This window comes from Erigeron canadensis, chromosome 6 (genome assembly GCF_010389155.1).
Source record: "Erigeron canadensis isolate Cc75 chromosome 6, C_canadensis_v1, whole genome shotgun sequence".
In the NCBI taxonomy this organism is placed as follows: Eukaryota; Viridiplantae; Streptophyta; class Magnoliopsida; order Asterales; family Asteraceae; genus Erigeron; species Erigeron canadensis.
Genome location: NC_057766.1, coordinates 294,463 through 366,551, shown reverse-complemented (window position 1 = coordinate 366,551; position 72,089 = coordinate 294,463). Strand labels below are relative to the sequence as shown.

Here is a 72,089-nt window from a genome sequence, read left to right as displayed (position 1 = left end):
CGAGCTTCAGCTTCATTTCTTTCTCATCGTCCATATTAGTTGTTTTGACCGTAATGCTATCCATTGCTTTCAACAAGCTTAGGAGGACGTCTTTTGTGGAATAGTCGGGTAACATGGAAACCCAAGCACGGAATTCAAAATGCTTCTTGATGTCTCTATGCTTGTAGATTGCACGAGCAAGTGTTGTTTTGCCTATTCCCCTTTGACCAACAATTGAAAACACATGTTCACTGTCGTTTATGAGATGATTCACCAAAGTCTTGATATCTTCTTTCAACCCAAAGATGTCCATTTCCTTTTCCCTATATGAAAAGCTTGACATGTGTTTTGTTTCCTGAAAACGGTCTTTGACACCGACAATCTGCATTGCTTCTTCGTTGCATGAGTAGCTGAAGCTTAGTTCCTCCACATGGTTGACAGGAATAGTTTTATATTTTCCATCTGCATTTTCGTCATCACTTGTGTCTTTATAAAGAGCTCCCTTAATAGTAGTCATCTTTATGTGACGTTGCTGGCCTTTTAGCTCCATCAGGCGGGTAACGATATTCTTTACTTTCTGGTGGATCTTCTTGCAAGAGTTCAAGTTGTTGATGATGAAAATATGGTTAGTCAAGAAACCAAATACCTTCCTCCGGCAGACAACATGGAGGGTGAACTTCTCGACCTTGTCCTCGATCATATAAACATCATCAAGATAGTCATGTGCTTTGTGGTTGATACTCTTAATGGAGATCATCAACTCTCTTATCGAGTTGAGTGACTTCATGATCTCTTGCACTTCATAAACTATGAGCGTGTTTTGGTTCAGTGATTGCGCTTTCAGCATATCGTTTAGTTTCTGTAACACAACAGACACTACTGCCTCTACCGCCATTAATGTATATAAACTTTCGCTCTTTGTTTGCTCTCACTAAATACAGGGGTTGAGTTTTGATACCAAGAAAGATGATCGCATACCCGTTTTTTATAGGAATGATTTGAGTTGTCTACTTGCTTGAATTCATAGTTAGTGATTGATGTCATTATTATTGAATTATTCGTTGATGAAGTTACATGTAATTTTCTGTTTCTTGACAACTTGGCTCATATGAATCTAGTGGGTGATGAAAAAGAGATTTTGGTTTGTGTAAATGTGTTATATACAAGGAAATTCCTTTTAAGGTACCAAAAAATTGATAAGTCACACTTTTCATACATGTTTACATAGAGGTATCATGGAAAGTTCAAACTTAGGAAAAGTGGGCTCCACTTATAGTTTGAAACTGCAGACACGGAAATTACGAAGATACCTTGTGTCATGAATTTTTCTTATGGATTTACAAACAAGTTTGGTAGGAGTTTGAGAGGAAATTTACGGGAAAGACTTCTTGTTTTTGGTCTTTGTTTTATGCTATTGTTATCATTATTATCATTTTTAATTATTATATAAAAATCTATATCCAGCTAGCTACTTTGATTTTTAAAATTTTCATATACATTAAAAAACAGTTGTGCGTAACCACTTATTAATTAACTTAACTGACCCTAAAAGTAATTTTGATTATAGTTATAACTTAAAGTATTAACTAATTTGGGACCATGGATAATTGTATATTGAAATCTTTCAAATTAAATCAAAAAAGATCTCTGTTGATAGGCAACAAAGATGAAAGATTAAACAAATACTAAAACAAATCTCATCTTCAAAGAATATTTTACAACAAAATAAAATATATGCTGTTTGCGAATTACATTATTTTTTTTATTTTTTTTACATGCTTTACATTTAAATTAAGGGATTTGCTAACTAGTACCCAAGGGCACTAGTTACGGTGCATTTAATAAAGTCAAATTTTTCTTAAATATTTAATTAGGTATTTATGATTCATATAAAAATGGTAATTATCAAGTTGAATTAATGAGCATTAAATGTAATTTTTAATAATTTAGGAAAATTTTGACTTCATTCAATGTACCATAACTAGTGCCCAGGGGCATTAGTTAGCAAATCTCTTAAATTAATATATTGTTTTTTTTTCTTTTTGCTAAATTTGGTTTTATAAAGTTTTTTATATGCGCCTGTACAATAATTCATTCTAATTTAAAAATATCGTTAACCTCCCGGTCACTAAATCTAGTAACTAATATCGAGTATTAAAAAAGTTTAAATGAGAAAGAATAACTAAAAATTCAAAATTTAAAATATGTAAACAATGTTAGTTGACCAAGAAATTAATACTCTTATGATGTATCAAGCTATAGTTTTGCTAGTGATATTTTATAGTTAAAAAATTTAGAATTTGATGTTTCACATATATTATTAAAATCCTTTTAATAATAACAAATTTGGAAAATAAATATTACATATTTTTATAGAGTTAGAATAAAAAGATGCTTGGTGTGGTACCACACATTAGCAATCGGGAATTCAGTAATACCTACCTCTATACTGCAACATCGGCCTCACATATTAGTATCCATGTGTTTTTAGAGCTAGCGGTTGGAAGTGTCATTTGACCCTTATTTTTGAACTAGAAGATTCGCACCACCCATCGGGAGGCGTTGTTTGTGCATGTTGTTGCGGATTTTATTGTATTTTATAGCTAGTTACACTACGATAGATATGTTTGTTCAAAAGTTTAACAAAATTTATTACGTACTATCAATATACTAAAAATAAAAGAATTTAAATATTGTTGTAAAACTAAAAAAACGTAACAATACAAAAGACAAGTATATAGAGAGAATGGAGAGAGTTCTATTATTCATCTCATTCAGAGGCTCAATATATAATACAATGATTCTTATTCTCCAAGAAATAGATCTTCTAATATAATACAAATATCTCTCTAATTAATCTATTAAAGGACATGAACATCCATTCCATATTTATCTATAATACTCCCCCTTGGATGTTCATCAGTTAATGACATTATGCCTCGTTAAAACCTTACTAGATAAAACCCAATGGGACAAAATTCTAGTGAAGGGAAAAGAGTACATAATTTTTTTGATACGCTTGGGGATGTTGCCTCATCAAAAACCTTGACAGAAAAACCCAGTGGGACAAAACTTTGCTCAAGGGAAAAAGAGTGCAACACGTATCTTCTCCCCCTAATGATCACATCACTTAAAATACTTATCATTCCCAAACATATTCGATGTTTGACATATTAAGTGTCTAATAGAATAAATCTCTTTGCTTCAATTTCAGTGATTCAGTGACATTTTCAATTCAACCTTGTGATCATTATCTTGAAAGTAAAAGGGGGCATTACAGTATCATTTGATCTCATAAGCATGAACGTCATTTATCACTAAGATTCATAAACAAGACAAACCTTGTCTTTTATTTCACATTTAATTATTCAATCATCATTGAACACTTTCTCATAGTCCATTAATATTCAAATCATCAAAATACATAAAACTTATATCATACTCATATCCGGATTTCTTTATAAGTTTCGAACATGATATTTTCTATTCTCGAGAACTTTTCACACGTGTTTCAATTATTTTAAAATCATGAGACATGCTTCATGCATTCTATATCCTTCATGAAATCTCAATATTAAACGAGCTCTTTTCATATCCTTTAGACGCGAATCATAATTTTCTCACATTGCCAGACTTTTAATTTATCCATAGTTGCTTCCACCATATATATATTTCTACACCTTCAAGTGTTTAGACTCCATGTCCCAAACTACTAACGTCTTTTCATCTTTGGCCAATCATTCATATCATATCATATCAATTTTCCGTGCACGCATCCTTTCAAGATCCTCACCATTATACATACTCTTAGCACTTTCATATTCAATCAATCACGACGTCGTTTTTTATTTTCGATTCCATAAGTCTCTAGACATGTCACAAATCATTGAGATCTCATTATTTTCAGGTACCCGGGGTTTCTCACAAACCTCCATGTCTAGGATCTTATCATTAATCTCTTTTGGGGTCTTTGTACCTCGACTTTGGCCATCTTAATTTAATTCTCCTTTTCATTCGAGGCTTTTTATTTGGAATCAACTTTTTCTACCACTTTCAAATAGGAGCATTAGCAGCTTATTGGTCAGTTAACATTGCTGGCAATTACAACATACTAAATGAATTATCTCACAAACTTTAAGCTTATATTCATTGATGTGAGGATCTTTGATAATTCATTCTTACTTTCTTTAGCTGCTTTTCACTTTCCCTAATGTTGGGAACATCTCCCCCTAATGTTGGGAAAACTAAATCATGTCAATGAAAAACTTAAGCCATAAACAAATATTCCAATGATGGCTTTATTGAATACGTACACCTCTTTCATGTTTCAACTCATACTCAAAACAGCCATACTAATGTCTACTGTAATCAGACAGTTTCGAACTGAATCAAAGCATAAGCCTACACACTTCCAAGGCACGTCTATTTTCCCAACATTATTTCCAACATTCTTTGAAGTCTCATCTTTGTGCATTGTGGTGGAGCAACTTAATCATATATTGCACATTCAAAACTCTTATGAGACATATGTGGTTTCTGACCATAAACCAATTTCAATGGGGAGGAAAAACGATACATTCTTGGCATGATGCGAGTTCATATTATTACATGTTAAATAACATGGCCCCAAATCATATTCATTTTGCTCTAAATAATCATTACCAAATCAATCACTATTGCCAATACAATATGGAACATGCTCCCAATCTTACAAGATGAGCAATTAATTACGCAAACTTCATGTTGCAACTTTAATGATCCATTTAGACGATGCATCGATTTTAAACACTAAATGGTCTTTATGGACGATGTATAGGCCTACTTATATCTCATTTGCATATGTTCCATTAATTTAAGGAATTCAATCCTTATTGTACTTGGCATATACTTTTTATGGAGCAAATGACCTCAATTTAAATAATCAAATCTCTTCACTTTTCAATATATTTCGCATTATCATTGACCCGGGATGGTCCAATCGGCCACGCCAACCAATCAAATATTATAGGTCTATAAACTTCTTGTTTATAACTCACATGTGCTTTGATACGATCCACATATATTATCACATCTCAAAACATTTATTTTTCATAATAATAAATATATAATACCTTTCAGAGTGCCTTACATACATTGAAATATATCACTTACATTAGCACTACGTAGATTACATATCCTAGTGAAGTTTGCATGATTTATCAATGAGAATTTAACAATATATCACATTATAAGATAAATATATCACTTGATCCAGAATATACTATTACTTTTACAATTATAGAATAAAATCCATATAAGACATATCATTCGATCTATCAAATAATTTTGGATACAAAATTACAATATATTGCAAAGTTCTCAAATATTTTTACATATCTCCATAGAAATATAGGAAAATTTTTAAAATTTATACCATGACAAATCTAAATATTCTTTTTATTATACTAATGCTATTGCCAAATTAACCACCAAAGTGGTCGAGGATAAAACAACATGCATTGAAAATCAACTAGACATGTATATAAGCTTTCAATTTTAAACCTATTAGCTACAAAATTTGTTTAGAAGTCATAATCATATTTGAGTCTTAATACTTTGACCAATTTTGCCACACAATTACAAAATAGCATAAATATAACCATTACTTTATCTTATATTAAAAACATAAAATTTGCATTTGCATATTTGTTAAATGCATCAAAATGCTAGAAAGTGTTGAACTACTTTCGGCTACAACTTCATAAATTCTTGAAAAATATTAGTGTTTGAACCAAGGTTAAGCAAATAATCCTTAAAATTATTATTAAGCATATACATATCGATAACATGCACAGTAAGTATTTTATCTCCATGCTAAAAAGCTATATATTCATATTATCATCCATCAAGCCAATGACAATAGACAACTCACCCAAAATTAATATGACATAAGTTCAGAATATACCTTATGTGCGAATTCACCAAATTAGTTCAAATATCAAACGTGAAACACAATATCATAATAATCAAAAAAAAACTTTCAATTTTAGTCTTATGCCGAACTTTACCTTTTATTAAAAAAAACTATTTGACAGGATCTACAATTTTATTAACCACCATCGATTTTATGTACATGGTTAATTTATGAGTATATGAAAACCATAAAATAGATATAAAACTCAATTGTAAACTTTAATTATTAGTTGTATAAAAATTCAACCATAAATACGTACATAATATGTTCTAACAAAAGTGGCTACATACTTGTAGCATATGCAAATAAAATAAATCTTCATGAACAATTTATTGAATTAACACATAAAACGTATGTTCTTATTGTTCATCATAAAATAGATCTAGCGTCAGTAGTCATAAATAAATAAAACAAAACTATAACTCCTTTGGAAAAAAAAAAAAAATATATATATATATATATATATAATAGAAATACAAATTATGAGTTCATACAACCATACATAATGTTAGTTTGGTTTCACTTTTCACGAAAACATAGACATGTACTATTTACAATTATTAGCGTCGAAATTCCACTACTATCATTGTAATGCCAATTTAATTAAACATAACGATTAAAATTTAAGTTTTGAGTGAAACACTTTACCGTAATTGTGTCAATAAGCCAGAATGTCAAGATCGAAAAATTCAGTCAACCCCTTGTTTAGATCAAGAAATCTACTATACAACTTAACCATCAAATTATACGAGATAAATTACACAAGGCTATTTTAATATGTATGATTTCAAATTTACTCTTTCGGATATCATCATGAACATTCAACTATAAATATATAAAAATTATATATATAATAAAATAAATATAACTAATAGTAAAAATATGAGTTTACGATTTACCTCAATAGATAGCCATGAATATGAATATATGTCGACTTTAATTTGTTATTAATCAAACAATCCATCGGCTCGGTGAGCATGCATCCAAAGTTCCAAACCCACTTTCTTTGATATTTTAGGTTCTTGATCTCTAAAACTTTGGTGGAAAAAAAAAATTGGTTTTATCTTTAACGAACTCAAATTGTCGAGTAAGACAAACATGTAAAAAAAATAAAAAATTCCAACGATTTAAAACATTTAAATAATATATTAACCAATCAATGGGATGAAGAAACATTATCATTATGAAAGTTTTATACAACCGATCAAATATATTGTTCATATCAAAAACATTGTCGGCCAAGAGGAAAATTTTTATTTTTTATTTTTTACGGTTAGAGACTCGTGCTGATAACGTGTTGTAAAACTAAAGAAACGTAACAATACAAAAGACAAGTATATAGAGAGAATGGAGAGAGTTCTATTATTCATCTCATTCAGAGACTCAATATATAATACAATGATTCTTATTCTCCAAGAAATAGATCTTCTAATATAATACAAATATCTCTCTAATTAATCTATTAAAGGACATGAACATTCATTCCATATTTATCTATAATAAATATGTATTTCTTTTAACACATTTCTTTAAAGACAATACGATAACCGCAAATATCCTAACTATGTTTACTCAGAAAAAGCACAACGAAATAAAATGCTAATAAAGAAAAGGGTTAATTACTTGGAAAGTCATCTAACTTGTCCCAAATAGCTTTTTCGGGGTCCAAACAAAAAAAAGTTCTATTGTGAGGAAAAAAACCAGCTATTTTTTCTATTATGGGGTTGATGATGGAGGGTATAAATACTTTCCATAAATCCCATATCAACTATGTATATAAGAGAAGGGAATAATGGTCGACAAAAAGAACAAGAAAGAAAGAGTTTGGATCGGATGGAAAAGTAAGAGAAATGGTTGGCTTTTGGGAATTGAAACATATAACAAGAAAGTTTTATTAGAAGTAGGGGCTTCCCCTGAGCCAATCCTAGCCGCTTTCCTGAGCCAATCCTAGCCACTTTCCTGAGCCAATGCCGAGCCATCTAAGCCAAAATCCGCAGCCAAGCTTCGGCTAGGATGGAGCTAATATCCATGGCTGAGTCAACTCTTTTCTTTGCCTCTTATCTTTTCTTTCTCTAGGTGAGACATATTTATATAAATAATAATACACTTGAGGATCATCCCTTGGAGCTTGGGAATTATACTTTTCCACCGGTTGCTCTTGAGAGGGCACCTTTGGGAAAGACTATCCTCAACCTTTCCATACATTACTAAAAGAACAAGGATTGGTTGATGTTTATTTATTCTTATCAAATAAGGATATGGAATACAAGAGTATATTATCATAATTCTCAAACGATCTATTCCTCATACTAAGGGACAGGCCCATATCTGACAGACCCAAAATACGATATAACCTAATTGGTAGCCTATAAATACCCATGATTAGATGTCAAATAGGACATTCAAGATTCATCCAGAATTCAATACGACATTCTCTCATTCACACACATTTTTATAACATTCTCTGCAACTACAGAGAATATACAGTAGCAGCTGTATATTCATATCAATTAACATTCATTCATCTTTTACACACACACATATATTCTCTCTCTAACTTTATCATTCAATCATCAATCAAACATCATAATCATCAATATTTAATATCCTCCAAAGATCGAAACATCTCTTTGGGAAAACCGTTACCCACCTTAGATTCGTGAAGAATTTAACAGGTTTGCACTACTATGTAGGAGGTTTTAATGGTTTTCATGGTTAAATCTCGTTAGCAGTTGAGTTTAATATCTTATACTCAAACAGGGGTCATGGTCAGGTTTCCAGTCACTTTGTAATTTTTATTTTAATAAATATTAATTTTGTAATGCCACATAATCAAAATCATGCCACATAAGTTGCCAACAAAGATGCCATGTCAATTATTATCTTGTTCCTCATACAATTATCATCTATCGAAAACAATAGACCATTTCAAACACCATTGAAGAAATACCTCTACGACACAAATATGCTTTAATATATATTCTAATTGTTATATGCTCGTATCTATATTCTAATTGTTACAAGTCTATAAAAGATACAAAACATTATATATAAATAAGTATAGATATTTCTATAGATACAAATATATAAATCTGTACATGTAGATCGGAAAATTTTGGAATCGGAAAGCTTGCTACTACATCGGGTTCACCACCATCACCGCCTCCAAATCCGGATGCAAGTCATCGGGTAGCTTGCAACTTCTGGCCAAAAATACAAGGTGTGTATATCGGCAAAACTTGGGATCGAAGAAAAAGTATCCAAGAAGTTAAGGAAAAACTTTGAGGGGGTCAACATCAAGACTCCTGTGTTACCGTTATTGTAAGTGGTTTCCACCCCTCCGCCGTCTCCGCCTAGATCCGGCCACCCTCTGATGGTAAACCACAATCCAAACACCCTAAACCTTGCTTTCCACCCGTTGCCGCCTAATTCTAACTGATATACATTTCTATTTCTAAACATAACCTTAGCCGATAACCTTTCCTAGGTTTGCAAAAAACAATACTGGGTTTCTTGCTTTTGCAAATTTATTATTTACCTTCACTTCAAATTTGGGGAAATGTTTGTGATGTACTTCTGAATTAAATGTTGTTTCGGAGAATAACTCCTCAAAAAACACAAATGCATATCTCGATTTTCATCAACAATATTATTTAGAGTAAATTACACTTTTCGTTCCTGAAGTTGGCACGTTTTTCACTTTTCATCCCTAAAATTTAAAAATTACAATTTTGACCCTAAAGTTGGCAAATTTTTTCAATAACCGTCCCTCACCAAACGTCGTTAAGTTTCAGCCGTTAAGTAGGTCACGTGCAAAACACGTGAGGGACTGAAAGTGCAAAAAATTACAAGTTCAGGGACGAAAAATGAAAATTACTTTTCTGTTGTCGGAAAACTTCATCTTCTCCGGCTGAGTGGCCAGAAAATTCGCCGGAAAACTTGGAATGTCGATATCTCACTCATTTCTTCGAATTAGACCACGAAACCACCACCAAACTTCTCAAAATTCATTTCCGTACGAATCCTAACAATTAAAAAAATATCGAAGAAACGTCCCATGGCGGGACCTGTATATACTCTATATGGCCGAACGTCCCATGGCGGGGATCAACATAAGTCTGGACATAAGATGGCGCCTGAGGAATAGTAGCTCCGGTAAGTGGCAAGTCATATCTCAATGATGCTGGTGGTGGCTGTTGAACATGGACAGAGACGGGCATTTGCAAAACTTCCACTTCGTGATCAGATTGACAAGGTGAAGCTGGAATAAGAACGGCTTTAGCAACAGGAACACCGGTGGCTGAACCGCCAGCAGGAGATATTACACCACCAGATGATATACCAGCCGCCTCATTTTGATCATGTCCGATACTATCCACACCACCTTCCGTCCCGCTCAATTATGAATTCTGAGTAGAAGAAGCGCTAGCCATACTTCCCTTCATACCCATAACACCAGCAAAACCAGTACCACCGCCATAAACATCCCCAATTCCATTCACCGCCTCAACATATTTCTGCCCACTATCTTGTAAATCCTTAAACCGCATAACACTAGAAGACTCAAGATCCGAAAACAAAAACATCCTTAACTTAGCCGAACCATCAGCAGACCTCTCAACTAACTTATCATACTCATCCATCATATTCTCGAAGATATTTTTTTAATTGTTAGGATTCGTACGAAAATGAATTTTGAGAAGTTTGGTGGTGGTTTCGTAGTCTAATTTGAAGAAACGAGTGAGATATCGACATTCCAAGTTTTCCGGCGAATTTTCTGGCCACTCAGCCGAAGAAGATGAAGTTTTCCGACAACAGAGAAGTAATTTTCATTTTTCGTCCCTGAACTTGTAATTTTTTTCACTTTCAGTCCCTCACGTGTTTTGCACGTGACCTACTTACCGCCTGAAACTTAATGACGTTTAGTGAGGGACGGTTATTGAAAAAATTGGCCAACTTTAGGGTCAAAATTGTAATTTTTAAACTTTAGGGATGAAAAGTGAAAAACATGCCAACTTCAGGGACGAAAAGTGTAATTTACTCTATTATTTGTGTTGGGTATATATATACTGGTTGGTTGTATCTATATATATGTGGTAGATGATTTATAGAAAAGGAAAGCTACAACTGGTTAAATAAGTCATAATCCCATTAAAGTAATTTTAGCCGGGTTTTTTCCTCACAATAGAACTTTTTTTTGTTCAGACCCCAAAAAAGGTATTAGGGACAAGTTAGATGACTTTCTAAGTAATTAGCCCTAAAGAAAACCCAAAAGATGAAACTAAGAAAAAACTAAAAGAAAAAGTATAAATTTTCTAAAAAAGATATATGTAAAATAAAGATGTTTAAAAATAAAAATATTATAAAAGTTATAATAAAAAAGAAAAAAATCACAAAATATATTTTACAAAATACAAAACATAAAAAAATATACATGGATGTAAAAAATCAAAAATACTACAAAAGTTATAAAAGAAAAATTACAAACTATATATTACAATATACAAAATATATCAAAAACAAATCTATACAAAAAGTTGGAAAAACAAAATGTTACATACAAAAAATTACTATATGTAATTTTTATAAAATATAAAACCCGGGGGCTTATAAAAGAAGCACAAAAAAAAATTGAAAAAGGCATGAAACAAGATAAACAAACAAGAGAGGAAGAAATTATAAGTTAAGAAGGGGGAAAAGTAATTTAAAAAAAAAAAAAAAAAGAAGCCAAAAGAAAGGGAACCAGAGAAGTGGGTTTCAAACTCTCGACCTCAAAGAAAGCAACACACAAACCATTTTTTTAAAAGCTTCTTTGTTTAATTATTCACAAATAAAATATATAAGGTGTTGTTTGATTTTACTCTACATTCCGTTCACTTTTATTAAAGGTTATAATTTCATGGTTTGACAATTCACCATAACAATTTGGCATTCACGCGTCAATTGGCGTCTTTTAGCATGTGTGAAATAACAAGATATGATTGGTTGTTTACATCCACTTTTTGGTTATATCGAGGTTTAAAAATAGTCATCTTTAATTTCTAGAGAGCAAATCATTAAACGTTTCTCATGCTTTGTACTTTAAAGGCAAAATAGTCATGTCAAATTCTAAAGGATCAAAATTTCAAACCTTTCACATGCTTTGTACTTTAGGAAAAAATAGAAATATCAAATCTTAAAGAATCAAACCTATAATTTCAATACTAAGAATATGTCTGTGCCATATAGCGAAAAAGAACTAAAAAAAAAAAACAAAAAAAAACACAATCATTGATTATCATAGTTATATGGAAAGTGATAATTATACCACCACAACTAATACATCTACCACACATAAACAACATTGAATTGTACTGTATGCAGAAAAACTTATACTTTATAGTACATTAATAAAAAAAATAATGATACAATTATCTTTCTCTATTTATAAATCATAGATTTAGATGTGATATAGGTGGTTTAATGTGGCCATACCCAAATCACAACTCCACCTAATGTCACAAATCTCTTGTAATATTTAGTTTTTGTAGTATATGAGTGTTTATGCCTTGACATAACTTTGTGTGGAAATACATTTTTTTATGTTTAAACCTAGGTTCTTCAATAGTAAACGAGGTCATAGCACTTTTAGCAACTTATAATAAAGCTAAAGGTTACCATTATGTATAATCATATTTCCAACGATGAATTTAATGTAAGTTAATTATACTATTATAGCGATAGATTTAATAACCTGAATCATCTTTGATTTGACCAAAATCATACTATTTCTGTTATAAGTATTAAAATGAATACACTTTGCATTCATTTTAGTTAATAAAGTGATATTTGGTGTTAAAGTGTATAATGCACCAATCCTTCTTCCGTTCACGTTTAGGATTTTTACAATGGAAAATTTTCACAATTGATATAGTATTTAATAAAACAGGGTTGGATCAAGTGATTAACACCCTTGCCTCTGGAGACAGAGGTCATGGGTTCTATCCTTATCCCTTGCAAAGCCGGAGGTCCTTTTCGATTTTTAGATAGAACTTGTAAGCAGCCTCTCTACACCGTCGTGGTAGGGGTAAGACTGTCTACATCTTAACCTCCCCCATACACCGTCAAGGTATTGGAACCCAAAATACTTGGAAGACGGCATTGGGTATTACTTACTTACTTTTAGATATTTAATAAATATTTAGATTTTGTTTTTCAATTTTTGTCACACAATTTTAATTATTTTTAATAATTATTTTTCTTTTTGACACAAAAGTGTAATCTTGTAAAGCATTTGGTCGACCACATTCAACTTCAAGGAAATTGGGTTGTATATTTCACCATTTGTTATTACGATTCAATTCATCTTATCATTATTGTTTTTCTTGTGAGAGAGTTCTAGCCGAACTTAATTTTCGGTTCATTGTACTCGATCTTTTCTTGTTTCCATACGCCTCTCTCAATGAGGCTCATCCCTTCCTTCCATAGTTAACATCACGTCAGCACTCAGCACTACTCTATAAAGATAGAAGTGATACTCCCCTAAGAATGGGGCCTAATCAAATTAGTTAGTCAAATGGTCAAACTTCCATCACTCCAGTATCGGATCCATTTCACAGGGCTATCTATGGAGTTGACCCGGGTCTGGCTCCAACTTCCATTACCCATGTCTGAGGTTGAATTTTAGTCAAGTGGGTCTAATGGGTTGTTTTTGGGTCTAATAGGTTGGCAAGTCAAATTGGTTGATTTTAGGTCAAGTGAGTTAAACGGGTTGGAAATACTTATATTTATCGGGTTGACAGGCCCACCTTAAAACCCAAGGACCAAATCCGGACCCAAACTTAAAATTCAGATTGGTGCATTTAAAATCTTTGACCCCAACCCAGTTTTTTCCAGGTCAGGTTTCATATTGGGTCAAGTACTGACACTACACAACATGATACGAAGTTAACTCGCTTGATGCGTGACCTTAACATGTTTCGGGTTGTTTTTTTTTGTTTGTTTGTTTGAAAAAACTGCATGATTGAAATTCATTTCTTTAAGGTTTCTTAACACGTTTTATCGACATGTTGAGATCTGTTATAACCTACCAAGATCCATGAAGAACCTTGAATTAATCTTTTAAGACAGAAATTGACTCATGAAGACGCATTATTAATATACATTAGGCAACCTGTTAAGACACAAATTGACCCGTTAAAACCCATTAAGACATAAGACTTATTGAATTGTATAATAACATGTTTCGGGTCTTATCATGTAACTTGTAAAGAATCGTGTAGTTTTTGTGTTCGATCTTAACGGGTTCATGTCTTAACAGGTTTGGTGTATATAACAAGTTTGTGGAACGTATACAACCATGCTTCGAGTGTGATTTTTGTACACTCGCTAGTGGCTTTTTTACCTTCTTTCTCAATCTTTAATTTCCCTTTTATAGTGTGCAATAATAACTTGTGATTGAGTTTTTTTTTTAATCGTTATTATTATTAAAAAGGGAAGATGGTTTTTGAGAATGGGTAATGATGACGAGAGAAAGTATCCGCGCGTTGCGGCGATAAGATGGTTGTGGTGATAGGTCATATGAGGTGATATGTCATTGAGTGTGATAGTCAAATGCCTTAGCCGTACGGGCTCCGCTTTCGGATTTAAAAATTCATCGAAAGTATATCGAATGACATTTCTAATGAAAGCGTATAAAATTTTAAGAACACCCATATTATTTATATAATTTATCGATGTACGGTTTTTGAGATAAAAGATTTTGAATGAATTTATGGAATAAAATAATTTATGCAGGAGAGAGAAAAATGAGTTGTTGAAATGTATATAGATATATTGTACATTATACATTAATAGGTGTACATTGTTGAAAAGTTAAAAAATTTTGGAGAGAATAAAAGGCTTTATAATGTAGAGATTATGGAGTACGCTTGGGGTTAGAATATATTATTATGAAGTTATGAACTTTCACTCTTTTTTTACTCGCGCTAATGCATTGTACGTAGCTATTTAGTTATGATATCAAGAAAGAGAGATCATCCACCCGTTTTTATAGGAATGCCTTGTTTGCTGTGATGAAGTTACATGTAACTTTCTGTTTTTTTTTTGACAATTTTGGTTTGTGTATTAGTAATTACCAAGAAATTGATATGTTTATGTGTAGGTATAGTTTAGTCACACACACTCACGTCTTTTCCTTTTCATACGTTGATCTAGGAAAATATCATGGAAAGTTCAGAACTAGGAAAATTGAGTAGCCACCACTCCTAGTTTGAATCTTAGACAAAGGTTTAGATGAAGAAATTATGAAACTACTTTATCAATTTTTATAAATATGCAAGTAAGTTTAGATGGAGTTGAGAAGTTTGCAGGAAAGGAGACTTATTATTATTATTATTATTATTATTATTATTATTATTATTATTACAAATATCATTAAGCCTCAAGGTTATGAACAGTGTCACCGCCACATGACACTGTTCCGTTGGTTTATATTTCATTCCGCATTACTATTTGAATTTTGCTATATCGGATCCCGTTCGAGTTTTATTCTTTTGGTTTTTATTGGTTTTTTTCACAGTTTTTTTTGCTTTGTGTTCTTAACAAATATATTGGGCGCTGACACTGTTCTATTCGTCCTTATTACTATATATATTAAACCCATGGTTATGAACACTCACCATGGGCATTAATATTCTTACACGATACAATCATGTGGAACTCTTTGATTGGATGATGTTATATCCCGCATCATTATTCAAATTTTATCACATTGCATTCCGTTTATTTTTTGATCTTTTTTTTTTGCACATATTTTTCTTGCACACTTTTTAACAAACATATTCATGACATAATTATTTTTAATTAAGCGGTTGAATAATAACGTAACCATTTCAACAAGACAAGTAAAACCCCGCAACGCGGGATCCGAAATTTTCTAGTTATTATTATTATTATTATTATTATTATTGTTAGAGATAATAGCATAAGAAGCATAACCAACTACGTCAAAATGATTATATAGTATAATGACTTACTCGGACGTTCAATCAATATAGAGAAATTGTTACAAATCGTCCATGTGGTTTGATCAATTAGCATTTTCATCCTTGTATTTTGTTTTCCTCATTAGGTATCCCCAGCTATTCATTTTCATTGCAAATCGTCTCTGCCATTAACAACCGTCACTTTTAGTCTGTTAAACCCCTCATATGCATATCATGTTCCATTTAATAATCACATGGACTATATGTAATCACACCTACACAAAAAAAAAACCTTCCTCCACCTCTTCCTTGTTCTATTTTCAGCCACCACCGTATGTAGATCCATCCAAATCAAGATTTGCATCCACCCTCAAAAATGGGGCTTCCTATTGGCACCCTTTTTTGTCTATTGACACCTCTCAGAAGGGGCGAATTTTAGGAGCAGAAAGGGCGAATTTCGCCCCATCTGACCTGACATTTTTTATTTTAATATTGTCAACTTTACGTCACTTCAACCCAATATGTCGGAGCAGAATGGGCAAAATTTTGAGCAGAAAGGGGGAATTTATAAGCAAAAGGGGCGAAATTTGCCCCATCTGACCCCACACTTTTGTTGTGATTTCATTAACCGGCTAACATAAAAGGGGTCGGCTAAGTGGAAACGTGTTAATAAACTATTAGAAACTATTAAAAACATGTGGTAATATTTTAAGAGACATTTAATAGTTTTAACATTTCGGACCAAGATCACCATGCAATGCAATATAAGTAACTTAATAAATACAAAACCGGCCTCGTTGAGGTAGACAAGATTCCTCATGATGTGGAAGATTTCAGAAACGAGATTCCAAGTGTAGAACCCTCCGTAAGTGCATACATGAATAATGTCTTAACGAAGGATTTGCTAGACACCTTGTAGCTTACGACCGCAACAAACGAAACCCTTACAATTCCACCTAGTGGAATTCGAACCCCTATAGCTAAAATTTTTTTGGGGTTTTGCTTATTTTGGGATGTTTTGTTTGACACACACAAAAGGGAGAAATCAGATTTTCACCTTTATGTGTGTGTTAGGGATTTATGAATAAATGAATTAATTAGGGATTTTATAAGGTATTTATAGGGAAGTATTCTAATCAAATTATGAAACCAAAAATCCAAAAAATCCCTTGCAAATTTCATCCTCCCCCTTCTAGGATTGATCTAGAACCGCCCCATGTGGATATTTGGGTCAGACCGGACTTTCCTTATAACTATTAATTAAATATGGACATTTAATAATTATCCAACCTGTTAACTCAATTAATTAATTAAACTCATTTAATTAATAAGTTATTTATCAATCAATTAAAACTAACTTTAATCGACTACTATAAATAACGGTTTTCGTTTTATCCGTTTATCCTCAATTAACTCGCGTTAATTTATAAACGTATAAATTAGTTAAAACTATTTAATTAAATGTGTAAATGATCAAATATCATTCTGTAGCTTTATGGTTAAATATTATATATGTTTAATTGTGTATGACCCTACAGGCTCAAAGATCCGAAGACATATGGTTAGTCGGGTCAACGAAAGTTCACACAATTTCAACAATTTTTCTCATACCCCTATTACCTGTATGCCACTTTTATTTGACAATGTAAGGGCAGAAAGGACGTAAGACATTCACAGATTCGCCCCTTTTATCTGACAATATCAGCCCTAATAATTAGTGGAGGCTAATTTGAAAAAGATAAAAAAGACATACATGATTGTGAGAGAACGCTCAACGAGACATTTTAATTCAATGGGGTTAAAAGGAGTCAAGGAAGATAGAGATAGCTAGTCTGTATGATTTTGATTTTTTTAAGGGTATGATTTTGATTTTGAGAAAATCTAATTTGAAGGAGGGAAAGACCAATGTTTAAAAAATTTAAGAAGAAATAGGGCGGGACGTTGGCCATGGTCTTACAACAAAAATCAAATTCTATTTAACTTGGGGTTTCATTAGGATTCCTAAAAGTGGTTTTAATATGACCGGTGTTGAAAAAAGCAGGTTTTATTTAGGGTTATTGTTTAGGTGCCTTTAATATGTCCCGGTTAATAAGAAAAACAGGTTTTATTTAGGGTGTTCTATTTAGGTGGCCTTAATATGACCTAATTAATAAGGATAGCGGGCTCCATTTGGGGGATTCTATTTAGGTGGCCTTAATATGTTTCAGTCAATAAGAATAACGGATTTTATTTAGGGTGTCCTATTTACATTTGTGTAATAGTGTTATAACTCATAACTATATAAAATGTTGTTTTATTTCCTAGTCAAGGGTAGATCAAACAAAAAAGCAGCCGATGATATTTCTATGGTATTATTCATGTGTGATGGTGGTAGAGTATACCGTAAGAGGAGGACGAGCATCAAAAAAAGTTTTATTGAAAAAATGTAATTGTCTTTTCAAGTTGCATGGTCATTATTCAAAGACATATGATTGGAGAGTACATGTGATATATCATACACATAATTATGACACAGATGATGTGTATGGTCATGCGTTTGCTAGACGTTTATCTCCGGCTGGATAAGAACACGTAAGGACATAGTATTACTTAAGTCGATTCGGTTTTTACCATTGGTTTTTATATATGAAATTGAAGCCGAACGATCCATTTGGTTTCTAGAAAACCAAAACCAAACCAATCCGTTAATTCAGTTTTTGGTTTTTCAAATCGGAGATAGTATAAATAAAAGTATTGATGATAAAAGAACCATAATGGCTACGTTAATCTAAACAAACAGAATATACTTTCAAAGATATTAACAACAGTAAAAGAAGATTGCATGAATAAGATTATTATAATCATGTTCTCGTTTTCAAACATAATGAGTGAATGATCAAATAATCGCACTATGGTCCAACCGGATGTGTGAGTGTCGTTGTTGGTGTTTATCGGCGATTCCCTTACGGTTAGAGGGTCGGAGACCGCTTTACGCCTATGATTTATTGGTCCTAAGTCGTTATGTTCAACTTAGGGTTTGTGGGTTTTGTTTAGGGTTTACACGAAGGTCGAATAAACTATGAATGATTTGTAGGGTTTTGTATATCGAATGTATTGTTGATTATATTTTTGCCGTGAGGCTTCGTCCTCTATTTATATAGAGGGTAAATAACTTGGAGAGGATTGTAAGAGAATTAGGGTAAATCTTTTCCTCCTTTGTGAATATCTTGTTTCCTTCTTGAGGAGATTTGTGGTAATCTTGTTACGAAATATGTTTAATAAGATTGTGTCCGAGTATATCGGAGCTTCGATATATGTTTAATAAGATTATCATGGGAAAGATCTTTATCCGATCTTTCTTGTATATCTCCTTGGAGCTGGGTATTCGTTACCTTTGGGGCTTCGGGGTAGTCATGTTAAGCGCAGATCGAGCTCCGTTATGGGTATAAGTGTTTTTACCTGTACGAAGATGACTTCGTATTCTGCTTCGGGTACGAAGCTAAAGCTCCGTATGGGTATATCATGAGTGAGTAAATTGATACTTCCACATCTTCTTCTTTAATGTTTGAATGAACCATAAGACCATGTACTAAATATTAACACTAGAACACAAATATATAATAAGTTAAGTCATATATGATTTTCGTTCTTTTCGGTTTTATATATGAAACCGAAACTCGAACCGATCCTTTCGGTTTCTAGAAGACCAAAACCAAACCAATCCTTTATTTGGTTTTCGGTTTCTTGGTTCGGTTTTTTCTTTATTTCTGTTTTTGGTTTTTCGGATCTGTTTTTGCGCACCTCTAATATGTATGGGTTAGAAATTTAAATATATACTCAAAAGGGGCGAATTTCGCCCCTTTTGCCCAAAGTAAAAGTCAAAATTAATTAATGACGTTGAATAAAGGTTGACCATCACTGGCAGAAGGGGCGAATTTTCAAGTCAGAAGGAGCGAATTTCGCCCCTTTTGAGGTATGGTGTCAATAGTCAAATTCTTTGGTGTCAATAGTACGCCCCTATACATAATTAAACACCAACAACAATCTAATAATAATAATAACAATAATAATAATAATTTTGGCCACTCTCCCAAATTAATCTATACTTATAACAACTCTAGATCAGGCAATCTTCATTTAAATTCTCAAAAACTTTGGGCTGATAAGATTGGCAGGTAAAGATGGGCGATTCATCACCATATGTCATCAATTTCATCCGATCACTTTGACTAATAATAATACTAATACTAATAATATGTATCGATTTGCGAAATACCCATTTGTGTTATTGTTTGAAAAATGTTGATAAATTATACGATGACTAGTTTATACATCCCAATTCCCAAAGCTGCGCATAATCATCTCTTTTTGTTGTTGCTGTCGAACAAAAAGAAAAGAAAGTTTTACATAAATTGAAACTATGAAAGACGAAGTTGAAGTTCAAAATCAAGTTTTTGAAAAAATCTTGGACATCGATTTAGCTATTAAGAATTTGTGTGGTTTTTTCATATTTGGAATTAGAATTTGATGATGATGTTTTATGATGATAATGTTTGATGTATATATTAAAGGATATGTATCACTTTGTTTTTGGTGAAATAGATTATTGGGGAAGATATTTGATTTGAATTTTTATAAATCTGGAAAGATAGGAAGAAAAAAATCATGTTTGTTAGGTTTGGTGAATGGTGATAGTTGGTGGCTGAAGAAAGGAAGGAGGGGTGGAGGTGAAAGAAGAAGGTTTTTTTTTTAAAGTATGATTTTTATTACATATGAGGGGTATGAGGGGTTTGAGGTGAAAGAATAGTTGGTGATAGTCCATGTTATTATGAAATGGATGATTATGCCCTCACGTGATATGCATATGAGGGGTTTGACGGAATAAAACTAACGGCTGTTGGTGGCAGGGACGATTTACAATGAAAATGAATAGCTCATGGATACCTAATAAAAAATAAAAACACAGGGATAAAAATGCCAATCGGCTATACGACATGGACGATTTGTAACAATTTCTCATCAATACAAGTATCTATGCTTTTTGTACAACCAATGTAAGGATTTGTGTACTATTTTGTTTAAACAATTTAAGCCCTACATATTTTACATTGTTTGACTAAAAAACATAGGTATTTATATTGATTGAACATCCGAGTAAGTTGTTATACAAACTAACTAAATTGGTATAGTTGGTTACAGGGGCGGTACCAGGATAAAATTTCGAAAGGAGAAAATTAAAAAATTCATAGAAAATAAATCTAAAAAGAGAAAATGGTAAAAACCTATAAAAAATTTTAAAAATCTATAAAAAAAATTTAAAAAGATAAGGAACAAATGATTTATAATAAAGATAATGATAGGCGTGAATAAATATTTTTTTGCTATTCTTTATTCATAATGCACAAATTAATTTTAAACTAAAATGAACATGCAAATGCGTAGTGTATAATAAATATTCCATCAAACAAACACGTTTTCTATACACACATGTGTTTGACAATCTAGAAGGGTGGTCGTCAAAACCGGTTGCCAGCCTCTAGCACCTTTTGATCATCTACAAATGAAGTTTACGAATTTTTTATACACTAGAATTCAGTATTTATTTTTGATAAATCATTTATCACTACGTATTTGCAGGTTCGTTTTAGTTTAAAATTAATTTGTGCATTATGAATAAAGAATAGCAAAAAAAATTTATTCGCCTATCTTTATCTTTATTATAATGAGTAGTGATATATCAACCTAAAAGATCAACCTAATAATCAGCCTAAAGTTTTTATCATGTGACAAGTGTATTCCATTAATTCTCTCTCATAATCTCTTTTTTTGATTATGTCAAATGTCATTACTATGTTATTAAATTGATTATTAAGTTGATATTTTAGGTTGGTTAATCATCTTCATTATTATAATGATTTTGAATAGCAAATCCTACATCTACACAAATATATAAACTACCCCATAAATACACCATTGTGAGGAGTTAAATCATGTTCTTTTCTAGCTTCAAGATGTCAAAGTTAAAGCCTACCACCCCACCTAAGTGATGATGGCCAAAAAAAATTAAGTTGAATTTAATGACTCTAAAAAGTAAAAGGTAATAGTAATTTCATTATAGGTAAAAATTCAAAATCTAAGACTCCAGTTTAATGCTACATAATAGTAATTTCAGTGTAAGTAAAAACTCAAAAGTCAAGTTAAATGGTGCATGATATATAAAGTTTCGGAATTTGATTAATAAAAATATAATTAAACAAGGTTACAAAAGAATAAATATAATAGTACTCGTAGTTTAAATAAAAAATAATAATTGTCATATATGTTACATGTGAAATATTGTGAATCCCCAGGAAAGTGTTAGGTCAGGAGTCCACTTCTACTAGTCAACCACACCCACTCCCATACCCACAGCCACACTCATTCCACAGTCAACTGGAACACCTTTCTTGAAAGATTCCAAGTCTCTGTTATACTCTCTTTTCTTATAATATTCTCTTCTTTTTGTTACTTACGTACGAGCAAGAATCAAATTTAAGCATCTCGATCAGTTTTCATCAAAATGACTTCCATTGGTAAGTTGATCAATTCATGAACCACTTTACATAATGTGTGCTCTTGCTTTAGATATACTACTTGTACTTTATTTATTACTCATTTACTCTTGACATAAAATGTGTTAATATACATGTAAATAAATGTATCTAGTTATGTAATTAGCATGTGTTCGTTAAATTAACATTAGGATTTAGGAAGGTACTTATGATCATTAGTTAGCCATAATCTTCAAGGTGGCCTGGTGGTAACTATCTCGGGTTGGAATCTTGCTAGGAAAAGATCACATGTATATAAAAGCTTAACTTTTACAAGATAGACTAAAACGGATGCCTCTTTAATTACGGATCAACATTTACGATATGTTATGAAATATGCCTCTTAGTAAGCTCTGTATAGACATTAACCAAGGCCAAATTACAAGGTTTTTTAAAAGACAATTATCTACATTTACCTAAATAAACAATTGTCTCTACTTGGCACTACCTATTATTTGATACCACTAGGCTAAAGGCATTTGGTTAAGATGCGGCAATAACCAGCTTACACGTAGGATGTCCATAGGCTTAGCGGCCGGTAAGGCATTCCAAAGTTCTTAGAAGAGTCCGAAAACTTCCATGCGAATTCCGGTGAGACCGCATACATCAGGCTAAATTCTCGACTCTTCCCAAGTAGGGTGAACAAGGATTCCTCTCTGTATACCATTTCTATGTACCCAGGCTTCTTTTGACACCTTTCAATTATAATTTCCAGAAATTAGGTAACTTTGTGCATTTTTCTTGATATATAAATATATTCTTATGCATAAAAAACAAAAAGAAAAGCTCACGAGTCCCCAAATCGCTTGGTCCACAAGTCGTTGGAGCTCACTGTCTTGTAACTTTAATGTTATTTCAGCTATAGGTTTGGTTGCCTTTGGTGGAGATCACAGAAAGTTGTTTCAGATGATACCAGATGATGTTAAGAAGACATGGAACGAGTGGGCATTAGAGGGATTGATTTTGATCAGTATTTGTTCTCAGGTTCTCTTATTTCTACTTGGCAATCTTCGCAAGTATGATCCAAGAACACGAATCAGGCTCACTCTCTGGTGTGCCTACTTAACAGCAAATGCGGTTGCATCAGCTGCTCTTGGTGTCATTACTCAAACTGCCTTAGATGTATGCAACAAGTCTAAACCAACTTCACAATCTCAAAAACTGAACACAAGCGAGCTCATGTCTTTTTGGGCCCCGTTTCTCCTTCTTCACCTTGGTGGTCCAGACACCATTACCGCCTACTCTCTAGAAGATAATGAGCTTTGGTTAAGGCACATGGTGGAACTTGTTTTTCAGTCAGGACTAGCTCTCTATATCCTCTTGTTGTCGTGGCCGGGTTGTTCTCATCTCCCCCTACTAAGCTTACTAGCTTATGTAGCCGGTTTTATCAAGTGTTATGAACGTGTTCAGGCTCTACGGTTAGCAAACACGGAGCGTCTCCGTGACTCAATGCTTGGTTCTCCCGATCCAGGTCCCAATTTTCCCAAATTTATGGAGGAGTTTGAATTGAAGAAAACACAGGGGTTCTTTGTGAAGGTTGATCAGGTCACTGAGGCCCCGGAAATTAAACATGCTTGCCCTGAAGGTCAGAGTCAGAGAATATCGGAAGCTTATGGTCTATTTCAAACATTCAAACGGATGTTTGTTGATCTTATCCTCACATTTGAAGATCGAGATAATAGCCAATTATACTTCATACGTCTTAAAACTAGTGAAATTTTCACTGCTATGGAGATTGAACTTGGATTTGCATATGACATGTTTTACACGAAGGCTAATGTCGTGTATACCTTTGTAGGGCTCGCAATTCGCCTCACTAGTGTTTCCTTAATTATTATGGTGCTCACCGGCTTCATTTTTCTGTGTAATATGGACGATTACCGAGTCATTGACATAGTAATTACTTACCTATTAATTGCAACGGCGGTTTTAATGGAAGTTTTTGCAGTTATTACCATGATGCGTTCTGATTGGGCCGACCACTGGTTGAGCCAACACAACTACACTCGCAACATCCTCGTCTTCCCATTCTTGAAGCAGCCTACAAGACTAAGATGGTCCAATTCGATTGCGCAGCTAGACCTACTAAGTGTCGCCCTTGAGGAGAAGCCTCCTATCTTTTTATCAGCTCAGAAATTCTTTGGGATTGATCAGTACCGCGTGAAGCACCGTTACAAGACGTATATCAATGTTTCTAACGATATAAAAGATCTTATTTACATGCAATTTAAGGAGTTTATAAATAGCAGCCCTGATACCAAATCATTATGTAGTCACAAAGGTAGCTTTTCTCTCGGCCGATCAAACAAGTGTGATGCTCTTCTATGGAGTATCACTAAAGTGGAGTTTGATCAAAGTATTCTTATATGGCATATTGCTACCACTCTTTGTTATTTCTCGGATCATGAAGAAAAAGCAGAATGTGACAACGTCTGCCGTGTGGAAAGCAAGCACATGTCTGACTACCTGATGCATCTTCTCATGACATACCCTGCTATGTTGCCGAAAGGTATTGGCATGATCAGGTTTCGTGATACTTGTGCTGATGCCACGCGTTTTTTCAAAGAGAAAGAGCCTGTTGATGGGCTGGCTGTGGCTTGTAGAAAGTTGCTTGAAGTAAATTGTACAGAAGTGCAGCCCAGTGATGTAAAGGGGGATCGATCAAAATCAGTTTTATTTGACGGCTGCAGACTTGCAGTGACTCTGAGAGAGATGGAAAAGAAAGATATGTGGGAAATCACGAGTCAAGTCTGGGTCGAGATCTTAGCTTATGCTGCTACTCAATGCAAAGGGTTTCACCATGCGCAGCAGCTTCGGAAAGGGGGAGAGTTTCTGACTCATGTTTGGCTTCTGATGGCCCATTTGGGGATCACCGAGCAGTTCCAGGTATCTCAAGGCCATGCTAGAGCTAGACTCAATGTATCATGAGTACAATTCCGGTTCAATTCAGGAACCAATATATATTCTTTATTCTTGCTGTAAATCTTGTCTATATATTTATAATAGAAAGCATAGTGTTCAAAACATTATGCTTTGCCTCTTGGACAGCAATCCACATAACTACTGCCTAAAGAAGTAAACCTACATATCCGATAGCCTAAACTAAAGTAGAGGTATTTGTAGAGTAATCTATAACAAAATCTAAATCTTGGTCCATTCACCAACTAAAAATTAAGCCAGCATACATACTACACGTACAACATAGCTACCCAGAAGCAGAAGTATATTTAAACAACTCTACTTTGATGATTAAAGTAGCAGTGACTAATTTATGTGCATTAAAATGGAAACTCTAAATGAAGTTGTGAACCTCGCAAACAATTACACACCACATGACTTGCATAATAAGTAGGTTTCAATTCTAAGCTCACTTTTACCAAAGATATGCATCATATAGAACATTCTCGACCCCCCCCCCAAAAAAAAAAAAAAAAGGGGCCTGAATCATTAGCAGTGTGACATTGTTGGTAAGGGATGAAAGAAATATCTCTACCTCAATTACTGTCGGCAACAATATGACAATCTTGATCAAGCAGAAGTAGAGTTTCCATGTAAGAGCTCACAAAGAAAGAACGATCTTGTCCATTAATCCCAAGCTTACTGATATGTTCTGAGCACGGTTCATAAACTTCAAGGATGGCAGTATCTTCGCCGTCATAGTGTGTTTCCATTATAGGTTCCCCATTCTTTCTAAAATATAGAACCCTCTTCGACAACAAATTTGGTCTTTTATTTTAACGGTGTATAGCTTCGTGAACGATTTCGTAACAATATCTTCCATCACCCAAACAGAACAAACGTCTGTCATGCTGCCCTTTGTGTATTCAACCACAGCAAGTGACTCCCATATCTTAGACAACTTCATGTGAAAGGGGTGCGATAAACTCTCTGGAAGGTCTATCACCTCAAACTTATGGGTGGCCATATCAAATGATACAAGCAAATTAACCTTATGAGGTTTTGCGTTGTCAGCAACAATCCTCGTTTCATAGGAATCCCAATAAATAAACTTGCCTATAACTACCTGAGAACATCGATGCCAACGACAGAAATGAACGGTTTTAGGGGGCAGATTGCTCGACTTGAGGGTCTTCCAAGTCCCCGAGCTCAATGTAAAAACATCAACTTTCCAATGTAGGCTATCCGCAAGATTTCCATTAGAAATTTTGACAACAGTGGGGTCAAACGTGACAGGACAGACCCCAAAACCTATAACTTTTGTATCAGGGGAATAAGGCAAAGGAAGCAGAACACATTTATTGATTAACGGATTCCAAAGAATAACGACTTTTGAATTCTACTCAAAGTAGTCAGGGTGATCAAAGTCAACCCGAAAGAGCAATCAATTACTCTGGAATTAGTTAGTAGCGTATTGAGACTAGGAGCCTTGGGAGTAAAGTCTTGCTGGTAGAAAGTGTCATCATCAAAAACCGTAAAATACTTTTCATCAAAAAACGTAACAGAGCGGTTTGGTGAGACTAGGCGAGACCTTGGTGAGCCTTTGTACCAAGCAAGTAGACGGTGTGGTTGCTGGCGGTGATGAGCGGAACTGCCGATGTAAGAATTCCAGCGTTTCGAAACAAGTCTGGATTTAACAGCCGACTTGGCAGGAAGCCTTTTGATTATTTCAGTTTGGATATCGAATGGAATGTATTCTGACATATTTTTTTCAACAACAAATGCTTGCTTGCTACACTTAAATTAATTGAACCTAAAAATAGACATGTAATTGTTTGCGTCGAGGTTCACAACTTCATTTAGAGTTTCGATTTTTATGCACATAAAATAGCCACTGCTCCTTTAATCATCAAAGTAGGGGTGTTTAAACATACTACTGGGACAAGGTTTCAATGGATAACTAAATAAGGAAAGAAAAGAATTGTAACTAATTTCCGCCATGAAAATCCTTATTTCTTCTGTCATTTTAGCTCCAATTCCTTTATTTTCTTCTATTTCCTTTCTATTTTACATTCTGCACATCGCAACTGGGTTATTTTTGTGATTTGTCGGTGTATTCAAAACCCTAGAATTTGGGATTTTTCGCAAAATGCCTAATAAAAGGTCGTCTGGTAGAAATACTAAAACTCCTATTAATTTGGGAGATTATGTGCTGAATAATAAGCATACTAATCATAATAAAGCTTCTAATTCTGGAAAAAGCAAAAATAAGAAAGGTGACGTCAGCATTCTGAAGGAGAAAATTGATTTGGACGGAGAGAATGGCAGTTGTAAGCAATAATGGCAGTCCTAGCACTGTTATTAAGGAAAATGTTAGTGATTTTCCAAGTGAGAACAAGTCTGTGAAAGCTCCATATGCTGCTATTGTGAAAAATAATGTGAGTGAGCTTGAAAAGAATTTGTTCTATGTACCAACTGAGATTAATGAAAAAGGAGATGAAGTTGTGATCTTTGAAGAAGAATTGGTTTTGGAAGGGTGTGAAAAATGGAAACTTGTGGTTTCTTTTTGGGATGTAATATGAGTATAAGTGAAATGAGGTACAATTTGAGAAGATGTGGGGAAAATTTGGATTAGGTGAAATATTGAAGGATAGCAATGACATTTGTTATTTCAAATTCAGAAATAGAGAAGGTATGAATTATGTAAGGTATGAATTATGTAGTGGAGCAGAGTCCATGGATGATAAATGGCAAACCATTATTTGTACAAGAGTGGAATCTTAATGTGAATATTGAAAAAACTGAACCTAATAGGTTGCCAATTTGGGTCAAACTGAGTAATGTTCCTTTGGTGGAAGCTTGGAATTTGAGAGGAATTAGTACACTGGCTAGCATGCTTGGTAAACCAATTATGATGGATAGGATGACTGCTTCTATGTGTCATTCTGGTATTGGAAGGGTTGGATTTGCAAGGGTTCTAATTGAAATAGAGGCAGGGAAAGGTGTGTTAGATAAGATTGAAGTTGTTTACAAAGATGCTTCTAAATATATAAAAGGAACAAAAATTGTTTTTGTTGAGTATGCTTGGAAGCCCATTGTCTGTACACACTGTAATGTGTTTGGACATAGTATGAAGAAATGTAGCAAAGTGGTAAGAAATAAGGATGGTAATAATAATGCTGAGGTTAAGGTTGCTGCACAAGAGAATACCAGAATTGATGATGACTGGTTGCACAAGAGAATACCAGAATTGATGATGACTGGTTTCAGAGTAAAAGATTTGGTCAAAATGGTAGACAGGAGCAGAAGCATTTTGGAGATAAATTTCATAATAAAAAAAAAAAAACCCAAAGATGTTTACAGGAAAGTACCATAAACAAATAAGGTGGGCAAGAATATTAATGGATCTCCTGAAAAGAATATTAACATAACAAATAAGTTTGGTGTTTTAGCAAATGAGCAAGAAGTGAGTAATATACCAGAAGAGATGATTTTTTTTGAAAAATCTAAAGTTGAATGGGCTGTGAAAAGTGGAAAAAGACCCACCGAAGAAGAATGGAAAGGGTGGTCTGGTTAGATGCAACAATTATTCAACAAGTTTTGGCAAGACTCAGCCCAAGACATTGGAAATGATACTGATAATGATATTATAGAGGATGGAGATGATGCTACTAATGGTTTGGTGGCTGATGAGATGCATGGAGGTGATCCTAATATTTTGATTTAATCATGGAGTTCAAAATGATGACTTGGAATATCAGAGGTATGAATACAGTTTTAAAGCAGAATGAGGCAAGTAAAATTATTAAGGAAGAGAAGCTTCATATGTGTGCATTAATAGAAACTCACCCTAAGGTGAATACTGTGAATAAGGTGTGTAATAAAATTTTCAAGAATTGGGAGTGGATGTCTAATGTGCAGTACAGTCCCTCTAGTTGCAAAATTACTTTAGGAAGGAATCCTAATGTGGTTAGGGTGATGGTGATTGATAATTCTAAGCAATGTGTTTTATGTGTAGTTGAAACCATTCCTAAAAGAGATAGATTTTTCTGCAGCATTGTATATGCTAGTAATAGTACACTGAGAGAAGGATTTTGTGGAATGAATTGGAAAAACAAAGTCAATTTGTGAGAAAGCAGCCTTGGGTGTTGTTAGGTGACTTTAATGTCATTAAGGATGTAACTGAGCAGTCGATCGGTGGTTCTTATAGAACTGCAGACATGCAGGAGTTTATGGATACCATCAATAAAATTAAAGTTGATGATATTCATAATAGTGGCTTTAATTTTACATGGACAAAATCTTTGAAGAACAACAAGTGTACTATCCTGAAGAAACTGGATAGGATCATGGTGAATGATGCTTTTTTAAGCAAGTATATTAGAGCTCATGGGAGATTTTTACCTTTTTCAATTTCTGACCATAGTCCTGCTGTCCTCATTATGAGAGATAGTTTTCCTAAGAAGAATGCTACCTTTAGATTCTCAATTTTTATTACTGAGAAGGAGGAGTTTTTAGATATTGTTAAAAATGAGTGGGATTATGGAATTCAGGGGTGTTTTATGTATAAATTGGTTAAAAATTTAAAAAGGTTGAAAAAACCTTTAAAGAAATTGAGTTGTGAAGGTGGCAATATTTTTGATAAAATTAAGAGTGCAAAAGAGGTGTTGGTGGAAAATCAACAGGCCATGAATGATTATCCTCATGATGAGAATGTATCAGAAAGAAGGTTAACGAGGCTCTAAATGCATATATGAAGGCTGCTAATGAGGAAATGTTGTTGTTAAGACAGAAAGTCAGTATTAAATGGTTACAGGAAGGGGATAAAAATACCGCATTCTTTCATTGTATGCTGAGGTCCAAAAAAAACAAAAATAGAATTGAAAGTATTAAGGATGAGGATGGACTTTGCATTGAAAGGATGAGGTGGCTAAACAATTTGTAAATCATTTTGATAATTTTCTTGGGAAAGTTGATAAGGTTGATCCTATAAATGATGGGATTTTTTAATAAGGTTCTTAAAGAGGATGAGGCTGCTGTGATGATTAGGCCTGTGACTGATGAAGAAATTGGGAAGGTTGTTTTGAAAATGGATAGCAATAAAGCTCCTGGGCCAAATGGTTTTACTGTTGAGTTTTTCAAGAAAACCTAGGATTTTATTGGGCCTAAATTCTGTTTGGCTATTCATGAATTTTTCAGTTCTGGGAAATTGCTTGGGGAGGTTAATCCGTTAATGCTACAATTATTGCCCTTATTCCTAAGGTTAGCACTCCTAGCAAAGTGTCAGAATTTAGGCCCATTGCTTGCTGCAATGTAATATACAAGTGTATTAGTAAAATTCTGACCAACAGAATTCAAAGTGAACTGGCTAATATTGTGCATATCAACCAAAGTGCCTTTGTCCCTGGAAGGCACATTCAAGATAACATTTTGATTGCTCAAGAGTTGTTAAAGGTGTATAATAGAAAGAATGGGCCCAAGAGATGTGCAATGCATATAGATATATAGAAAGCTTATGACACTGTGAGTTGGGATTTTTTGGAAAGCATTTTGAAGAAATTTAGTTTTCATACTGTGATGATAAAATGGATTATGACTTGTGTGAGATCTACTAAATTTTCAATAAGCTTAAATGGTGAATTACATGGGTATTTTAAGGGTGGAAGAGGGCTTAGACAAGGGGACCCCATCTCACCTTATCTATTTACATTGGTTATGGAAGTGTTTAACCTCATCATGTGCAAGAATATTCAGGAATCCAGTGAATATGGATATCATTTTGGGTGGAAGGAGCTTAAACTCTCCCACATTTGTTTTGCTGATGACTTACTGGTGCTTTGCAAAGGTAATGTGGGTTCCATTAAGGTGGTTAAGAACACTTTGGATGAATTTGCAAAGGTATCTGGGCTTACTCCTAATTTAGGTAAGAGTGTTATTTTCTTTGGTAGTATTAAGGAGAGAGATAAACTAGATATGCTGCAAATACTTCCCTTTAAATCTGGCAAACTTCCTATTAGATATCTTGGGGTGCCTTTACTGGCTAAAAAGTTGGGGGTGGTTGATTGCAAGGTGCTTATAGATAAGGTCAGGAATAAAATAGATTGTTGAAAGAACAAAATGCTTTCCTATGCAGGAAGAATTCAGTTGGTTGCTTCTGTGCTCTCTTCCATGCAAATATATTGGGCTTCTGTAGTTCTGCTGCCTAACACTATTATTAAGGAACTTGAGAAATTATTGAAAGGATTCTTATGGAATTCTGGTGGTCTTGCTGTGGGGAAAGCCAAGGTGGCTTGGAAAGTTGTTTGTAGGCCAAAGAGTCAAGGTGGTTTAGGTATAAAAGACTTGAAAAAGTGGAATGAAGTGTTATTAGTGAGACAATTTTGGAAAATTCAAGAGAATAAAAATTATGTGGGCAAAATGGGTTAACACTGTGAAATTAAAGAATGTGAGTATTTGGGAGGTGGATGAGGTTAAAAATGATAGTTGGGGTTGGAAAACCATGTTGAGCATTCGAGATTTGGTGAAACGGAATGTATTTTATAAGATCGGTGATGGCAAATCTATCTTTATGTGGTATGATAAGTGGAGTGCAGAAGGTCCTTAAGTACTTTCATTACTAAAAGAGTCTTGTATGATGCTAAGTTGGATGCAAATATTAGAGTTAGTGATATGATGAATGAGGGGCAATGGATGTGGCCTGATGGATGGAGGGATAGATTTAATTCTCTAAATGCTATTACTCCTCCAATTTTACATAGTGGTAAGGAAGATAGAGTTGTATGGGTTACTAGGAACAATCTGCAGGTGGATTTTACTACTAAACAAGTTTGGCAAGACTTAAGAATTAACTGGCCATGTGTGCAATGGAAGGATGTAGTTTGGTTTAAACAGTTTATTCCTAGACATGCTTTTGTGTTGTGGTTGACTGTGCAGGGGAAATTGATGACTAAAGATAGAATTTCAAAATGGAAGCATAGTAGTCTGCAATGTGTTCTTTGTAAGGTTGGAAACGAGAGCCATGAACACCTCTTTTTCAACTGCAAGTACACTGAAGACATTTGGAGTAGGCTAAGGAGTTATAGCTGGAATATGAGGGATCACAATAGGCTGCAGAATATTCTGCATGATAATGTCATGTTAAAAGGGAAGAATATTGGAGTTGTTGTCAACAAACTTCTCATTGCTGCTGCTGTGTATTTCATCTGGCAAGAAAGGAACCTCAGAATTTTTCAAGATAAGGAAAGGAATGAAGAGATTATTTGTAACATCATCAAAGAAAGAGTTAGAAATCAGCTCTTATCCATTAGCGTAAGGCAGACTAAAAATGTGCTAAAAATAGGAGCCCAATGGAAGTTGAAATGGGAGAAGTGCAGACTGGTGGCTGATTGATTGTTTGGTAGTTGTCCAAAATTGAAATATGTGTGCGAATTGGAATAGTGAGTTGTGCAAGATGAAGTTACTTGGTCCAATTCTAGCATATTTCGAGTTTGTGGTGTTTCTGTGCGTATGGTGTTTTGGAGTATCTTGATTTAGTTTGTATATTTTTTTTTGGTATAGTTTGTATGTTTCTGCAAGCTTGCAGTAGAGTTTTTGTTGCTTTTGTTTGAATGAGTTTTGGGCATGTCCAAACTCTTTTGATTTTATTGTACATATTTTGGATTGCAATATAATTCACAAGTTTAATTAAATTAAAAAAAGAAGAAATCGAAAGGCCTTCACCTTTTTTCTTTCTTTTGTGTTTCTGCCTTTTTTCTTTCTTTTGTGTTTCTGCCGATTCAAGAAAAAAAGGGGGAAGGGAAAACTTCCTCTTTTTTTTCTTTCACCTGTCAACTGAACCGAAATAAAGAAATGGTAAAGAAATTGATACAAATAAAGGGTGTGGTCTCTTTCAATTATTAATAAAGGATGGCCAAGAAAGACAAAACAGAAAAGGAAAAATACCTTGTTTCCTTGTGGCTGCCGTCGAGTTAAACAAAGAAAGAAAGACAAGGGGAAAAATTCTAATTTCTTTTTCTTTGTGGCCTGCCGATTCAAACAAGGAGGAATGAGGTTAATTGAAAAGTTATCCTAAAGGAGTCAGGAGAACGAAAGAACTTAAATAAATAAAAAAGTTATAGTGTACACGAAGTAAAACATTTTTTTTTATTAAATGACGTGAAAATGGTTAAACATGTTATAATGGACAAAAAATGTTTTTGGGCTTATGTGGCACTGGTAAACATTGTTGGCTAATATATGTATATATATAATTTTTTCTCCCCCCTGTTTCTCTTTTTTTTTTGTTCGACCATGAATCCATCTTCATCATTATCCTCTGCAGCTACCCATCGGGGAAATCCATTTGTTGTTTGTTATTGTGGAAAGAAGATGAAGTTGATTACATTGTGGACAAGTAGAAACCCTGGCAGGCGATTTTTTCGTTGACCCAATGTAAGTTTTCAACCATATTACTCGATTAGGGTTCATGTAATTGACAAAACGTTTTATTTCATTGGTTTAATTGCCAGGTGAAAAGCAGATTCTGTACTACTTTCCAATTCATTGATGAGGAGTTGCCTAATCAATACTACAAAGATCTTATGTTTGATCTTCACGCACAGAGTGTAAAGCAATTGAAAGATGTGGTGGTTGAAGAAGATGAGCTGATTTCAAGAATTTCGAAACCCAGTTACTTTGAGAAGATAATTTAAGGTTTATTTGGATTTGTGTTAATGTTTTGCATTGTCAAAGTTGTTATTGTTATAAACTAAGAACAAGAAGTTGTAAGGGTTTCCTTTTGATTAAAATGTAGTAAATACTTGTTTTAAACAAATGAGATACGAAATGTACCTTAGGTGCTTTCTGTCTCCAATGAGTGTCTGGTTCATAAATTGGAAATTGCATGTCATGTTCAGGAGGTGGTTCTTAGGGATCAACGCATTCAACCTGATTATCATCTCTCTTCAATGCATTGATAAGTTGAGTCATGAATTCATCATGCTCTTCATGTATGATTGTCCTTTCTTGACTACTAGAATGGTTGTTTGCACCACCAAGTTTTGGCATATTGTTAAATTTAGGTATCTTTGCTACGGGATTACCTTTTCTCAGTTCCATAAGCTCTTTCTCTCCTTCACTCAAATGATCAAGTGAAGCAATTAAGAGATTCTGCTTCTGAGTCACTTGGTTCATAGTCTCCATCTTCACTTTCACTATAATCACCATCTAGCTTAATGTTCCTATCTACATGATGCCTACTAGACTGACCAACTTCAGGTGTGCTAAAACCTTGTTCAGATTTAGACTGAACATTATCATTGTCATCATCAGGTACTAGCTCATCTTGTTCTAAACATTCGCTAGCCTCTTCACTTGCAACATTGTTAATATGTTGATCTACGTCTATGCTTATGTGATCCACATACACATTCAGTGTGCCATAACTCTCAGCCACATCATAGAATATATCTAAATCATTTTCATTAGTTAACTTCATCAATGTCCCCAAGTCATCTGGTGTATAGAGATAGTACACCCTTTACAGGATTTCCTGTTTTTTCTTCAATTTTGATTTTAAAATCGTCTGAAGACAGTCTATGTACGTTAAAACTAATAGTTGAACCACCACCATAGAATATTGTATTTATTACTTTAGCCCATTAAAAATGCAATAAATTATAGATTGTGGCATATGTTAATGGGAAAGCTTAGGTAAAACATGCAGTACCTATCTTAAGTAAGTATTAATGTAAAATTCAGGAGGTTTATGTATGTTTATCAAATTTAAAGATTTAATTTATAACTTTTTTTTAACATAATAGTACGTAAGATAGGTAAAGTCATATAGTACGGATCATTTTCCCAAAGTTAATATATATTAAAGAAATTGTGTATTTTGGTTTTATATTTTACTTCTAGTAATAACTAGAGCCGACAATAACAACCCATATGTAAATTATTGGGAAGATTTGGGTGACTTTTCAAAAAGTTTGCGTATATTTGGATGGCGTGAACTATCTTAACGGGTTCAAATGGGTAGATAGAAAACACATGTTGCGGAACTCCGGGTCCAATTGGGTGACTTTTTATAAAATTTGGGTATATTTGGGTGATGTTATCTAAATATACAATTGTCTGCTATTGGCTACTGCTACTGCTTGCTGCCATATATGTATGATAAAGAGAGAGAGAAAAATTTATGGCGGTGTGGGAAGAAGGAAGATGCACACGTGTTTTCCTAATATCATCGATCACCATCATATGATTTTTTTAATATTATTCAATTAATCAATGTTAGTTATTACAAGTATTATTATTATTACTAGAATTTAGACTCGTGTCCAACACTGGTCACGAGACTTACGACATTAATATTAAATATTAATATATGTAACTCGTAAAAGCTTATAAAGTAAAAATTAAAGATATAAGTAGATACTGAGTGTTCAATTCAAATACAACAACTATTAAAATCTTAATATATTTACAATAAATTTAATTTATTTTTACATAACTAATTTCATACATATGATAGAACGATATATATTAGTTATTATTTTATTGGATAGATATTAGCTATTATTTTATTGGATATATATAAGCTATTATTATTTATTTATTATATTCAAATTATTGGGTAAAAAGTATAAATTTGTGATGAAAAATAAAAAAGTATAAATTAAAATCAAAATTGAAAACAAAAGTCAACATTAAAAAATCATAATTATATATATATATATGATAGAACATATTATTGGATATATATTAATTATTATTTTATTGGATAAATATTAGCTATTATTTTATTAGATATATATAAGCTGTTATTATTTATTAATTATATTAAAATTATTGGGTAAAAATGTAAATTTGTGATGGAAAACAAAAAAGTGTAAATTAAAGTCAAAATTTAAAACAAAAGTCAACATTAATTAATAAATCGAGAGTTATGATTGGTCGATAAGTTATTAAAGCAAATGTGCTTTAATATAATAAAAGATTATTATTAATTAATAATAAATATGGATTCTGTCAGTAGAGAGAGAAAGAGTTGCAATAAGAGTATGGTTTTGTAATTTGGATGTATAGGTTTTATACATATGTCTATTACTTTATGAAAATTATTACACTTTTTCATAACATTTTTCAACACACACTCTCTTTCTCATAAAAATGTCCATATGTGAAATAACTATTCTATCCTTAATAAATTAGTTAATCCTCTCTCTTTTATTTATCAATTCAAACATCTTCATTTAAAATACCTATAATACTCTTAATGAAGTAATTTACAACTAAAACTCATCAACTTTTAAAATAACTACATTACCTTTTTTACATTAATTATTTTTACAATAATAACCACACCGCCACCACCTGTCACACCACCACCATTACCAGCCGCCGCCGCCGCCACCAACACCACCATTGTCGCATTGTACGGGTAAAACACTAGTAGAAACTTCATTTTTTGTTTTTATAAATCTCTCAGGTAACCTTCCATTATACCGTACTAATTATATATTATTATATTCTATAAATATTATTATAGTATATAAAATAAGGCACATACACAACACCACATATAATTAGCAAATTCACAATTTTTAGAAGATTAAATTCACAGCTTTTGATACCTTATTTAAATTTAAGATGCACGGTTATTTTATAACGAAGGTGTCTGCTCACGAGTTGCGGCGGTTAAACGGTGACGATAATACAAAGCAGTGAGGGAGGAATTGATATGCGTGTGTATAAATAGGAAAGAGAGAAAGAAGTGACTATGTGTTACATCTTGATAGTGTGTTTGTCTAATTCTGTTTAAAGTTATAGAATTAGAGGTAATGTGTGAATTAGAGGCAATATGGGGATATTGAAAAAAAATGCTTAAATTACTTAAAATAGAATATCAATATGTTTTATAAGGGTTTATAGAAAATATTAACATTGTTTTTATAAACAATAGTGATGATTAAAAACAACATATAATTAAGCTTATTTTTGAAAACCCGTTTTGACCCGAAATCGTTTTGGCCCCACCTGTTTCGACCCTTTTTCATAACTACCCATTTAGACCCGGACCCACTTTGAACCGGATTCATTTTGACCCATTACCCGATCTGATCCGTACATTTTGCCACCTTTAGTATAAACATTATAGATTTTATATATATTGTTATGCTAACTTATAAGAACCAGAAGACTATTTCTTAGAATAATAAAATCAAAAATATTTTAGTTAAATATTATTTGGAAAAATCATTTAGGGGGTGTTTGTGTTTGGGTTTTCAAATTATATTATGCGTTTAAAAACTGCGTTTTGAAAAAACATGTCCCTACCTACTTTTTCAAAACTACGTTTTCTTTCTAATTAAACGCAGATAATCACTTATTTTGCCAAACACATTTTTCAATTATTTACGTTATACAAACGCAGTAATCAGATAATCACTTTAACCCCGTTATACCCAATTATACTTTATTTTTTCTTTCTATAACACACCATAATAAATGACTTTAGCATAACAAGATAATTGATGTGTTTGCTTCCATTTACACACAAATTTTGACCTACAACTAATGTATCATTACTGAGTTTGGTCACCCTTATCTTAAATTTCTGGTCACGTCACTGACACCGCCACCGTTACCACCGGTCACCAGCGCATTATGTTGCTACCCATCTATATAATTAAAGCCATTATTGTTCGAGAAAAGGATGCCGATCAATACAATAAAGTGGACTGTTTATGAGGACGACAAAAATCATCGTCGTTTGGGCAACTTAAGGACATATATAGAAGAGTCACTCAATAATGTTTGTATTGTCTTTGGCTCGTATGATGCCGGTAACAACTTGTATTTGAATATACTAGTTTTAATTACACAAACATACCATGCGTCCAACAATTGTATTTATTCTACTCTTCCCTTGTTTTTTCTTTTTGCCTACAAATTGCAATTTAGTTTAGGGAATTTAAAATTTAAGATTAAAGAAACCAATCAATTGTGTGTTAGCTAGCATAATTTCCTCACATCGTGGGTCAAAGGTACTTGCATGTGGAACCAGAATTGAAATACTTAAGAAAACTACTCCTTAACTATCCATTTCTAATTTTAAATGGTTTTCTCCATTCTCTATCAAAAAATAAAAATACATACTTGTTACCTTGATAACTAGATCAGTATTTTTTTTATGGCAAGTTCGTCTTCAAAATCCAATACTAGTAGTTATAAATGGTCATATGATGTCTTTGTGAGCTTTGGATCAGAAGACCATATCATTAAAAGCTTTGTGGATTTTCTGTTTGCCGATTTTAAACGCAAAGGCATCCGTGCGTTTAGAGAAGACGAGCATGTGCAAAGAGGAGAAGAAAGATCAAAACAAGTCTATCGAGCCATTGAAGAGTCACGGTTTCTGGTACTTGTCTTCTCTGCCAGCTTCACTTCCTCACCGTCCTGTTTGCAAGAGCTTGTAAAAATCCTCAAGTGCAAGGAGGAGAATCATGACAAATATCAAATCCGCACAATCTTTCACAATGTTAACCCAGAAACGCTTCTTAAGCAAACAGAAAGCCATGTTGAAACCTTTAGTCAATATGATCAATTTTTAGAGTCAACAGATGAGGTGCCCCATTGGAGGGAAGCTTTGACCAAGGCTGCAAACTTACCGGGATGGGATCTTGACGAAATGGCCAACGGGTAATTATCACTAATTACTGCTATTAATAATATTTGTACCTATATTTATTTTATTTTTTCATTTTTTTTCAACGCCATTTTATTCTATTCTTACTCAGACAAAAGTCTGGGATCGATGGAACCCAGAATTCTCGAAAAACTCACTATTAACCTACCCCATAAATTTCGGTAGTGAGACTCGAACCCAGGTAGATCCTCCCAATGGTCAAATACCTTACACTGGGCCACCTAACCCGAAAATGTTTTGGATATTTATTGATTTCGTGTGATCATCGATCTAATAAAAAGTACTCCACTGTTTTTGATGTGCAGATATGAGTCTAAGTTTATTGATATGATCTCAAAACAAATCTTCAACGAGTTAAATGATGGACCCTTACATATTAGCGAAAAGCTAGTTGGAGTACATTCGCGCGCAGAGCAATTGGACTTGCTGAGCTTTGTTGGGCTGAGTGATCAGGTTCACATGATCGGGATATGTGGTGTGGCAGGTATCGGGAAGACTGCAATTTCAAAAGCTATTTACAACCGACTGTATTCCCACTTTGAAGTTTGCATCTTTTGCGAAGACGTGAAAGAGTTTGTAGAAAAATATGGGATGGTTCAGCTTCAAATGCAAGTTATTGAAGACGTCACAAAAACGGAGAGTAAAATAAGGACGGTTGGTGAAGGTAGTAGTGTGATGAAAAGAATCATGGCAACAAAACGGGTCTTGCTAGTTCTAGATGACGTCGATGAAATGGAACACTTAGAAGCTCTAGCCGGGTCGCCTTGTTGGTTTGGACAGGGGAGTTTGGTTGTAATAACTGGAAAAGATAGACAATTACTAATTGCACATGGAGTGGAAAGAGTGTATGATGTTGAAGTTTTACATGATGATGTAGCTATGGAAGTCTTTAGTCTCTATGCCTTTAACCAAACGGAACCAAAAGATGAATTTAAACCGATTTCTGAAGAAATGGTTCCGTATATGAAGGGTCACCCGTTAGCACTTAAGGTTTTGGGTTGCTTTCTTTTTGGCAAGGGTTTATGTGAATGGGAAAGTGAATTCAGCAGACTTCAAAGGTATCCTAATGATGACATTCAAGAGCTTATTTCACGTTTTTCGTTAAATAAGAAACGAAAGCCTGCAGAGTAAGTTGCGGGCAATACATTTAGCTCGATAGCTTCAAGTTTGTAGCAAATCATATATAGTTAAGGAGGTGCCTTACGCATGTGTTCGTCCCTCTCTCAAGGACGAGTCCAACACCATCGTCCCTGGCTCGTCCCTCTCTCATTCGTCCCCCCACGCACGAATCGTTTGAGGCATTTTTTTTTAAAAAAAATTCCAATGGCTAGTTTGTGGTTTACACTTTTGGTCCCTTGAAGGTTTAAATTCAAAAAACATGTTTAATCTTTTACAACTTCGGTCCCTTTTATTTATCCTTTTATTTCTAAATCATACTTCCAAACACACAATAATTTAAATAAATTCATTTTATTAATAACAAAACACATTACATAATAAAAACACTTTACATAATAAAAATACGTTACATAAATAAAAACGCATTACATAATAAAAACGCATTACGGTTAATTAACTACTCACGACGATCCTCTAGTGACATACTTCCTATGCCATGGTGAGCGTTTAGGTCGAGCCACCATTGGTCATGTTTTGGCAATCTGACATCTTCGATGATTTTGTCTTTACCGCAATAATCATGGTACAATTCGGCCCAAGTACACTGCTCTCCCAACGTATGACCGGCATCAAAGACATCCTTGATTGCAGGCTTGATCCTCATAATCTCCTCCTTCAAAAAATAAGAATATTGGCCTTTATGCTTCGAGATCTCACGGTTAGGAGCCTGTATTTCCTTTAACATGACCTCACAATGTTGCATTTTTTCCCTTAAACATTCCATAATCCCAGATATTTCGGTTTGAAGGATAGTGTCTTCTTTGATATCAGCCATGATTAGTGTCTTCATCTCATCCACAATCATGCGAGGTCGGTGAACAATGTTTGATTATGACGCCATTTGGATATGAAGAGTGAAATGGAGATGGAAATTCGATTGTGAAATAGAAATGTGAAATGAATTTGGGATGTCTCTGGAATTGTGTTGGAATCGTGTTTATATAGTGAAATCAATGTTAGCCATTTAGGGACCGAATATGTAAATAATTTGAAAGTAGGGACTAGTTCTGGAAATAAATTTGAATTTGAACATTGGAGGAACGTCGTTTACTTTATCTATATATAGTATCTTCTTCATCAAACATTCGAGACCCAAAAAACAATCCAGATTTTCTTTATCAAATATCACGTTCTCACAACCACCATTGACTGTCAATTAGGTGGAAGAGAGCATGGTGGCCGATATCCTAGACCACGTAATGTTTTAAGAGGAAATGGTGACAGTTATGTATAAGCTAAATGACAAAAAAAAAAAAAGTGTTGAGAATAAATTTCTATTTTACAAGCAAGGGAATGTTCTGATCTTGAGTGACAATATATAGATCGGGAAGGGAAGATCGACAGCCTCCAAAATGCAATTGAACAGCTAACAATATCAAATAGTTTAATTAATTGTAATGTCTTTTTATATTCATGTAGTATTAATTTCTAAGTACTTAAGTTAATTTTAATGTCTCTTCATTTCTAGCCGTTAACTTTTTTTAAAAAAATATAATGGTGTTTGTGTTTTATTTTTAATGTCAAATAAATTGTGTGTTTTATTTAGTTTTTGTTAAATATTGGAGGAATAAAAGTGTAAAGTTGGATAAAGTGTAGAATTAAATAAAAGGTGAGTCCAAGGTTAGTCCTGGGTATAAAGTTGGATTTAGAAGGATTAGTCCTTAAATGTTTTTTATAATGTGACGCTGACTAGTACTAACCATCTAGGGAATGACTCCTGACATAAGGCATCTTCTATGTTCAATGTTCTCTTCATTATTGAAGATGCATGTGATCATATATAATTTTCGATTTAACTTAAATGGCCGACAAATGTACGTACATTTGTTGATACAATTATCTTGATTGTTTAAAGATTAATTATAATTAGATAGCTAGCTAGAATTTTGTCTACATTAAATTAAAATAATAACATAAAAGTTGCAGCTAATTAAGGTTGACAGCATTCGGCTCTACCAACCACCGCACGAAAGCATAGGTGACCTTTTTGAATCAACAAATACCCGTCTGCATGTGGTCATGATGCACTCCAATTTTATGAATTATGAAAGAGAAATTAAGCCTAATATGTCCCTCACATAGTCACATTTTGCTATCTAAATCAAGCTCATACCTAATCCAAGATTATATAATTAGTCTACATGCAATCAAATCATTAATTCAAAAGTCATTAGAAATAATATTACAATTATCCATTTTTTAGTTAGCATGAACAATTTATAAAACTTTGTCACGTTTTTTGTGTGTAATTATATTGAAGTAGAAATTTATTCACATTAAAAAATGTAAAGTTCTAAAAGTCCACAAATTTAGTTGCGAACTTTCTTATTTAATTTGTCTCACCACTTTTGTTCATACAATATATCATAGTTAGTGTGGAAAAATTGATGTGACAAATTAAATGTGAAATTCATTAACTTCACATTTTTTTAGTATGGACTAATTTTTACACACTTTTAGTTCAATATAATTTACACCCATAAAATTATGACAAACTTATATAAATTGTTCACGTTAACCATAAATGTGAATAATTACAATATTATATGTAACTTAAAATATTTAAAATTAAAAGAAAAAAAAACTTAAATCTAGATCACTGATCAATAATAAATCTTTTAGACCATAATACTTGTGTTCTAATGAAACAATAAATAAATAAATAAATTAAAAACACTAAAATGGCTTTTTTTTTTTAAACCACTATTAAATCTAAAATTCGTTCATTTTTATTAAACGAAAACAAATCTAACAAAACGTTCACAAGCAAAAAGCAACTATCATAGTTGATGACTAAATAACTTTCCCTTCTTTTTGCTCGTAGAAAAGCTAGAGCGACCGGAAGCTTCGTTAATTACCAGTATGCCCGATTACAATGTACGTTCTTTCCATTTTATTATTTTTTTTTTTTCAAAACGGAGAAATATGAATTGTTTCAAAGATGCTTAGTGTGTGGAGCATATTTATTACGTGATCATAACGTTCAACTTTTATGGGGTCCTTGATAACAAATAATGGAGTGAATGCCCATATAGAACAGTTGATTAACATCATATTATCTCATTAAAACTTTATGGTTTGAAATATTTTTTGATAAAGATCATGTTATTTTGAACAATTAAATTAATTTTGATTTTTCTTTAACATAATGAAGTTATTTAGATGTAGATATGGTAATTAAGTGGAAAGGTAAAAGTAATTTTCTTATATCTGAAATCTTGAAACTTAAGACAAAATTTATATGTTTAAGTAGTATAGAAAAATCATTGAATAACATATTCTCCAAGAATAAAAGCTCATAAACTTTTTGAAAATTAAGTCACTTTTCTTATGCATTATAAACGAGTAGAGAGATATTCTATAGGTGTTTTTTTTTTTTTTTTAATAAAAAGGAAAAGAAAATGAAAGAAATAAAGCCAAAATTTTTTTATTTTTTTTCAACTTAATGTAATTAACTTTTAACTTTCTTTTTATCTTTCATTTTCATTTAACTTGAAAATGCATATTATGTATATAATTTTTTTTTTACTATCATATCCAATCCTTTTTATCCTTATCTTTATTTTAGACTCGAGAATGTATATGTACACGTCAAATGTTTAAGATAATAGTCAATGGGGTTGGTGGTTTATTGATAAGGTTTTTTATTTTGGAATGATCCATCTGAGTTCAAGTCTCACTTCACACATTTGAAGCGGTGGAGTAATAAATTGTTTTCAAGAGTCAATAGTTTCATCTCAAACATCCGTGTAATTTAAGAGTAGCGTAGAATAATATGCCGTTAAAAAAGAATGTTCAAGATAATAAGAAATTTCTAAATATTTAATTGACTAATAAGTATTGAAGATTTTATTTATTATAAAAATGTTTATAAACAAACTTTACAAACTCATGTAGACCAATTAAACAATAAAAGAGAAAAAAGGAATGAAGGATAATTTTATTGGTTTACAATGATGACAAGTAAGTTTATAAAGTTTGTATATTTTTGTTGTAATCATAAAATTTTTCTTATTATAAATAATTTAAATAAATCTATTTAAAACAACAAACTATGATACCATTACTCTTAGGCAGGAGGGAGTGGAGCTCGGATAGAATTCGGGTCAACGAAACCGATCGGCTACATCACCACAGCCGATCTCGTAGCAGTTGGGTAGACAACATCGGGTACCAATTCGGTTAATGAAGCCAAGGGTTGGGTTGCAAATAATCGACCGTTTAAAACAAAATTTCATTATAAAAAAGGTCATGAATTTACAGGTGAGAGACTGATGAAGAAGACAACCACATACTTTTAAATATATAATATTAGTATCTTTATGAAAGTGGTACACTGTTAGTTAAATTTTTTTTTAAAAACCCTTTATAAATGTAAAATATGCTTTTATCTAAATTTGTTTTAATTTATTGTGATTATTAATAATATTTTTAGCTAATTTGTTTTTTATGAAAAAGAAAAAGAAAAAAATATTGAGTAAGATTGAATATGTTATGTCATGGATTTAGGTAAGATTTAAGTAGGATTGAATGATTATAGTGGTAGATTTGTGTTTAAATGGTCAAGGTGGGTTGCGAGAAAATGTAATATGTTTATGTGGAGGTTTATCATGGATAGGCTTCCAACTTTGGTGGCATTCAAGGCTAGAAAGGTTTCAATTGGTAGCTTGGAGTGTTGTTTTTGTGATGGAGTTGAAGAATCAATTGAACACATAATGTGTTCATGTGATCTGGCTCTTGAGATCTGGCATAGGGTGGGTCGATGGTGTAAGGTCAGACCGCTTTTTTTCTTCTCTATCAAAGACATCTTCGAAGTACATAAACATATGGGATTATGCAGAAACGCAAGAAAGATAATTAAAGCGGTTGTTTTTGTGACATGTTGGTATATATGGAAGGTAAGGAACGAAAAGAGATTCAATAATGAAGCTATGAATGTATAAAAAGTTTTTCATGAGAAAGACTACAAGCTTCTTATGGCTTAAAAAGAGATGGAAAAATTGTAACATTAGTTGGCTAGAATGGAATTCCTTTAATGTTTATATGTAATTACTTGTACTATAATGGCCACTCTTCATTTTGAGAGTCGGCGATTTATGAATAAAATTTATTTTTAAAAAAAAAAGAATAGTTTTAAGTTAGAATGGTAGTAAGTTGGGTAGAGTTGGATAAGGTAAGATTTAAATAGGATTGAATAGCTTCCACTCTTTAAACTACAAACATTTAGACGGTGTTTCTAAGAATCTTTTGTTGACTTTTTATTGTATCTCTCGCAAAGATAAAATAGGCTTTTTAAATTACATTGCATTTTGCATTTATCTATCGAATCTGCTGCATTTTGATGTCATAGTTTACTAAATCAGTAGGCTAAGCAAAGTCAACTGTAATTGTATTGACTTGATGATCAATGATCAGATTTTAGAACTAAATTGAATAACAATAGCGAAATACATCCCGGGGATTTTCCTACCGGGTCGAGCTAAGAAAAAAAAAAATTGTCACTAAGGATGAAAAGGAAAGGAGAGGAGAGGAAAAATTATAAAGTGCATTCTTAAGATTTTTTGGAAAGGAAAGGAGAGGAGAGGAAAAATTATAAAGTGCATTCTTAAGATTTTTTTAAGTGTGGAAAGGAAATGAGTGAAGAGGATTAGAGGGAAGAGTGTAGTTGTTATTTGTTTCAAAAGTTTTCCCCTCATTTTTGAAGTGATTGGGAAGAAAACTTCTTCGCTCTTCCCTTCTTTCTACTCTTAAGTTAATTAAACAATACAGTGCAACGTATGAAACATATAAACAAAAACTTTAAAAAATAACGAATAATATTATGAATTTTCTAACACTTTATGCCCCTAAATAAAAGGCACCAAACGGGGGCCTTGTTTGCCCCCTACTTCCACACTCCGCCTCAAGTTGAGTGTGAGACGACATCCAAACTCCTAACCCCTCGAGAAAAGTTTATGATATTGATCAACATAAACAACCTACTCTTCAGCACAAACATATGTTAGATGAATGATACTGACTTCACGTTGATCTCGCACATAATGACACTCGATCAATGTCAATATGTAAAATCCAATAACGAAAAGTATAGTAGGATTAGCAGCTATAGTATGTACTGCATCCTGATTATTACAACAAAGATCAACGAGGCCGGAGTAATTGTAACAACCAGTTACTGCACAGCAGGCCAAAGCCATAAATACATAATACGTAGATCCCTGATTATTGGTTTACATGAAAATGAAACAAAACAAATATTTAAGTTCGAGCATCTCGAGCCGTATAGTAGATGATGAATTTGTAATATGCATGCTTGTTTGTTCCTCAATCACAAACTCAACAAACCTGAACACTCCCGGTCTAAATGAACCAAAAACACGAATGTTACACATGTCGTTTAGGCTCGTGATCTTCAAGTGAGGGAGGAGGTAGCCATTGAATCATTCTTGACCTACTACCTTCTTCTTGCTGTTCGTCTTCCTCAAACACCAGTCTTGCACCACACATTTTCACCATACAATCTGCACCATAAATATCAAAGGAAACCGTAATGAAATCCTTGGCTTTCTTCCAATCCGGTTCAGATTGATGGTAACTCAGCAGCATCTGGTCTGACTTGATCCCTATGTTTTCATATTGAAATATTGAATCTGGTATGGGAGTCTCGACGCCAATGGGAGTACCATCAAAGTTCTTGAATCTATATCCAATTGATCCGTAGCTACTCTTGCGACCATTGCGATTTCTAGAGGTAAAAACAAGACAAAATGCTATGCCTTTAAACTTCTCATAGCACCACTCTGGAGGTAAGTCCAGCCTTACACAATCTCCCATACTTTGATTGGTAAACCAGTCAGGAATCCTACTTCCTGGAAGCAATACACTCACTATCTTATACGGATCAATGCGTCCCTGTTAAACAAACATCACAAATTAACACATCATTTTGCTAATAAAAAAAAATAACAGGAAATGTAATTTCACTTTTGTCCCAAGGTAGGTAATGTACTCTGTGAATTAGTAGTAGACTCTCAAAATTTGTTACAATACAACTAATTCAATCACCGGCTCAATTAGTAGACTCTGTGAATGTTCTACCACATAAACAGAAAGTTGCATTGCCTATATTAATTGGTATTTTATAGAGTGCATTACCTACCTTGGGACAAAAGTGAAATAAAGAAACATGTATGTATATATCGTATGTGGTGAATGATTGGGGGCAACCTGTGGCAGCAACATGGTTACCAGACTTTCAACTGATTGATTCTCAATCACTTTTGTGCAGTTGGTGAGGTCGAAGCACTGAATGCTACTTTTGTACAGGGATGAATTCACGGGCAATTCCCTCAATGATATGCAGTCCTGTGCCTCAACTAATTGAATGTTCGGTGGAAGTTCTGGCAGTGCTTCCATCTTCTTACACCCGACCAGACCAAGTGTTTCAAGTTTATAAAGTTTGGCGAAACTAGGCAACCTTGTGAAATCGTTCCCGCTCAGGTTCAGGGTTTCAAGCATTGACAAACTTTCAATGCCATCCAGGCTGGCCTTCGTTATGTTGCAGTGACTAACATCAATATCTCTTAAGTACCTCAAACTTGAAAAAGATGGCAATGCCAAACTTGGTGGACGGTGCGTATTTCTGTGTAAGAATGAAGGCCAGAGAAACGAACCCAACGCTTTATTTTCCATCTCTGCTCCTCTTCCAAGTGAGAGCACCTGAAGGTTTTGAAGAGACAATATAGAAGAAGGGAGTTGGTCGATGCGAGTGCCATCAGCATGAAGCTCCACTAGCGCTCTCATTTTACCAAGTTCTTCAGGAAATGCGTCCAACTTTTTGCAACCAGAAAGATTAAGAACTTGGAGAGATTTCAAATCATTGCACTTAGGAGGGCTCACAAGGCTTGTACAGTTTCTCAAATTCAAGACAACGAGACTTGCAAGTGTTCCAACAGATGGATGAACTTCATTCAAATTCTCACAACCATCGAGTACCAGCTCTTCAAGATTCGGATATCTAGTAAAATCTGGTGTCTTTGTTAAGTTATGACAATGACCAAGATTTATCGACACTAACTTCATGAAACCCTGTGTATAACAATAAAAACGAACCAGCTTATAACGAATGAAGAGGCGGTATAATGGGAGTGTTGGACGAGTTAGATAATTGTCAAAATTGGGTTTGAGTCAGAACTGGTAGGTTCTAGTAATTGTCAAAACGGGATACAACTAGTGGGGATAATTGGGATATTTACATTTAAATTTTTACTAGAACATTTTAAGAAGGTTGTATGCAAGAAAAATACACTTTGGATAACTTTCAACCCATTTGACGTGTTTCCTTAGATAATGGGTTGGTATAATGCAAGTAAAGTAAAGTAACCCCCAATGTCGTTTTCCATGGGTTTTGGGTCCTAATACCATCTTCAACGGTGTGTGGGGGAGGTTGAGATGTAGACATCCTTACCCCTACCAAAGGTAAGAGAGGCTGTTTTCAGGTTTTACAAAAGGTAGAAAAGGACCTCCAGCCTTGCTGGGCATGACGATCAAACTCTTGACCTCTGTCTCCAGAGGCAAGGGCTCCAACCAGTACTTGATCCAACCCAGTTGGTTTGATGGAGCCAGGTCAGAAATGGTAATTATATTAGTATGCATCAAAACAAGTTAGGTTTGGGTCGACCCACAAATAAACTTTTTGTTCATTTCTTTTTATTTTTATAGAAAACTGAATATAAAACATGCATTAAATATGTTTAGAAACACTATACATTCAGAATAGAATCTGTTTTTTTTTTTTTATAAAACAGTTTTAAATGGTAGTATGCTCTTAAAATCCCTTAGATAACTTGTCTAAGTTGCCCCATCTGACTTGTGTGAGGTAGATCATACTCACAATCGACTCTCACAATTTATCTGGACTGAAACTTTTAAACTTAACAGAAGATATGCAATAACATGTCAAAGCGCACAATTTATAGGCTAGATTATTGTAGGTATACCTGTGATCCGCTCCAAATTTCTTTTATGTAACTATAAGACAAATCAAGAACAACAAGGTTTTCAGGGTAGAACGTTGATGGTAAATGCTGGAAAGGGTACCCGTTCCAACAAAAAAGCCGAAGTTCACTGGACAATAATGCAAGCCTTCCAGAAGTTGCTTTCACCTTCGTTTCTACGCCCATTTTACTCTCTCGTATTTTGCCATTGGCGTCTCTAAGGTTATTCCAGTTGCGAATATAAAGGTTTAGTAACCGTAATTTGTTCAACTTTGCAAAGGTTTCACCAGAGACATTCGTTTCTGTAAGCGAAACATCCAAACACAGGCCTTTAACAGATTCAGTTCCCTAGATATTAGAGAAAACAGTCAGTAATGTATTAGAAATCTGGTGTGAACTAAGCATGCTTATAATGAGGATATGAAAGCACATAATCTTAATAAACTTTTGAAAACATTAATATTAAAAGTAAAAAAAAAAAAAACCCAACTTAAACTTTAGATAGATTTTAAACACTATACGCATGTTTGATAGCAGTTCAAGAAGCAAGTTGGATAACAAAAAAGGCAGAATAAGTTGTAATGCTCACCTTATCCTTGTTTAACACGGAAAGCACGTCCATTGGAAACCATAATCTGCTGCGTTTTCCTGGCTCTTCAGATTCTTCATGTACAATTTGCCAACCCATTTCTTGGACCAAATCGTGCATATACAGTCGATCATTACGAACTGATATTAATGACTTGTCAATAAGAATTCTGATATTCGTTGCAAAATACAAATCACATGCATCTAATATTTTCCTGACGTAATCTTTCTTCTCCCCTTTAAAGAAGCATGAAATGTCAAGAAAGATATCCCTTTGATCATAATCTAGCGCATCATAACTTATTCGGAGTACTTGCTGTATTTGTGAATGAGGGTATCTCTGAAGCTTTTTCAGCTGACTTTCCCATTCCTCTACAGTTTTCCCAAATAGGAAACTCCCCAAAATCTTAAGAGCAAGAGGAAGTCCCTTGACATAGTTAACTACCTGGTTAGAAAGATGTATAAACTCTTCGTTTGGATGTTTGGTTCTGAAAGCATAACGACTAAAAAGCTCAAGAGCTTCATTATCATCCAAAAGATCAACCTCGTATATCTCTTCAACTCCATGAGGACTGAGCCATTGTCTATCTCTACCAGTAACAATAATAATACTTCCAGGACCAAACCAAGAAGGCGATCCGACTAGTGCTTCAAGTTGGTTGTAATCATCTACGTCATCTAGTACAACAAGGACCTTTTTGGTCAGCATACTTCTCTCTATTATGCCGATACCATGACTTACGTTACGTATTTTAAGATTTCTGACATTTGTAAGATCCTCAAGAAGATTTGTCTGGAGATGGACTAACCCAAACCGTTTTTCAACCCCTTTAACATCTTCACAAAAGCTGTATGCATCAAAATGTGTATGCAGTAAATTGAAGATAGCTTTAGCAATTGTTGTCTTTCCGATTCCACCAATACCACATACGCCTATCATGTGTACCTTCTTTGAATCCACATATCGCAAAAGGTTCATTTGCTCTACCCGTGTGTATAAGCCCACCAAGTTGTCACCAACATCTAAGGGCCCATTAGTTAGCTTAAAAAAAACCTCCTTTGAGATTGTTTCTATTAACTTCGGCTCATGCCTACAAAACCGACCGTATAAAAATGGTAGCAATAAGAGTGGATAGATCTACAAATAGTGTCATGAAACACAAATACATCTCGAGTCTATATATTACTAATATCATTAACAAAACTATAACCAACTTTAAATGAGAACAAAATTACGATGATTTTAGCATTGTCCGGCAAAAGTAACATGGCCTGTGAATTTTATTTTATTTTTTTCTTATTTTGACTTGGGTGATACTTTGTGCAAAATTTGGGTGACCATACTATAGTAGGTATGTTTTCCAATACTAAATTAAAACAGAAACAAAGGAATGAATGATTACCAATCGGACATAGATTGCAGGTTCCATCCAGATAAGCTGGATGCCGATTTCAGAGCTTCCTTCCATTCCGGGATCTCTATTCTTTTCAAAGCTTCATGTTTCACGAATGCTTCTTTGTAGCTACCACTTTGATCAAGCACCATTTCGGGGGTGACATTGTAAAAGAGTGCCCGAACTTCATATCTGTCGTCTACCTTTTTGCAGTTGAGGATCTTCACAAGCTCCCTCAGACACCAGGTTGATGAAGCATAGTCATGTGAGAATATAACTATCAAGAACCTCGACTGTTCAATCGCTTGGTAAAGTTCAGATGATATCTCTTCTCCTCTCTTTAACTCGTTATCATCTCTGAACGCATAGATTCCTTTCCTTCTGAAATCACTAAAAAGATGATCCACAAATGTTTTGCGGATGTCTTCTCCTCTAAAACTCACAAATACGTCGTATTTCCATCTACCACCAGAATGTGAAGATAATGATGCCATCTGATCGAACAGACTGATATTATTTAGTCACTGCTCCAACTGATGAAACAATATACAGCTACCTGCATATGGTAAGATGTCAGAACATAAATTTGCCATCAGAAGTGACTATATATAAGATATATAATGAAAAAAAGAAATTAATAAGACAGACCTTGATTAATAGATGCTTTTGGTTTCTGATTCTTTTATAATTTTTCTAGTGTATATAATATATGTCATGATCAACCATGAAGAGTACAGATTAATGATCAATGAAGGATAAAGTCAAATTAGACAGAAACAGGGAATTTCAAGAGTTGACATTCTAGAGATGACTTTTTTCCCAATTAGTAATATATGTTACATGGAATGGAATCTTAAGATTTTATATTTTTATTAGATAACTAATAATTAATATGTTATGCGTGGGAATACAATATGGAGAAGGCCAAAGTCAAGAAAAAGTTATTATTACCGAAAGAAAATAAATCTTTTTTGCATTGGCATCTTTTTCTTGTCCTTAATTTGCTAGTATAACTTTCGCATTTACACACATGTGTACATTTGGAGGATTTTACACTAATTTTCTGATTGCATAAACCAAACCAAAAATACATTATAAATAGCTAGACTTCCACTGCCACATACTTGAAGCAACAAATTTTATTGTAAACTTATCATAATCTACGGATACTTAATTCATGTAAACTAAAATGCCCGAATAACCCAAAAACAGATTAAAATCAACATGCATCATTACCATAAACTTGCCACGGTTCGTAAACTTCAAGTATAGCAGTTTCTTCGTCGTCATTGTGTGTTTCCATTATAGGTTCCCCATTCTTTCTAAAAGATAGAACCCTCTTAGATAATAAACTAGGTCTTTGAATGGTGTATAGGTTTGTGAACGATTTTGTGACAATATCTTCCATCACCCAAACGGTACAATTGTCTGTCATGCGGCCGCTTATGTATTCAATCACAGCAAGTGACTCCCTTATCTTAGACAAATTCATGTAAAAGGGGTGATCAAAGAATAACGACTTTGGAATTCTACTCTGGAATTAAAGTCAGGGTGATCAAAGTCATACTACAAGCACACCAACCCAAAAGAGCAATCAATTACTACTCTAGACATAGTAAGCCGTTTATTGAGACGCTGGGCCTTGGGAGTAAAGTCTTGCTGATAGAAAGTGTCGACGTCATCAAAAACTGTAACACACTTGTCATCGAAAATCATGACATGACGGTTTGGTGAGACGCGGAGAGACCTTGGTGGGCCTTTGCACCAAGCAAGTAGACGGTGTGGTTGCTGGCGGTGAGTGTTGTGACGGCTATGAGCTTGCCGATGTAAGAATTCCAGCGTTTTGAAACAAGTTTGGATTGAACAGATGACTTGGCAGGAAGCCTGCTAATGATTTCAGTTTGGATATCAAATGGAACGAAATCTGACATATTTTTAACAACAAATTCTTGCTAGCTACAATACCGGCCAATAATAGGAACTATTAACTTGAGGGAAATAAAGAGAGCAAAAATGGCGTATGAATAAAAAGGAATTGAAGCAACAAACGCACCACCTTATATAGAATGAACCAAGGGCTAGTTAATTGTAACGGTGGACTCTTCAAATTCGCACCGAATTATGAAGAATGAACCGACGGTTACTTTTGTTGTAATCATCATCTGTAACGTATATCAAAGCTCAAACCATTTGTATTTATGTATTAAGTACCGATTTAATTAGTATGTTATGAAAGATTTAATTAATCTATTGATTAATATACTTTTATTGACACGAGGGTTTAACGCTCGTGCTACGCACGTCATGTTTTAAATATATTGTTTATATGCATTTTGTTTCCGGTTTTTCAAATAACTAATAGAAATTGTTTTATAAAATCATATTATTCATCCGCTTATAAATAGAAAAGCATAGAATAAGTAGAAAAGATATAAATTATTGAATTGATATCAAAGAAGGGTTAGTTTGTTTGCATATTACCTTTAACTGAATTGACACAAAAAACCTTGAATTGAAGACACAATGGGTTGTTCTTGCTATGTTAAAATCTATACATTAAATGTTATGTACGTAGAAAAAAAACAAAACTCTATTCGAGTCATGAGGTCAAAAAATTTGATAGCTGGCCTTTGAGCAAATACCACAACGCACATTGCAAATAGGATAATCATAGCAACTGTAGTGATCATCACAGCAAGAGGCAAGATATCTGGTCAAATGCATCAGATCTCTCTGGTGAATGGTCAAACAAAGTATATTTATAATAGATATAACCTCCAAAGTCGTTTCATGCATTAGGGTAATAACATAATTCGAGTCGTACTAAAGGCACTAATTATTTTTCATGAGAGTTCAAATCTTGACCAAAAAAAAAAAGCTTCTGGGTCAACCATGATTGCTATATACAATAGCCTTGGATACTACCCGTACATACTTGGCCTTATATAGTAACTTCGTGATGCATATGTAGTTGATGAGCAATCAAGCAAAACAAATTCAATGAATATGACGTGGTAATACCACCAGCCCCAGGTCCATTTGGTCCATTAAGTAGAGTGGGTACATTGATCAGACCAACACACATGTAATTTGAGAAACGAAGAAAGTGGATTACTAAGGCAAATTTACCAAACATGAAATAGCAACAACTTTTCTATAATATGGTCGTCCCTATTTATCATCTAAGTGAACTGAAAGCGTAACAGATTCACATAGATCAAGTATTCATCTTTTTCATTTTTCCATTATTAGATTATCACATGTAGCTTGTACTATATATACAAGCATTTGAACATCTAGATTAATAAAACTTTTTCACCCATTTTTATACTTCAAGTAAATAAGGGAACATACATACTTGCAATGATAGAATTAAGGAGTTCCATAGTAAAGAAGACTTTTTGGCACCATAACCACTTTGGATATCGGTCTTGATGATGTGTGATTTTCCTTTTCTAACATTTTGTGTATACAACATCTATGCAATTATGCAGGTCTTCCAATGGGAAAGATTAAATAGTCATTACGAAGTTGGATCATTTGTTACCAGCCATGCCATATTGCCCTGCCTACTTGTCATCTCACTAATTTTAGGAGTAACAGAGTATATGACATCTGAGCTACTGGCCATCTATTACCATTTATGTCAAAGATACCTACACCTATTACCATCTGAGCTACTGACCATTGGCGATATGAACTTAATTTGCACAAAGAACAAATTTTTCAAGAAACAAAAAAATAAAAAATGTCATATTTAACCCAAAATGCAACCCTTTGAAAAGTGAATGTGTATGTTAAAATTAGTATCAGTTAAGTAATCAATTGTACGTAAAAAACATAAAGTATTGAGCATATAGATCGATACAGTTTATATAGAAGATCTAGTAAAAGTAAGAATTGACCACTAACTTTTAATCTTATTTCTTTTATTGCATCATAGGTTTTGTTTTGAGAAGAAGGGAAAAGGACACAACATTTGATGGTGATCAAAATTAGAATGGAAACGTACCTTTAACTGATGAGGATGGTGGAAAATTGATTCAAGCTTTTGAAAGATTTCTTTTTGGATAAAAGACTCCCTGAGTAGTTGAAAACCAAAAATCCTATCAAATACTTCAATAAACAAACTTATTAAACAATAAGATTATAGTGAAAGATTAATACAGTAATACAATAGCAAATGGTTGAGAGAGAACAAACTTATAATGGCGGATGAAAAGACGGGAGATGGTGCAAGTTTGGTTAAATGCACATGAGGTGGGACGGTGATAAAGCTAAAAATAGGTTCTAATTTCTAAACTTTAATAAACTAAACCAAATATTAATGAAATAAATCAAACCGGGAATACAAAGAATCACAAATTCACAACTAATGAAACATTGATGGCATAAGAATAAAGTTATACGTTATGAATTAACACCTCTAACATTAATGTTAAAACTTGAGAATATGAATGAACGATGGTAAATGAAAAAAATTGAAATCAATAAATATTTTACGTACACTAACAACAGTGTCATGTACACTAACACTACCCATGACAATTAAAGGGTGAATGAATGGTCAACAGGAAAATGAACAATCGATCATTAAAAAATTATTTCTCCATACATTCATCCAATACATTTATATACATCAAAATTTATCATTAAACAATTCATTCATTAATGCATTCATATACATTAATCGATATATATTTTGATATTGCAGTAAAAGTAATAAAAATCAATACACGAATTGAAATTAACTACCAAATTGAAATAATCACAAAGTAAAATCATTAAAACCCTAATTAATCCTAAAGTTTAAGCATTGATCGTAATTTTACAACTTTTATATATATATAAGATAAGATATAAGATATAAGATTATGCATAGACTATCTTTTCGTATATCCAAAAAAACTTATGGTTTATCATCATCATGTAACAACTAACGCATAATTTGATATAAATTTACTAAAACAGAATTGATTATTAACTTCACCATATTAAAGAAAAATCAAAATGGGTAGATTGACAAAAACATTGGACGATGAGAGTAGGAATCGCAACAAATTTATATGCATAAAGTAAAATAAAAAAGTTGAATATTTATATTTATAGAATCTTTTAAAAGTAGAGTATGTTAAATGAGAAAATTCTTAATATATTGTCAGTTTTTTTATTTTTAAAATATCTCTATTAAACTTTTAGATCAATTTGCCTCCACGAATCTAGTGTATTTTATACAAGTGTTTTTATATTAAAGTGAGTTTTATTGGTTTAAGAAAAATAAGATTAAAGAAAGGAACAAGAATAGTTAATGACTAGAAATTAGCATATAGAACCAAAATCTCCCCAATACATTATTCCAACGGCCTATTTGAGGCTCAATCAATCTATACAAAAACCATACATAACTCTACTCTGTCTAATGTCAAGAAAACGGATATAGCCTAATTCCGGATTTACAGGCGTCAATATTTTGCAGTCGAACTTTGAGCCTTTTTGGGTAGTCGCATCTGCATACAGTCAATCATAACACTTCGAAGATTAATTAGGGTGTAAAATTACATTATAATTGGAAGTAGATAAAAGCGTAAGATATTTACCCTCGATTTTGTGGATCGCCATCCTAAGGAGTTTGTTTCTTGTGGAACATATGCAAATTTGTCAAATGGATGTGCTGTGGTTTCAGTCCCACTCGTAGCACAAGAGGGCGAGAGTTCCTGCAATTGGGTTTTAGATACAGGTCAAGATATATAGTGTGCAGCTGAATTAACTCATGAAAATCTCATTAGAAAAGTATCCTTCCCATTATCCAAGAAACCTGACCAACCTTCATTTTTTAATAAAAATAAAGGCCAGGCTGGTAGCATCTTAATGCAACAATGTTTTTAGTCATTCTTGCATTATGCAACACCAGGAACTCTCTGCACTCAAGTTATCTACTAATGTTTGTGTGTGAATGAGCTCCGGCCATTATATGATTTTAAAATGAGCTAAGATGCATTGACTCACCTTATTCGTTAATGAATCAATATGCTGCATTTCAAGTTTGTTGGAATATAAGAGCACCTGAAATATTGTGGAATATATAGACTAGTTAAAAGCAGAAAAGTTGCAGAGAGCTAGACACACTTATAAAAACAGACAGCTATGAATAAACTCCTACGTAAGTATTAAAACCATTGTGAGTTGTTCTTTCAGCTACACAAGTATATTTAAGGTATTCACAAATCACATTGACAACCAAAAGTATTCACAAATCACATGTACTTGCATGGCTTAAATTGGATTTTATACTTTCATCTATCTCCAACACTTTAGAAATTTATAAATATAGCTTAAAATCGAAACAGGTCAAAATCACCCTAGGTGTATTTAAATGCATATAGCCTCCTAAAATGTTGAAAGAAAGAAGAAAACAGAATATCCTAACAATGGTTTTGGTAATCATATTTAACTTAGAAATCGAAAGGAAGAAAAAAATATGTTTCGGAGTCGACCCAACCCAGCATGACAATACTTAAACAATGTGTTGTAACCTAAATCATACTAACACTACCGAAACAGTTCATAACTCCCAAAACAGAGATCAGTAAACTGACTCATAGAACCTACATACATCACATGTTCAAGAGGGATTATATTAGTTTCAACTAAAAGTACCTTGTTTAGGAACTGCACATTAGATGAATCGGTTGCAACCACATGCAAACCAAGGCAATTGTCTTGATTGCTGCAGCCACTGCAGAAAATTGTATTATATACACAACCATCTTCTTTACTCCATATTCCTTGTCCAATACTACCTTCTGGACTTCTTTCCCATATTCTCCTATCAACCAATGTAATGTCAGTTACCACAACTGGTATACTTGTAGGACCCTCTGCTGGCTCCTCCAACGTTCCTTTCCAAAGAGATGTCAGGTGCACCTTAGATAATGACATCAATGAAGAAGAAATAATATAATTATTTTCCTCTAGTCCTAAGGAATTTCGGCAAAGTGAGCATGAAATTCTTAGATCTTTCTTCATCACATCACCACTAGTTATGGATGATATATCTGATCTATCCAGAGTGCAGGATCGAGGAACACCAAACTTCATGACTTCAGTTGGAGTTATAAGATTAGGAGAACCACACTGCTCCATTTTAACCAGCACAGAGGCTGAAGACTTTCTTCTTTTATGAGCATGTGAATTGACACTAGAATATAACGGTGATCTATTATGAGATATATGCTCTTTTCTAGGAGTGACAAATCCATTCATGCATTCAGAAGTAGAAGTAGAGCAAGGGGATGAAAATGAATGTGGTAACTGCTGATCTTGAAGCTTGGTTTGGATTATGGTTGAATTAGAGAACTCATCGTCAGAGACAGATTCATAAGTAATAGGACAAGTTTCCTTGATTGGTGTTTCCTTCACAGTGAATGGCTCATAGTCATTATCAGGAACTGACAAGGCATTAGCAACACTGCTACCATTCACTGGGGTTTCCTTGACAACCGATACCTCATAATCATTAGGAGATAATGGTGGTAAAGAACACCTGTACCAATATGCTGATGAGAATGCATAGAATATTCTTATTCACAACTACCAGACTTGAGGCAATTGGAAGTTTACAGATATGTAATTGTGTATAAGGAAAGTATTGTAAGAGACCCAATGATCAGAAGTAACAAATAATTTAAACGGACAATTGTCCAAAGTTGTCCAAAATGTATTTTTAATGCATTAACCTCTTAAATACTTTTATTTCAAACGTTAAAAATTATGAATGAAGCAAATCAACTTTTGAAAAATCATATTGACACTAATTATCAACAAATTTAGCAACAAAAGAGAAGGTTCAACTCATCCATCCTAACCCATAAAAAATTTACTCCAGTTAACCTATTAGCAACAAGCGAATATCCCTGACCCATCCACTTAGTAGTCTTATATGTCATCTTCTTCTATCTTTTCATTTTGGTGGCTGAAACTAATACTTTATTCCTATAAGATTTCCACCAATTGGTCAGTAAACAGGAACAATTGTGGAATTGGCAAAGCTTAATAATTTAAACAGGTTTCAGAAACTGTATGCCAACGCCAACATGAGTCTGAACCAACTAACCCTCAACAATTAGACATTCATATCTTCAGAATCTATAAAAAAAAATAGACTCCCAGTTAAAATAGCAAGGCGTACCTGTTTGGAGTCTCCAAATCAGCTTCTAAGTCAGTGAAAGCAGCATAAATTTTCCTGTCACACTTATTGGCTGCCCTTTTTTCCTGACACTTAGATTCTGTCTGGTTCCGCTTTTCAGGTGCCGCGACTTCATTTGAAACGAATTTTTGTCCTCTTAGGTTGGACTTAGTGACCGTGTGGTTCTTCATGTCTGTGAACCAATTACTTGGCTCCTCCAAGTCAATAGCTTTAACATCAATTGGCTGCATAGAACTTGCATCATTCTCAACCTGTTCTCGATTGTTTCACAAAATGCACAACAGCACTGTCAGTAATGAACATCCTAAACTATTAAGTGATATGAGATAGTAAAGGTATTAGAACCTTAATGCCTCTGAAAAATGACTTTAATCCCTCTAATGATTGACCAAAATCATCATACTCTCTAATGGATTTCCTTATCCACTTTGAAATGTAAGTTAAATTTCTTTCTTGGCGGAAACGCTCATCTGTTTCAGAACTAACCATGATTAGGACTCCAACATCTTAAAAGAACACAAGTAAGAAATAACTTGATTTTTGTATGTGCTAAAAGAATCTACTGCCCAAAAGAAAACAGAATATAAAAGAAAATTTAAACAGAGATCAGAAGTAATTGACATTTGTTTAAGTATATAAAACTATAAATAAAATATACTGAGAACCCTTACCTAAGAATATTATGGCTCCATAGTCCAACCTGTGTCGGATGCAACGGCCTACAATAAAGTTATACTATAAGATATGAACAGTTCTGGTAAAAAAGGATAAAAACTCGACAAAAACGAACCAATTTTGGAACCACTCAGTTTATCGAACGCGCTTCACTTCCTGGGTTATAATGAACCAGCAAAGACTGATCTTTCATGGTGTTAGTTGATTTAAAGCGGTTACGCAAAAATTTATTTATTTATAATTTTATTGTGAGCATTGTTCATGTCTTTAGATGTACATTTTCAAATGTAAAGATTCCAGCTTCAGTCTGAACTCTGAAAGATGTCCATTTTCAAATCTTTAGATGTCATTTTTTCCTGAACATGATACTTACACTTTTTTGCAAATAAACCATTTTTCTTTAAACGTTTGGATAGACACTGGTTTGTAAAAATTTGTGCTGTTGAACAAATGTTGAACACGATGTCATTTTCTTTCATGTGCAACTTCATAAACTGTCCAAATTGCTGACTCTTGTGAAACACTCGTATAATCTAGGGCTAATGTCAAAACATAAAAATTGAAGTACAAACGGACATCCATCTAGGTAAATATAGCATACAACGAATAGCAGCCAAGTATACACGATTAAACAGATGTCCCCCTAGGTTAGGGGAGAACAGTAATACGCTTAATTTGATAGAACTCACTGATTATAAAAATAAGCATCAGGAAGAGAAGCTTATCTCTCAAAAGTAAAAATCTGTTAGTTAATTACTATTTCGCCCATAAATAATTTAGGTCTTCAATTGTATATGAAGGCATTACAATTAGATCTTGAATAAAACTTGAAACCCCTGTGGTCTTGAGTATTTGACCTGTGGCTTAGATCGTAGTGTGTGTATCATTTTATCATGCGATGTTTGGCACTAACTAAATGAGAAGGAAATCCTCATGGACTGTGATTACATATAAAAAGACTTTTGACCAAAAGTAGAACATACATGCACTAAAAGTGCATCAAGGAGTATAAGAAAACTTAAAACTTCTACTTACTCGTGAGCATGATTCATTTTACTAAACAGTCATTAACCCATGTTATCAGCAAGTGGGATAATACCTGCTGCCTGATTAAGTGCTCGAAAAGCTTGCTGGCAGTACCAGTCGCTGCCACTAAGAAGGCTTTTAGATGATTTATGTCTATCATTGTATTTCTTCTTTTCAGCTACTTGCATATCAGTCCTGATGAAAAAAAAATACCAACAATCAGTAAGAGGTATACAGTATACTTCATAAAATTCACAATGTACTTGATAACAAGAAAAGTGAAACTCACACATTTGGAAAAGGGATCCCTACAATTATCTGAGATTTTCAAGTAGAAGGTGGTAGTCAAGGATCACCTTGGAAAAGTAGATGGAATATAAGCCTATAACCTTGCAAGAATAAATGCAAAACTTGTTTACAAGGAGCAAATAAGGATACAACCGCTCGAGCATTTTCATCAGAGAAGTCAATTCCTTCTGAGACCTGTATAGGCAGATAGTAGCATTACTCATTAGTGAAAGTTTCAAAGCAGCAAGGGTGAGGTTCTTATAAATATTATTTTAGTTTAACAAGTTCAAGAAAGGTTCTATTGTCAAACGTCTTAAAAATCTAAAATACAATTACTTGAAGAAAATGTGATGAATAATACATTCATTATAATTTATAACTCCACAGAATATTAAAGATCAATAATTAACATAAACAATAGAAGACAAATTAGGCAGCTGCAGAAGCCTGGGATTTTGTGAAGAACATTGCAAGAAGAACATAGATGGAAAAAGTCTTCCAATATTTCCACAATCTCAATAAAATGTTCTCCAATTAGATAATGAGCATTGGATATATATCTCTAATAGGAATGAGTATAATTTCCCAAATCCAGGTGCAGTCCCGTTACCGTCCCATCGGTACCAGGACAGATACAGGACGGTACCAGTCCCACGCCATACCTGATCTCTACTTCACAGAAGCAGAAGCTTTCATTAACATCTAGTAATCCTGAGGATTCTAAACCTAACTAGAACTCCCAAGCATAGATTAATAAAACCACCTAAGCCTGGTTGCAACAAAAAGGCAAACAATATGACGCGATACTTTCAACCTTTGCATTGTGATCCCGTGAGCATGAGAATATAAGTCGAGATGTTTAGCAAGACAAGTACTCAGATAAAACCTGATAAACAATTAAAGCCAAAATACCAAATGCATGGTACTCAGGTAAAACCAGAAAAGGTATTCCAATATGTTGACATGTTTTACATAGGTTTTACTATAATCACGGGCCATGTGCCACATATGTAAACAATAAGAATGATGTTTTGCTGTGAATAGAAGTTTTCTAAGAAGCAGAACCTGACTTTTAATCATAAAGAAATCACCTAGAAACCTGCAACCTAAGACTGTCACCAATCTTAACTTAAAAGTTGCTCACCAACCTTTGAAACCCCAACCATCTAGTTCTTTGAATAAAACTGATATGTTATTGTAAACACTTGAGTCTGTTTGGCCATCATTTAAATCCTCCAAATCCAATTGAATCTCACTCTTTTAAGCCAACTTCTTTAGCTTATCAAGGGAATGTAACGTATATAAAATGCAACTCAATGTGAACAAAATCACTATAAGAAGAATCCTTAAATCTGTTATTAAAGTGTGATTCACCATATCTACAATGAAACAATCCACTATATATACATACACACACACAAAAATATAGATACATATGTATACATGCTAGCAAGATACTCAAGCAATGAGGTTGTGGCAGATATTGATGTGGTTTCTTGCTTTTTTTAGGTTTACGGTGGTTCTACCAGTGGTGAGGGGAGAAACAAATAGAGGATGATATGGGATAACTTGATTGGTGATGTTGAATTTTAAGGGGCTTTAAATGCTTTATATAATAGTATAGATATATGGTCTAGATGACATATACAATATACCTTTCCTCGACAGACAGCAAGAAATGTAGCTCCCTTCATAGAATTCCCTTTGCTCTTTGTTGCATTAGTACAATTAGCATCCCACTTTTTAGTTCTTCTCCTTCCATTCGTGGGTTTATTGCCATGACGAATTGTGTCATAATAATCTTTAAGTAATTGCTCAAAATCCTCCTGGCCTCCTCTTGGCTCTAAAGGTAAAACAAATGATACACTGATATCAAAGCAAATATAAAATCGCACATCACCAAGAGGAACTCACAGAACTGAAAATATTTAGCCCTAACGTAATATGATTGCTCACATTCCGGGTGAAGGTCTAATCCCCTAACGTAGAAAATATATAACTACATAGATTAACGCTAATATGAAGAATTAGAGATGTAGATGACCTCAATGAGAAAAAATGTGTTGCTCTTCATGTGTATTTCATTAACTAACGTTGAAACTATAAGTGATAAGTTTTAACCTCTCAATTATGAAGGGGTCAGTTGGGGTTAGTTTTTATCTCCAAGTCAAACAGGTAAACAGCGCATATAAAACCTCAAGAGTCAAACAGTTTCTGGTCATTAAGCAATCTTCCTAATTAGCTTTGACACATGAAATATTTATAATTAAGAAATAATGTTTGAGGTCAAACCAGTCTGGCCCATTTCAACTGGTACAGCCATACCACATTAACCACCTTGAGTCTAACCCATTTTGTCAGGTTACCAAATCCGTCTGACCCACCCATTTTCCCACCTCTACTTGGAACATCAATAAAGCAGAAGTGAACCTCACCAACAAAAACAGGTTTCTGTGCATTCAAGCGAGACCATTGACCTGTTTGAGACCAACGACTGCGTAATTTGTCCATAAGTTTATAGCTCGGGAAAAATACCAAGCATCCATCTGGGACAACTTTGCATATTTCTTCCAGAGATGTGCCAAGTGCATCCTGTACAAGAAAATGATGTCATACTCAACAAAAAGAGAATTGTTCCCATATTTTTTTGAAAAAACTCACTTGGAAATCATAGCCTTCTGATGTTTTGTAACTTGCATTCAGTGGGTAATTATCTGGCCCACTGTGGATCACACCAGCCCATAGCTGCAGTGTAGAAATTGCAATATAACATGATAAAGATGATATTTCAATTACACCAATAAAAACAAAAGATGAAAGAAAAGGTCGCCACCTGTGAATCAACATTAATAACATGTGGAGCCTCAAGAGAGTTTCCGAACTGAACCCCAAGTTCAGATTGGAATGAGTTCATTGGTGACAAAGTCCTGTATTTGGATATACAAAAATGATTACAAAGATCATCAAATCTGGACCATGCAGAGTGCCAAACCACAAACTAATATATAATTCTAAGTAGATACAGTAGTGACATAACAACCCCATAGGCTCAAAAAGATTCCCATCGTTTTACATGTCGGGACCACAAAACTACAAATTCAAACAATAAGATGTGTAGAAGTGAATTCAAACGGGATTACTGGATACATCATAACTTTGCAGAGCCAAATATCTCATACTATTATATAAAGTCACCAGCTCATCTAGAGGCATACGTGAATTTGTAATGCATACCGATATACATACGTACTCTGCAGCCTTTCTTTTAAAGGGTAAAAAATATGAAAGCAAAAGAGAAATGTTTAATTCATATAATGGGCATTACCACAATCACAACAAAGGCAGCACTAAAGGATAATCAACAAGAAGGCTAAACAAGATATATCTGAAGATGTTACCTACCACCAACCACTCTACATTAAATCATAGATGATAGCCGGAACCTATTGGATCTTAATGTTATACCACATTTAGAGTAAGAATGTATGCACATGCTTAAATGCCTTTAACTTCTTCCAGTAGTGAAAGCTAATGGAATTACAAATAAAAAAAATGTCCTTTCGGCCTTCCTTTTAAAAAGATAGGTAAACGGTTGAAAGGTCACCCAAAGAATACATCATCAAAAGGTGTGCTTTCAGATATACAAGAACACAGAAAGTATAATTTCAGAAATCCATGCAGCTTCACATAACACTATGTTAAATTGGATGATGTTCTACCATAGTAAGTTTAAATAGAATGTACATGCATCATGCACCTACCCAGACGTTAAAATCACTGAAAGAGAACTGTCAGCAATATTCTTGAAAACAAGAGCTGGATTTAAACACCACAGACTAAAAGTACAGGGCCAGTCATCATCAGTGATTCCTGCATGAATAATGTTAGCAGGACAACAGCTAAGAAGCAAGTACAAATTCAGATGTGGCCATATGCTTTTATCCTTTGAGTATATCAAAATGAAATTTTTAACAGTTGCAAACAGAAATCCAATACTTACAAAAAAAAAGACATCTGAATTAGAGGAAAAGCTAAAAAAATTGTTTGTGACCACATCACAAACAAAAACTTAAATATTCTGAATCACAACATGCATTTAACATTTCAAAAACTGACATGAATCTAACACGTGATATCTGTGATGTTCATCGTAGATACTTTTTCTGGTGATTTTCAGAGCTCCTCCACAATTATATATGATTGAAACATTCTCTAAATATATTGTATGTTAAAAAGATAAACCAGAACAACCATCATAAGTTTCATGATCTTCAGACATAGACATGAAGCAAGGTTTGGGAAATCCAATCAAACTCCCATAACAAATCAAAGACTTACTGATGTCCACAACTACTTACCAGCACCACTTTTGGTATGACATTGCAATGCAAGCAGATAATCACAGATGTGTGCCCCATCTTCAGAGAAAAAGTAGGTAAGCGAAGAAAATAGGCCTATGCAATGAAGGAAAACAACATAAGAATGCGATTTTAATAACTGATCAACTTGAAAGTTAGATACCTTCTAATACCGTTATCCTAAATCCATGGAAGATTAGAAGATTAACAATAGAGTTAAATACCTTCTAATACCGTGCAAGGCATGCCACTTAAGTGATCAACCTCTGGGTCTGCTTCTGTGGCAATTCCAATCGCCTGTAACACAATATAATTCAGCTTCCAAATGAAATGGTATCTGAACTTTTAAGAAAATGTGGAATTCAACAAGAATTGCCTAACAAGACTACCCTTGTGGCACAATCTTGTAAGCTTGGGAAGCACTGCTTTGATACGTTTGCTTCTTGAAGTTCTTTTACAGCTTTATCAGCAGCCCAACTAAAATAATTGACAGTTTGACACAATTTCAGTAAAATGTTCAAAGCATACCTTTGTATACACAAGAAGTACAATACCATGCAACAAAGATTGACTTCATAAAAATATAGATATTAGGCACACCACATGTCCATAATGTTCCTTAATGATTAAAGAGCTAAATATCTGAGTTCAGACAGTTAACTAGTCATGTACATCGTAACTACTAATACAGTTCTTACAAGCAAAGCACCCAAACATAAACATAAAGAAAACTTCAAGAATATCTCAAAAAGCTGACCATGATGCATTATGTTGAAAACTATGCTTCCCGAGTGATTTTTTCCTCTGCCTGATCCAACCCAAAATGCCCTGAAAGCATAAAAAAGCTAAAACTAAATATCTATGCTGATAACTATGTGCTATAATTCCCAAAGAAAGGGTAGTACCTCCATCATTTCATGTAAAGGCCTGTAAATCTCTACTTGGTCAGCTGGTGCAACTCGATAACTTTGTGAGAGATCTTCAAGTTCCCTGAGTAATTCTTCCATATGTACAAACAGAATAAAGAACTAGCCAGTACATAAAAAAAAACACTAAAATACTTCATAGAGTAAGACACACTCACGATAAAGAATATCTTCTTCAACATCTATACTAGCAGCATCCCGTGCTATGTCCTCTATGTTACTGACAAGAGGTACAAATTAATATAACTAGTTTAGAATATATCACAAGAGTGGTAAAATATAAAAGCAAAGAGTCCAAAATTTTAGTATTTCCAGCATTGCATAATTATTAGGTCATAAGTAAATGGTAACCATACTTCATACAAAAGTACAGTACCACGCAACAGCTTACATATGGACATAGGAATCATAAATCTCAACATATTTTAAGAAAGTAGTAATGAGAATATTGTGATTTGGCATTTGAAAGATGAAATTACTCACTGAGCCTCATCAAGAATGATAATATTTCCTTTAATCTTTATGTCCATTGCTTTCCGGATTTGTGGGTTGATTATATAGTTGTATGGGCAAAATACAATATCTGCCACTTCAGCCATGTCTTGAGATGCAAAATATGGGCAGCCTGGAATTTCGGGACAAAAAACTATTTACTAGGTAATAACCTTAGGCGAAAGAAAGTTATAAAGATAGAAGACCAAACCTTCTACCATCTCTCCAACTTTTAAAAGATCTTCAATATCATGAACTTCATGGGTGCCGCCTTTTCTGAGAGAAGGGTGGGCCCGGATCTTCGGTGCATTCCTGTTAAGGCTCACAGATCATTATAAATTCTGATGGCATCCTATTCAAAGAGTAACAAGATCTATGGACATGAAAAAACTCACACAAATTCTCGGCAGCCAACTTTCTTTATTTTTAACTCTTTGAGAAGTAGCTTGCTAAATATCCAAAGAAAATGAAATAAAATAAAAAATCATATGTTATACATAAGAAGTGGGAAATAATGTAAATGATTTTTTCAGATATAGACAGGTACCATTTCTCATCTATATTATCTTGATCACGAACTTTAGCATTGGTGCAGTAGCGTTTTCTAGATCCCTGAAAGATGACCCAAAACAATGAAAATATGTCTAGAACTTTCAAAATTTGAAAAGATTTGACACACAATGCATTTTTAATTGATTGAATTTACAATATAGGCTCCCCTTCAAGCTGGTAGAAGACTATGATGGTCAACATCAGTCAACTTTTCTCATAAATAATACAGTAAAAAGCTTTTAGCTATACGAGCAAACAGTCAAGATCAATGTTAAGACCAAGTTTTAAATGAACTGCTTAATAGTACATATGTTTCTTAGCCATTAGAATAAGAACATTTGTGTGTTTTAAGATCAAAATGGGCGAAAGAAGTCCAGAGAATAAGAATGAATTTTATAATATCATTTTGTAAAAAAAAAAAAAATTCTCTGATAAATATCTGTGACTGGATGTAGATCAACGAAAGACATTGGTGACCTTAATGACAACTAGTTGCTGTAAAAGAAAACTCATCAGTTTAAGAATGTGAAATCCTATATATACAAGAAATCCTTTAAAACAATATATTAAGCCGTAGACCACAAGTAAAACGTAGCCTTGTAGAACAGATAAGGTCCAAGTAGCGAACCAAAACAGCCATAGGCGCATGGTAATTTGTTTTCCGAAATTCGCCTATCACTTGACTAATCTGTGAATGTGTCCTCCTGAATAGCAAATATAAAACAATGTATGATCATTTTATAGGAAAACTAAATGAAACTTGATTCAGAATAAAAGCATGCATAATTTGTTTTCCACTGTTGTTTCATAAAGAGCTTTTGTTCATAATAATTATATATCCACTCATGTCAAATACATTTAGTCATTCCCTAAATAGTTTACCTACTTGTATGAATACCATCACCACCTAAGTATAGACTGTTTAAGTTGATCAATCCCAGAACTAGTTTGACCACCTAATCCACTTGCAATACATATTAAATAATTTATGTTATTTTATGTTTAACAGGGAAACATGATTGTTGCTTGTTAAACAAAAGATATTCTCACTTACTATTACAAGACTCCAATTTATTAACTTGCTTAATCGTCGAGAGATCATAAGACGAATGGATTGCAGTTTTCTTACTTATAAAGGACATACAAGTAATGATCATATAGTATGCTACTGATTACTTTTTGTCACTATGACTTCAAACAAATCTTCATACAAAACACCATTACTGACTTCAACGGCTATTAAAAAGCCTCTTAAGCAAGGGTTGATTGACTTGTGAGTAATCATATGAGAATGCAAACAAAACCTATATCTATTCAGTATTTCAGTCTCTTAATATGTCTACAAAGTACAAGCTTGCATATACTTTGACATAACCACTATGAAAGACTCACTTCTATCCTTCAATCTAAAGAATGTGAGAAAGTCCGCATAACTTATCAATATGGTTGATTCAGTCGTAAGCTATTATGTCATTGTATCTATATAAAAAGATTCCATCTTACACATAAATTTATTATACAAAGTCCACAATCCTCAGGTCGGCAGGTCCTAAAACTGTAACTACTGAAAACAAAATTATAAAAGATGCCAGGTTCATGATAATCTCTACAAACATACAGAAGACAATAACAATAGAACCCCAGATGCTATAATTAAATAAAACTTACGTGCAATAGTAGATAACAGGGCCTTTCTTTTTCTTCTGCTTTGTATTGTTTGTCTCGGTAAGAGTAGGCATCATATTAGCTATAATTAAAAGAGCAAAAAAGAGAGAAACAATAATTAATCGCACAATAATTTTTGAAAAGATTGCATATAGTGATTTAAAAATAAGTAGAAGTGTAGAACACACACAAGCTGAAAGATTACAAACGTAACCGACATACAACATATCAGAATAAAAGACACGGGGCAAAAAACATATAATTTCAATAAACTCAATATAGAATTAGAACTGTAAGTAATATTCTTTAAACCAGTTCTCATACCACCTAAGATAAGACAATTTACATAATAACAAGTATATTCTTTCTAAGAATCTGCATGTTACAAGACATTAGATAATGTTTAAAAAAAAAGGCAGTAGAGAAAAACATAAAAAAATATTCAGTGTATGAGCTCAGAAGTTTCTTATTACTTCAATTTGGTTATCTACGGGTTCTGTGTTTAAGAGTCACATAGTTTAGTCTGTAAGCAGGTGGCTAAAAGAAACAAAGTTTTGTACTCAGTCTATCTAATATTCTTAAAAGAAACAAACTTGGTGTGCTTTATAGCATAAATACAGTCATGAACAAGATCAAACAAATTCAGAAAGACATTAACACAGTAGTTGCCCAATCACAACCACCACCTCACCCCCCAACAGTTCATCTTCAACTTTGATATCAGAGAAATAGTGGTACAGAGTTTAAAAACACTCATTTCACAAAGATTATCCAAAAACTACCGGTTGACAAACTACATCATAAAAACGGGTACCACATCCTGCCTTTTGTCCCCTTACATTTCATTTCCCAATTACCCAAATCATATTGATCTGTAACGACAACTTTTTTAACTTCCCAAAAAACTTAACGCGTAACCCGTATCAAATTTTAAAGAGTGTCCGAACTACATAATAGAAAACAGATTTTGCATTGTAAGAAAGCAAGTAAGCAACTTTCCCCGATTTAGGGAAAAAGTGTGTAAACAACCACAAGACCGTGTACATCGAAGCCAAGGCTCGGCTTTCCCGGGTTAGTCTAAAACGGGGTACTTCTCGGCTTTCTTTTTTTTCCGAAAAACAACCCACTTCTACAAATTTCTTTTTATGGGGTGTTTCATTTACATAATTTAGACCCATAACATTTTATCTTTAGTTTGACCAAATACCCTCGTAAACTAGTCAAAGTCAACACACAATATATACACATATAGATATACAAATATCAAAATGTGAGAAGTCGAATTTATACCTGAGGGTTCCACTTGAGGAACAAACCCACCACCGTGCCCGAGCGGGTCAACGAAGGCCTCGGGATCAGGTTTCGAGTGATTAAGATCACCATAAACAGCAGAATATTTCAGCTTATGATTCTTCTGCCAAGCAAGAACGGAACAAAGCAAAGACAATGACTTTCCAGTACCAGTTGGGGATTCAAGTAAAGCGTGAAAATGGCCGTCCCGTTGCGCTCGATCAAGCGTCGCGATTACTTTGCTCATGTAGGCAAGCTGTGAACCGTACGGCTGGTGCGGAAACTCGATCGGCAATCCGCCGATATGACTCACATGATGGGGTTTGGATTGTTTAGGGTTTGGGTTTCGAAATGATTGCTTTTCTTCTTTCATTGTTGTTTGTGTTGTGGATTTGCGCCTGTAGTTGTTTGCTTTCATTGTCTTGTGTTTTTTTAAGATATCGATTTAAGAAATGATTGAATTTGGGTTTTAGGGTTTCAAGCCTTCTTTTCTTTTCTTTTCTTTTTAAGCGGGAAAAACTAACATTTTTTGCGCTCTATTTTCAAACTTTTGTTTTCATAATAATAATTTTGGTAGCATCAGCTTATGAGTACTAAATTACATACATATCCCCGAAGTCCAACCTAGTGCTGGTGACGGCCGTCGGCAATTGACAGTAGTAGCGGTGTGGTTACTAACCGTAAAGTTAATTGACGTAAAATGGGTTAGTGTAGTTATATGTTATAAATAATTTTTTTAAGGGTATTATCTATACTTCTATATTTTATCTTATAAAGCATTTTGTCCTTTTTGAAAAAATCTCAATTCATGATTTTAACTACCCAAAATACCCATATTCTTCATTCACTAATTTAAACATCTTTACCTAAGATACCTATAATAACCTTAAATCTCAATCACTCATTTTTTTTCTCTCCTCAAATCTCAACCAGTCATTTTTTATCTCTCCTCCATAAATCATTTTATTCCTCTAATTCATTCAAAAGTTTTTATCTCAAAAACCGTATATCGATAAATTATAAAAGTTGTATGGGTGTTCTTAAAATTACATGCTCTTTCATTAGTGATGTCATTCGATATACTTTCGACGAATTTTTAAATCCGATGGCGGAGCCCGTACTACTAAAGCATTTGGCTATCACATTCTATGACTTATTACCTCCTATGACTGTAAGTCCCCTTGAATCGGATCGTTAATAGTTTACTCCAGTTATCCAGAGGTGCGGAATCCCTCTCTATAACTTGGTGATTCACAACGAAGCCCCTAGATCACCTAATGCCTCGCATATCTTCTTCGGGCTAGCGGAACAATCCTTTGACCTATTAACCTGCAATATATGCTTAATAATTCGACAAATGTTCAACCCTAATCTCTGTTAGGGTTCTGGTATTTATAGGTAAA

General features: G+C 33.7%; 6 protein-coding genes and 1 long non-coding RNA gene across 8 annotated transcripts in view; 2 read left to right on the top strand and 5 right to left on the bottom strand.

Annotated features, from left to right (window-relative positions):
• LOC122602926 (putative disease resistance protein At1g59780) overlaps positions 1-874 on the bottom strand; it is a 4,657-nt gene extending 3,783 nt beyond the window's left edge. For both annotated transcript variants that reach the window (XM_043775539.1, XM_043775540.1), the window contains exon 1: positions 1-874. This exon is cut by the window's left edge and continues 2,036 nt beyond it. In XM_043775539.1, the coding sequence (XP_043631474.1) occupies positions 1-874 (874 nt within the window).
• A 21,456-nt stretch (positions 875-22,330) lies between these two features.
• On the top strand, positions 22,331-25,449 carry LOC122606023. Its single transcript, XM_043778993.1, has 2 exons — positions 22,331-22,448; positions 23,326-25,449. Exons 1-2 carry the CDS (start codon positions 22,436-22,438, stop codon positions 25,392-25,394), a joined length of 2,082 nt encoding a protein of 693 aa, XP_043634928.1. The 5' UTR covers positions 22,331-22,435; the 3' UTR covers positions 25,395-25,449.
• On the bottom strand, positions 22,792-23,337 carry LOC122606024. Its single transcript, XR_006324784.1, has 2 exons — positions 23,258-23,337; positions 22,792-23,161 (listed from the first exon to the last, which is right to left on the bottom strand). It is a non-coding gene; the product is annotated as an uncharacterized LOC122606024 (long non-coding RNA).
• A 12,939-nt stretch (positions 25,450-38,388) lies between the features above and the next one.
• LOC122605601 (disease resistance protein RUN1-like) lies at positions 38,389-40,444 on the top strand. The gene is made up of 2 exons (XM_043778561.1): positions 38,389-39,044; positions 39,357-40,444. Exons 1-2 carry the CDS (start codon positions 38,539-38,541, stop codon positions 40,180-40,182), a joined length of 1,332 nt encoding a protein of 443 aa, XP_043634496.1. The 5' UTR covers positions 38,389-38,538; the 3' UTR covers positions 40,183-40,444.
• A 5,930-nt stretch (positions 40,445-46,374) lies between these two features.
• Positions 46,375-50,769, bottom strand: LOC122602935 (disease resistance protein RPV1-like). Its single transcript, XM_043775547.1, has 4 exons — positions 49,816-50,769; positions 49,230-49,574; positions 47,458-48,318; positions 46,375-47,142 (listed from the first exon to the last, which is right to left on the bottom strand). The coding sequence occupies exons 1-4, from the start codon at positions 50,752-50,754 to the stop codon at positions 46,615-46,617; spliced, it is 2,673 nt and encodes an 890-aa protein (XP_043631482.1). The 5' UTR covers positions 50,755-50,769; the 3' UTR covers positions 46,375-46,614.
• Positions 50,770-51,213: 444 nt separating this feature from the next.
• Positions 51,214-51,702, bottom strand: LOC122602934 (disease resistance protein Roq1-like). Its single transcript, XM_043775546.1, has one exon. The coding sequence runs from the start codon at positions 51,700-51,702 to the stop codon at positions 51,214-51,216; it is 489 nt and encodes a 162-aa protein (XP_043631481.1).
• Positions 51,703-56,501: 4,799 nt separating this feature from the next.
• Positions 56,502-71,091, bottom strand: LOC122605785 (regulator of telomere elongation helicase 1 homolog). The gene is made up of 28 exons (XM_043778740.1): positions 70,687-71,091; positions 69,400-69,478; positions 68,360-68,435; positions 67,727-67,791; positions 67,575-67,628; positions 67,391-67,491; positions 67,171-67,312; positions 66,846-66,907; positions 66,667-66,761; positions 66,519-66,589; positions 66,151-66,238; positions 65,986-66,058; positions 65,762-65,857; positions 65,165-65,273; positions 64,237-64,330; positions 64,065-64,148; positions 63,839-63,995; positions 63,059-63,246; positions 61,554-61,598; positions 61,405-61,433; positions 61,189-61,310; positions 60,086-60,133; positions 59,760-59,884; positions 59,458-59,665; positions 57,866-58,764; positions 57,215-57,271; positions 56,806-56,922; positions 56,502-56,715 (listed from the first exon to the last, which is right to left on the bottom strand). Exons 1-28 carry the CDS (start codon positions 71,057-71,059, stop codon positions 56,671-56,673), a joined length of 3,702 nt encoding a protein of 1,233 aa, XP_043634675.1. The 5' UTR covers positions 71,060-71,091; the 3' UTR covers positions 56,502-56,670.
• Positions 71,092-72,089: the final 998 nt, after the last annotated feature.

Excerpts from the sequence above, each read along its gene's own strand:
- LOC122605601 (XM_043778561.1), top strand. The coding sequence starts at position 38,539 with ATGGCAAGTTCGTCTTCAAAATCCAATACTAGTAGTTATAAATGGTCA. Across the intron at positions 39,045-39,356 it reads CTTGACGAAATGGCCAACGG|ATATGAGTCTAAGTTTATTG; the intron begins GTAATTATCACT and ends TTTGATGTGCAG.
- LOC122602935 (XM_043775547.1), bottom strand. The coding sequence starts at position 50,754 with ATGATAGGCGTATGTGGTATTGGTGGAATCGGAAAGACAACAATTGCT. Across the intron at positions 49,575-49,815 it reads CCGTGTTAAACAAGGATAAG|GGAACTGAATCTGTTAAAGG; the intron begins GTGAGCATTACA and ends TCTAATATCTAG. Across the intron at positions 48,319-49,229 it reads AAATTTGGAGCGGATCACAG|GGTTTCATGAAGTTAGTGTC; the intron begins GTATACCTACAA and ends TGTTATACACAG.
- LOC122602934 (XM_043775546.1), bottom strand. The coding sequence starts at position 51,702 with ATGGCATCATTATCTTCACATTCTGGTGGTAGATGGAAATACGACGTA.
- LOC122605785 (XM_043778740.1), bottom strand. The coding sequence starts at position 71,059 with ATGAAAGAAGAAAAGCAATCATTTCGAAACCCAAACCCTAAACAATCC. Across the intron at positions 67,629-67,726 it reads GATAATATAGATGAGAAATG|CAAGCTACTTCTCAAAGAGT; the intron begins GTACCTGTCTAT and ends TTGGATATTTAG. Across the intron at positions 56,716-56,805 it reads GGCGATCCACAAAATCGAGG|ATGCGACTACCCAAAAAGGC; the intron begins GTAAATATCTTA and ends GACTGTATGCAG.